At 39.4% G+C, this 72,089-nt stretch overlaps 1 long non-coding RNA gene across 1 annotated transcript; it reads left to right on the top strand.

The window, feature by feature from the left end:
* Window positions 1-27,278: 27,278 nt before the first annotated feature.
* Window positions 27,279-52,112, top strand: LOC140710181 (uncharacterized). Its single transcript, XR_012091124.1, has 3 exons — window positions 27,279-27,342; window positions 50,095-50,252; window positions 51,909-52,112. It is a non-coding gene; the product is annotated as an uncharacterized lncRNA (long non-coding RNA).
* Window positions 52,113-72,089: the final 19,977 nt, after the last annotated feature.

Here is a 72,089-nt window from a genome sequence, read left to right as displayed (position 1 = left end):
AGAGGGATAACAGCAGACAGGAGTGGGTTTATGAGTTCACAGAGCTGGGCAGTAATGAGACAGGGTGGTAGCTGGACAATGTGCAGTCCATAGTGAGTGATGGCAATGGAGAATATTCAAGGGAGGAAGGTAGGAAGAACCAGCAGAGACAGAAACTAAAGACCAAAGGAAGAAGATGCAAAGTGACAGAACACACTGATAAACAACGCATGGGTAAATGCAGTAAGTCCTCAACTAATGTCATAGATAGACTCTTGGAAACTGCTACTTTAAGCAGAACAATGTAAAATAAAGCTAATTTTACCATACAAGAATTAATATAAACAAGAGTTCAGTCCTGAAGGCATATTTCTGGTGACAAAAACATCACCAAACTTCTAAATAAAGACCAAAACACTTCTAATACTAAACATTGAAATAAATGTGAGCTATACATACGTTAAAGAGAGGTTAATGAAAACAAGATAATTATTTACCCACTTATTTCAGCTCAGGATTGCAGGCGGTTGGAGCCTATCCCAGCACTTGAGATGCAAGGCAAAAACCCACCCTGGCCAGGCCACCATTCCATCACAGAACACAGGCACACACACAGCCACGCTCACTCACACTGGGATCATTGAGACATCCCAAGGAATTTAGCAGGCACGGCGCTGAAATGTGGGAGGAAATCGGAGTACCTGAAGAAACTCACAAAGCCACAGGAAGATGTGCAAACTCTACACAAACAGTGGCCCTGGCTGGGATCCAATTTTGTTTTCTCACCAACCGAATTGGCATTGGTGAGACGCAGGAGAATACTCCTTGATCATAAGGATCTCTCAGGCTAGCACAACAACTGAATGAGTGATTCAAATGCTGATCATCATGTATGGAACAAAACATGGTTCTAAGCACACACAGGGAATATCCCATTTAATCTTCCCAGCACACCATGCAGGAAGGACAATTATTGTCCCCCTTTGACAGGTGAAGCCACTGAGGGATAGAAAGGTAAAGCACCTGGCCCAGGAGGCAAGCTGGTAAATGACAGAGCCAGAAATCACAAGACAGGCCACAAGTCCAGAGCCTGAGCTCTTATACACAGAGCTTAACCTCATTTGCTTTTGTTTATCCCCATGCCATATTTTCACTGAAATGTCTCTTTTCTGGTGAGGTGTCAACATCATATATGTCCCCCAGAGTCAAGCCTTTGGTACATCTGAAAAGTGAGTTCATTTTCTTTCTTCTTTCTTTCTTTCTTTTTTTTTCTTTTTTTTTTTTTTCTGAGACAGAGTCTTGCTTTATAGCCCAGGCTAGAGTGCAGTGGCACGATCTCAGCTCACTGCAGCCTCCATCTCCCACGTTCAAGAGAGTCTCCTGCCTCAGCCTCCTGAGTAGCTTAGATTATAGGTGCACACCACCATGCCCAGCTAATTTTTATTTTTTATTTTTGTATTTTTAGTAGAGAAGTGTTGGCCAGGCTGGTCTTGAACTCCTCACCTCAAGTGATCCACCTGCCTCTGCCTCGCAAAGTGTTAGGATTACAGGCATGAGTCACCACACCCTGGCCTGAAAGGTGAGTTCAAAATGAATGTTTTTCTTATGTTAGCAAACTCAAGAATGACAAAGAATTCACCTGCTTCAAGAAAATTAAGATAAGCCTGTAATCCCAATGCTTTGGGAGACCAAGGTGGATCACTTGATGCCAGGAGTTTAAGATCAGCCTGGGCAACATAGCAAGACCCTGTCTCTACAAAAAACATTTAAAAATTAAAAAAAAAAAAAAGAGAGAAGATGATAAACATTTGACCTTCTGTGGATTATTGTTGACCTGAGGGCTGGGTCATGGCAAGCTCATCTTTGCTTTCCACAACCTTGACAATCATGGAAGACTCTTGTAATTTTTTTCAAACAGGAAGACTCTCAGCACCTTCAGAACATTATCTGTGACTCTCACTTCACCTGACTCCAAAAGAAAATGGGTAGGTTAGAAAGAGACACACTTTAAAGCAAACCATGGAAAACATATGGAACTAGGACAGAGTGGAAAATTTTAAAGGTGTTTTATTCTCCAGAGGTCATCAAGTATAAGAAGAAAATAAAAATAAAGTAATGAGCACACAAAAGATTTGAAAAAAATTAAAAAGCATGCCAAATTCTTAGATGAGCAAGTCTAAAATATATATATATATATATATATATATATATATATATATATAAAATACCTTCCATTAAGGCAATCCTGATAAATCTCAATAACACTTTGTTTAAAATTGAAAAAATAATTCTAAAGTTAATCTCAGGAAAAATAAATAAAAAGACAACAATGGTGGAGATTAGAAGAAGAGACACTTATTCTATCACGTAAGAAACTGGGCTATAATGAAGCTACAATAATTGAAATCTGGTTCTGGGGAAAAACAAGACTGGAAGATTCATGGGACAGACATAGATAGAAGAATTTAGTATATGGTTAAGTTGTGATTTCGAATCAGTAGGAAAATGCTAAATTATACAAAAAATCATGTTGGGTCAACCGGCTAGTAGTTCGAATAAAATGTAATTTAGATTCTTAACCATGTATCTTATTCTAAAATAAATTCAGATGGATTCAATATTTAAATATAAATCAAGCACATGAAAACACTAGAAGAAAATTTAAGTGGATATTTTTATAATTCTGAAATGGAAACGTTTTCTAATCATGCCACCAAAGCAAGAAACCATGAAGGATAAATTTGAATACATAAGAATTCAAAACGTTTATGTGGCAAACTCACTATAACCCAAATTAAAAGATAAATAAATTAATAAAACATATAACGTGGCCTCTTTGACAGAGTGCTGAGAAAAATGAGATGTCCATGCATCTGAGGAATAAAGTGTGGTTTCAATAATTCATGCAGGAAACATTTATTGAGCTGCTCTGGGTCAGGAGCTCTTCTAGGTGGCAAGGATACAGCTAAGCAGGGAGATGAGGTCCCTGATGTCACTGAGCTTAAAAACTGTTTTTCATGTCATGGAGGAGTACTATGATGAAAATAAAGAGATTGTTAGGGGCTGGTGAGGAGCTGGAGGCTAAAGAAGTTCGTTTTGAAGAGGCGATTGTTAACCTAAGGCCAGAAGGATAAGAAAGAGCAGCCTGGTAGAGATCTGGGGTGAGTGCTTTCCAAGTGGGGGAAATAGCCAGTGTAAGGCCATGAGGTAGGAAGAACCTGGCCTGTCTGAGAGATGAGAAAAAGCCAGGCAGCCAGAGAATGCAAGGCAGAAGGGAGTGTCATACAGGAAGAGACAGAGGAATTGGTGCAGGCTGTGGATCACGCATGCCTTCATAAGCCAGCGTTACCTTTTACTCTGAATGTGAGAGTAGCCACTGTACCCTTTAAGCAGGTGACTGGCTTCTGGCTCCCTGAAGGAAGAAGCTGCTGCTTCTACTTGCTTAGCAATTTCCAACCTTAGCCTACCTTAGCCATTTGCACATGGTGAGGCTCTAGGCATGTACCCCTCAAATCTAAATCACAGCACAAAGTAAATCCATTCAAAACCTCAGAATGGAAATGCAAGCATTCAGAGGTATTAATGTTGTATATAAAGAATCTCAGGGCTTGTCTACCAAATCCAATGTACATTCACCATTCTCAGTCCAGTTAGCTCTTTGCTACTACTTCTTTTTTATTCATGTTTTTGCCAGCCTAGCCAAGTTGAAGGTCAATTTTACTTATGATTTGTTTTAATTTTAGCATCTGAGCCATTTTTGAATGTTTCATGTTTTATAAGCAGATATATAGGCTTTCTTTTTAAAAAAAACATGAAAATTAACCAGAAGCTGAGATTGATTTCCAGGATTCACAAAGAAAATCATGTGCTTTTTGGAAGGGACTTACATGTGAATAGAGAAGGGGCTGATATGAGTGGAGATGACCATACGTGTTTGTGTGTGCACACATGGGTATGGCGGGGGTGGGCAGAGAACCACAACACATACCGTGGGCAACAGACACCTACATGTGGCCCAAACCAAACACATTTCCCCACAACTTCTCTGTGACTTCATTCTTTCCTCTCCCGTTCAAAAAAGCAGTTACGTGAATTAAGGGAAATTTAAAAGGGCAGTTAGGTATGTTGAAAATGCAACAGAAGAAATTAAACCCACTCTACCATTTGTAAAACACCTAATCATATATCTCATGATAGAATCCAGTTCAAAATTCAAAAGGCACAGGAAATTATTATTCTCAGCAGGCACAGGCTCAAAGAACAGGAAAACCTAAAATATACTGTATGATGATAAAACAAAAAAACTACTGTGAACTATAAGGTAGTTAATAGAAACAACATAATCTGTAAGTCAAAGAATAATAATAATCTTGATCTCTTATTTTCCTCTCAAAGACCTAATTCAACAAATAAATCACTCAATGAATAGAGTTGGGGCGAATAGATCTGCCCCACTCAAGAGTGCTTGTTATTGGCTAGGCAAGCAACTCATTCCTGTAATCCCAGCATTTTGAGAGGCTGAGGCAGAAGGATTGCTTGAGTTCAGGAGTCCAAGACCAACCTAAGCAACATAGTGAGACATCATCTCTACAAAAAGTTTAAAAAATTGTCCAGGCATGGTGGCACATGTCTGTAGTCTAGCTACTCAGGAGGCTGAGGTAGGAGAATTCCTTGAGCCCAGAAGTTGGAGGTAATTGTGAGCTCTGATTGCGACACTGTATTCCATCCTGGGTGACAGGATGTCGTCCTGTCTCAAAAAAAAAAAAAAAAAAAGAGTGCTTGTGGCTACTATTTCAAATCTCATTGTCCTTTAGCACTGAGAGTTGATGGTTAGGTAAGCTGGTATAAGATCCAGTCCCATCACCCGAAGGAGAACAGAGCACGTCTCTTCCTGTTTCCAGAGCCCAGGAAGGAAGCTTTGTCAACACAGTGTGGACCTTGAGCAGCTCCCCATCCTTCAGAGCCCAGGCCATTTGTTTTGCTTAAAACATAAAAAAAGAAAAGAAAAAAAAATGCCATTTAACCCAATCATGTTTTTATTTTTTATGAGATGATGATATCATGACAAAGCTATTTTATAGCTTCTTTGTTAAAGAAGTTTGGAATATATAAAGAAAACAGAGTTTTAGAAAAAATAACAATGACCGTATTTTAGCTTTAATTTCTTCATTTTTGTTGCATGAAACAATGGTTCTTGAGCCTATTTTTTTAATATTATATATAAAACTGTTTCAAAGGAGCCCTCTCTTTTCCACTGTACTCCATTCATTCAGCCAATATTTACTGAGTATTCACTGCGTATCAGCTAAACTTGGCCCAGTCAATGGTACAGAGTTCTTGTTTCCTTGGGGCGCATCAGCAGTTAGACAAATAAGTACAACAGCATGCATTATTACTGCCAAGATGAATGCGCTCCATGATACAGGCAGGGTACAGATACACATTAGTAAATCCTACCCTCACTCTCATGGGATCTTTATCTCTCTTTTCTTCTCAAAGTACAACGGGAAATGAATTTGCAGTTAAACTTGACTACCGGGATTATATCTCTGCTCATTCCAGTAAAGTGAGTTAAAATGCAGGAATGGTGCTAATGACTAGAATGAAGAAAGGACTCCAAACCCATGGGGGCTGAAACATAATCGAATGCATTTATAAGAATCAAAGTAAAATCATTTAATCTATTAAAAAACCCATCATGCCTGAAGCAAGTAAGTAGAAGGGGAGGGAGCAGAGGCTTTGTTACGAGGCATGAATCTTTAACTAAATCCACAAACACATACACACACAGGACATAGACACACACACCCAATCATACACATGGTCACATCACACACACTCGCATACCAATTCATATAAACACACCAACACACACAGCTTCACACACTCCCTACCTGAGAAAAGAAATATTGCAGACATCTAAATGTGGGGAGAGTTTCAGTGCTGGAACTGCAAATCCTGAAAGCCTTTTTCTTTCTACTGCAAATCTTCTCAACCATCCTAAAGATTCATGGAATCAAAAATGGAAAAGATCCCCAAGGCAGCCTGCAGCAGTGGGCGGGTAGGCAGCACGTTTGCATTCACTTGCTCCAGGATGATCACTTTCTTTGCCTGCACAACTAAACCTTGTTCTGACACAGATATTAATGTCATCTTTGATTTCTATAACACATGTCTTTGGAAAAATCAGGGATTTCACACTGGTTGTTTTTTGAATACAATACAGCATTATTGTTTGACTTTTGTAGGTACAGATGCTATGACAGTGAACACTAAAATGGTCCCCCACATGCCACATGCAGATGATAGAGAAGAGCAGTGGCCTCTGGTCTCCCGGGTGCTGGGGCTCTTTTTGCCAAATGGTACTGTGAATATAGCCAAGGGCCACTCAATAAAAAAAAGAAAATGCGATAGAGGAGGTAGAGCAAGATGGGCAAATAGAACTGTCCAGTCATCATCCCCCACTGCAGGAACACCAAATTGAACAACTATCCACACAAGGAAGCACCTTCATAAGAACCAAAAATCAAAGGAATGATCACAGTACACGGTTTTAACTTTATATACCTGAAAGAGGCACTGAAGGATATAGGAAAGAAAGTCTTGAATTGCTGACAGCCCTCCTGTCTCATCCCCCAGCAGCCGCTGCACAGTACAGGGAGAGAATCTGCGCACTTAGGGGAGAGAGAATGCAGTGATTATGGAATTTTGCTTTGGAACTTCATGCTTCCCTGTAACAGCAGAAAGCAACACAGCAAAATTTAGCCAGTGCTCAGAGACAGAGCATTTAGACCAGCCCTACCCAGAGAGGAATCATCCATCCCAGGGATAAGAACCTGAGTTCTGGCTAGCCCCACCTCTATGTGTTAAAGCACTCTGGGGTCCTAAATAAACTTAAAAAGCAGTCTAGGCCACAAGAACTGCAATTTCTGGGCAAGTCCTGCTGCTGTGTTGGACTGGAAGCAGTGGACTTGGGGTGCACATGACCTAGTGAAACACAAGATGGAGTGGCCAAGCGAGTGATTTGTCATCCCTTCCCCAACCCCAGGCAGCAGAGCTTGCTGCCCCAGAGAGACTCCTTCCTTCTGCTGAGGAGAGAAGAGAGTAAAGAAGACTTTGTCTATGAACTTGAATGTCAGCTTAGCCACAGCAGAATAGGGTATCACGCAGAGTCCTGAGGTTCCTATTCCAGGCCCTAGACAACACCTGTAGACACACCCTGCACCAGAAAGGAACCCGCTGCATTGAAGGGAAGAACCCAGTTTGGCAGGATTTCTCACCTGCTAACTGAAGTGGGTACCTTGAATAAGTGGTACCCAGGCAATACTTGCGTCGGGCCTTGGGTGAGACCCAGGGCCATGCTGGCTTCAGGTGTGAACCAGTGCATTTTAAGCTGTGGTGGCCATAGGGAGAGACTCCTTCTGCTTGAGAAAAGGAGAGGGAAGAGTAAAGGGGACTTTGTCTTGCAGCTTGGGCACCAGTGCAGCCACAGTGGGGTAGTGCACCAAGCAGGCTCCTGTAGTCCATGATTCCAGGCCTTGCATTTTGGATAGCATTTATGGGCTTTCTCTGGGACAGAAGGGAGGCCATTGCCCTGAAAGAAAAGACCCAAGACTGAAAGCATTCACCACAAGCTGACTGAAGAGCCTACAGGTGTTGAGTGAATATTGGCAGTAGCCAAACAGTACTTGCCATGGGCCTGAGGTGGTGGTGGCCTGGGGGAAAGACTCCTTCTGCATGAGGAAAAGTGAGGAAAGAGCGGAAACAACTTTGTTTTGTGTGTTGGGTGCCAGCTAAGTCACAGTAAAATAGAACACCAGATAGACTCCCAAGTTTCCTGACTCCAGGCCCAGGCTCCTGGACAGCATTTCTGGACCTGCTCTGGGCCACAGGGGAGCACACTGCCCTGAAGGGAAGGACACGACATTGGATGGATTTGCCACCTGCTGACTGAAGAGCACTTGGACCTTGCATGAACATTGGCAATAGCCAGGCAGTGGTTGCCACAGGCCTTGGGTGAGACTCAGTGCTGTGCTGACTTCAGGTTTGACACAGCACAATCCCAGTGGTGGTGGCCACACAAGTGCTTTGTTATCCTCCCTGCCAGCTCCAGGCAGCTCAGTATGGAGACAGAGACTCTGTTGATTTGGGGGAAAGTAAAAGAGGAGAACGAGAGTCTTTGCCTAGTAATCCAGAGAATTATCCCAGATCTTACTCAAGATCACCAAGGTGGTACCTCTACAAGTGTGCAAGAGTCACAGCATTGCCAGGTTTGGGGTGCCTCATAATGCAGATAGGGCAACAATGACCAAAGATTTAGATCACAATACTCAATTCCCTTTGAATACCGAGGAAGCTTTACCAAAAACGACAGGTACAAACAAGTCTGGAGTGTAAAGACTACAATAAATACCCAGCTCTTCAATGCCTAGACATGGACAAACAACCACAAATATCAAGACCATCCAGGAAAACGTGACCTCACAAAATGTACTAAATAAGCCACCAGCAACCAATCCCAGAATGACAGAAATATGTGACCTTTCAGACAGGAAATTCAAAATAGCTGTTTTGAAGAAGCTCAAAGAAATTCAAGATACCACAGAGAAGGAATTCAGAATCCTATGAGATAAATTTAACAGAGATTGAAATGATTTTTAAAAATTAATCAGAAATTGTGGAGCTGAAAAATTCTATCGACATGCTGAAGAATGCATAAGAGTCTCTCAACAGCAGAATTAATGAAGGAAAAGAAATAGCGAGCACGAAGACACACATTAAAAAATACAGTCAGAGAAGACAAAAGCAAAACAAATAAAACGAACGAAGCATGCTTACGTGATCTAGAAAATAGTCTCAGAAAGGCAAATCTAAGAGTTATTGGCAATAAACAGGAAGTAAAGAGAGAAGTAAGTGTAGAAACTTTATTTGAAGGGATAGTAACAGATAACTTCCCAAACCTAGAGAAAGATATCAATATCCAGCTACAAGAAGGCTATAGAAAACCAAGCAGACTTAATCCAAATAGGACTATATAAGACATCGAATAATCAAACTCTTAAAGGTCAAGAATAAAGAAAAGATCCTAAAAAGCAGCAAGAGACAAAAAGCAACACAAAATGGAGCTCCAATACATCTCACAGCAGACTTATCAGTGGAAACCTTACAGGCCAGAAGACAGTGGCATGACACATTTAAAGTGGTGAAAGAATAAAACTTTTATCCTAGAATAGTATATCCAGCAAAAATATTCTTCAAACATGAAGAAGAAATACTTTCCCAGACAAACAAAAACTGAGGAATTTCATTAATACCAGACCTGTCCTACAGGAAATGCTAAAGGGAGTCCTTCAATCTGAAAGGAAAGGACATTAATGATCAATAAGAAATTATCTGAAGGTACAGAACTCATTGGTAATAGTAAGTACAGAGACAAATACAGACTATTATAACACTGGAATTGTGGCATATAAACTACTTATATCTTGAGTAGAAAAACTAAAAGATGAATCTATTGAAAATAATAACTACAACAAATTTTCAAGTCATAGATAGTATAGCAAGATATAAATGGAAACAACAAAAAGTTAAAAAGCAGAGAGAAAAAATTAAAGTGTAAAGTTTGTATTCATTTTCTCTTTGCTTGTTTATTAATTCATTTTTGCAATCAGTGTTAAGTTGTCATCAATTTGAAATCATGTTATTTGCAAGATAAGATGTTATTTGCCATCCTCATGGAAAACTCAAATTAAAAAAACCTGTTACAAATATATAAAAAATAAAAAGCAAAAAAATAAAACCTAGCACTAGATGAAATTACCTTAACTAAAAAAAGACAAGAAGAAAGAAAAGAAGGAAGAGAACGACAATGAAAAAACAAATAACAAAGGGCAGGAGTAAATCCCTACTTATCAATAATAATATTGAATGTAAAGGGACTAAGCTCTCCAATAAAAAGACAGAATGTATTGATGATCTGATGAGATGAGAAACACATCTCAACTATAAAGGCATATATAGAGTGAAAATAAAAAGATAGAAAAAGGTATTCCATGGAAAACTAAAAAAGAGCAAGACTAGCTCTACTTATGTCAGACAAAATAGATTTCAAGACAAAAACCATAAAAAGAGACAAAGGTCATTTTATAATGGTAAATGGGTCAATTCAGCAATAGGATATAATAACTGTAAATATATATGCACTCAACACTGGAGCACTCAGATATGTAAAACAAATATCATTAGAGCTAAAGAGAGAGATAGACCCCAATACAATAATAGCTGGAGACTTCAACACTCTGCTTTCACTATTGGACAGATCATTCTGACAGAAGATCAACAAAGAAACAGCAGACTTAATCTGCACTATAGACCAAATGGACCTATCGGATATTTACAGAACATTTCATCCAAGAGCGGCAGAATACACATTCTTCTCCTCAGCACATGAATCATTGCCAAGAATAAACCATATATTAAGCCACAAAACTAGCCTTAAAAAATAAATAAATAAATAAATTATATTAAATACCTTCTGTGACCACAATGAAGTAAAACTAGAAATCAATGACAAGAGAAACTGTGGAAACTATAGTAACACATGGAAATTACACAATATTTCCCTGAATGACCAGTGGATCAAGAAATAATTAAGAAAGAAAGTATAAATTTTATTGAAACAATGCCCATCAATGATAGACTGGATAAAGAAAATGTGGTACATATATACCATGGAATACTATGCAGACATAAAAAAGAATGAGGTCATGTCCTTTGCAGGGACATGCATGAAGCTGGAAGTCATCATCCTCAGCAAAGTAACTCAGGAACATAAAACCAAACACTGCATGTTCTGATCCATAAGTGGGAACAGTGAGAACACATAGACACAGGTAGGGGAACAACACACACCAGGGCCTGTTGTGGGGTGGGGTCGAGGGGAGGGAATTTAGAGGACAGGTCAATAGGTGCAGCAAACCACCATGGTGCACGTATACCTATGTAACAAACCTGCACATGTATCCTGGAACTTAAAGTAAAATATATATTTTTTAAATCCCCAACTGTACCTTACCTTCTAGTCACAATCTTCAAAAATAGATTTTCATAATAAAAAAGAAAATTTTATTGAATCAAATGTAAATCGAAACACAATATATAATACCAAAATCTAAAGGATACAGGAAAAGCAGTACTAAGAGGAAAGTTTATAACAAAAAATGCCTACAATAAAAAAGTAAAAACTGTCACAGAAACAACCTAATGATGCATCTTAAAAAACTGGAAAAGCAACAACAAGCCAAATCCAAAATTAATAGAAGAAAGGAAATAATAAAAATCAGAGCAGAAATGAGACTGAAACAAAAAGAAATACAAAAGATCCACAAAATGAAAAGTTGTTTTTTGAGAAGATAAGCAAAATTGATAAATCTTTAGCAAGACTAAGGAAAAAAGAGATAAGACCCAAATAAATCACAGGTGAAAAAGAAGACATGACAACTGATACTGCAGAAATTCAAAGGCTTATTAGAGGCTACTCTGAACAACTATATGCCATGATGCTGGAAAACCTATAGAAAGCCGCTCTTGGATGAAATGTTCTGTAAATATCTGATAGGTCCATTTGGTCTATAGTGCAGATTAAGTCTGCTGTTTCTTTGTTGATCTTCTGTCAGAATGATCTGTCCAATACTGAAAGTAGAGTGTTGAAGTCTCCAGCTATTATAAAAGAAATGTATACATTCCTAAACACATAAAACTACCAAGATTGAACCATGAAGAAATCCAAAACTTAAATAGGCCAATTATAAGTAAAACAAAAGCCTGGGAACTGATGAATTTTACCAAGTATTTAACAAAAACTAATACCAATCCTACTTGAACTATTCTGAAAATTAGAGAGGGAGGGAATAATTCCAAACTCTCATTCTACGAGTTCAGTATTGCCCTGATACCAAACCAGATAAAGACATAAAAAATAAAAAAAGAAAACTACAGGTCAATATCTCTGGTGAATATTGATGCAAAAATTCTCAACAAAATACTATTGAACTGAACACAGCAACACATTAAAATGATCATTCCATCATGACCAAGTGAGATTTATCCTAGGGATGCAAGGATTATTCAGTATATGCAAGTGAATCAAAATGAGGCATTATATCAACAGAATGAAAGACAAAATTCATATTATCATTTCAATTGATGCTGAAAAAGTATTTGATAAAATTCCACATCCCTTCATGATAAAAACCCTAAAACAAAAACTGAGTATAGAAGAACATGCCTTAACAAAATAAAAGTCATATACTACAGTTCCACAGCTAGTAGCATACTGAATAGGTAAAACTAAAATCCTTTCTTCTAAGATCTGGAACACAACAAGGATGCCCACATTCACACTGTTATTCATCATAGTACTGAAAGTCCTAGCTGGAGCAATCAGACTAGAGAAAGAAATAGAGGGCATCCAAATTTAAGAGGAAGAAGTAATCAGACTAGACAAAGAAATAGAGGGCATCCAAATTTAAGAGGAATAAGTCAAATTATCTTTGTTTGCAGATGATATGCTCATTTATTTGGACTCCACCCAAAAACTATCAGAACTGATAAAGAAATTTAGTAGTATTGCAGCATACAAAATCAACATACAAATATCAGGTGTATTTCTATGTGCTAACAGCAAGCAATCTGAAAAAGAATTCAATAAAGTAATCCCATTTATAATAGCTACAAATAAAATAAAATGAAATACCTAGAAATAAACTTAACCAAAAAGGTGAAAGATCTCTACATAAAAACTATGAAACACTGAGGTAAGAATTGAAGAGGACAAAAAAAAAAAAGGAAAAGTATTCCATGCTTATGGATGGAAAGAATCAATATTGTTAAAATATCTATACCACCCAAAGCAACCTACAGAATCAATGCAATTCCTATCAAAATACCAATGACATTCTCCACAGAAACAGAGAAAATAATCCTAAAATGTATATAAAACCATAACAGACCCAAAATAGCCAAAGCCATTCTGAGCATAAATAAATAAATACTGGAGAAATCACATTACTTGGCTTCAAATTATACTACAGAGCTATAGTAACCAAAACAGCATGGCACTGGCATAAAAACAGATACATAGAACACTGGAACAGAATAGAGAACTCAGAAACAAATCCAGATACCCACAGTGAACTCATTTTTGACAAAGGTGTCAAGAACATACACTGGGGAAAAGACAGCCTCTTTAATAAATGGTGTTGAGAAAACCAGACATCCATATGCAGAAAAATGAAACTAGATTCCTTTCTCTTGTCATATACAAAAATCAAATCAAAATTAATTAAATACTTAGATCTAAGATCTAGAACTATTAAACTACTAAAAGAAAACTTAGGGAAACTCTCCGGGACATTAGTCTGGGCAAAGATTTCTTGAGTAATACCCCACAAGCACAGGCAGACAAAACAAAAATGGACAACTGGATTTACCACAAGTTAAAAAGCTTCTGCACAGCAAAGGAAAACAATTAATAAAGTGAAGAGATAACCCACAAAATAGGAGAAAATATTTGCAAGATATCCATCTGACAAGAGACTAATAACCAGTGTATATGAGGAGCTTAAACAACTCAATAGGAAAACATTTTTTTAAATGGGCAAAATATCTGAATGGATATCTCCCAAAAGAAGATGTAAATCGCAAACAGGTATATAAAGGTGTGCTCAACATTATTAACCATTGGAAAAATGCAAAGCAGAACTACAGTAAGATATCACCTCACCCCAGTTAAAATGGCTTTTAACCAAAAGATAGGCAATAAAGAATGCTGGTGAGGATGTGTAGAAAATAGACTCTTGTACACTGCTGGTGGGAATGTAAATTAGTGCAGCCACTATGGAGAACAGTATGGAGGTTCTCCAGAAAACTAAAACTAAAACTACCATACAATCCACTGCTAGGTATATACCCAAAAGAAAGGAAATCAGTATTCCAAAGAGATATCTGCAGTCCCATGTTTACTGCAGCACTATTCACAATAGCCAAGATTTGTAAGCAACCTAAGTATCCATCAACTGATGAATGGATTAAAAATTGTGGTATACATACAGAACAGAGTACTTACTATTCAGCCATGAAAAACAATGAGATCCTGTCACTTGCAATAACATGGATGGAATTGGAGGTCATTATGTTAAGTGAAATAAGCCAGGCACAGAAAGACAAACTTCACAAGTTCTCACTCATTTCTAGGAGTTAAAAATTAAAACAGTTGAACTCATGGAGCTAGAGAGTGGAATGATGGCTACCAGAGGCTGGGAAGGGTGAATGGGTGGGAAAGTGGGGATGGTTAATGGGTACAAAAATATAGTTTGGTAGTACAAATATAATATAGTATATAGTTAGATAGTATAAATAGTATAGTATAAATAAATAGTATAGTATCTAGTTAGATAGGATAAATATTATCTATATTGTGATAGCACAACAGGGTGACTATACCTAGCAATAATTTGTTGTACATTTTAAACTAACTAAAAAAGTATAATTGGTATGTTTGTAACCCAAGGAAAGATAAATGCTTAAGGTGATGGATATCCCATCTTCCCTGATGTAATTCTTATGTATTGTATGCCTGTATCAAAATATTTCATGTACCCCATATATGCACCTACCAAAAAAGTAAAAAGCAAAACAGGTGAACAATGATCTAAACAAGAGTACCAACCATGATCAGACAATGCCGAATTTTTTCCTGTAAAAAAAAAGTGGTGGAATATCTGTCACCCCAATGACATATTTCTGGCTGTCACCAGTTCTCCAAGTATGAAAATCTTTATGGTGCCAAACCTAAGTGTCATTCGCCCTAAATATTTAAGAGCAACAACTGGGGCACAGTGAGAGATGATCATACCATAGCACTCCGACCTAGTTTAGAGAGCAAGACCTCACCTCTAAAGAGAGAGAGACAGAGAGAGAGAGACTGTAGCAACTGGACACACACCTCAGTTACAGGAGAGCTGAGGATGGAGACTCTGTTAGGCTAGGAAAAAGCCCAATTGATGGTATCTTGGAAGACCTATAGTAAAGTGGAACTCAGCAGTAGGCACTAACATGTCCACAAATATTACTGTTCTTCCTAACCACATTACACTTCCCTTTTCCAATCCCATTAGCCTACTTTACGTGTCCTCCATGGCTAAATGTTGAGAAGACTCCCCGCTGTATGCTTATATATCAATTAATTCGCAAGCATTTAGTGAGCGCCTACTATGTATTTGTCACTATTCCAGGCATCAAAGGAGGATATCAGAGAAAAATGAGACAGTCCCCTATCCCAAGGAAGTCCTAAGCTTGCAGTAAAGACAACATCACGTAATTACCCAATATTATAAAACATATGAATCAGACCTAATTTGTAGATTCAAGATGAGAAAGGAGAAACCTAGTTTCAGAGCAGTAATGGTACACTTCATGGAGGAATGGGACTAAGCTGATCCTAATACCCCATTTCTATTCCTGAAACTGTGAAGTGAAGCCTGGGTCCCTGACCTGGAGGGGTAGCACACCATGACACAGTGGGTGATTATGGTCATGCCCTTCTATTCCTGACAGACCTGGTTCCAATCCCAATTCTTTCTGTTTGTAGATTCAGAAAAGTCATTTAATCTCCCTGAGTCCCAGTTAACTCATCTATGAAATGGTATTAAGGGCCTAATGTGTTCAAAGTCTTACATTAAAGCCTGGCATATAACAGGTGCTCAATCCATGGTAATTATCATTATTTAAAGTCACTTCAATATATGGAAGGATGAAGCTTTTCCGTGATATTTTAGTCACAGTTCAATTATATATCTGAAATCATTAAAAGTTGCCTCAGACTTTCAAATTTTATTTCAAGGCAGTGGTGCCCAAGCTTTGCTGAACATTTGAATCACATGGAAATCTTTAAACTATACTGATGCCTGGGCCCCACCCCAGACATTCTGACTGCTTTGGTCTGGGGTGTAATCTTGGCACTGAGATTTTTTAAACTCCCCAGGTGATGTTTATGTGCAACAAAGTTTAGGAACCACTGTTTATGGCAAAATTCCATCTCCTGTTCCACGGAAGGTTCTGAGAGCAGCAGACCAAGAAGCAAGTAGGGGACACACTTCTTGACATGTTGTCTTATTTATTGTATTAAACTCTGGTCTCCAGAGGAACAGAACCAGTAAAATACACACGTGCACACACAGACACATACACACATATATACATGTGTGTATCTATATACACATAGAAAGAGAGAGATTTACTATAAGGAATTGGCTCACATGATTTTGGAGGCTGAAAAGTCCCCAAATCTGCAGTTGGCAAGCTGGAGAAAAGCCAATGGTATAGTTTCAGTCTGAGTTTGAAGGTCTGAGAATTAGAATGTTCAATGGTGCCGTGCCAGTTTGAAGGCTGAAAAAAAAATAATGTCCCAGCCAGAAGGTAGTCAAGTAGGAGTTCTGTTTTACTCAAAAAGAGGTCAAGTTTTATGTTCTCATCAGGCCTTTAAGTGATTAGATGTAGCCTACCCGCACAGACAGCCCATCTACTTCACTCAATCTACTGATTCCAGTACTAATCTCATCCAGAAACACCCTCACAGACACACTTAGAATAATGTTTGACCAAATATCTGCGCACTTGTCACCCAATCAAATTGGCACATAACATTAACTATCACGTGCATATTGTATCCCAGACATCCAGCACATTCCTAGGCACAAAATTGTGCAAGGGACATTCTATGAGCCAAGGAGGGACAGACAGTCATTGGTTCTTAGTTTTGATCCCTCAAAGGGAACATACATGCAAACACACCCATACACACACTCCAAAAGTATGCATCTACCAAAACAAGCCATAGAAAGAACACTTTTAGCTTATTCCTTTCATTTTAAAGGCAAGGAAACAGGCCCAGAGAGGTAAAGTGACTTTCTCGAAGTTACACATCAAATTAATGACTTCTCCAGAACTAACACTCAGGACTCTAGAATTTAAATTCAATGCCAGTGCGATGTTGTTTGTCATTTGTATGACCCTGCTTGTGATCCCGCAGGCCTCAGACATTCTAAAACCCCTTCTTGCTTTTGCCAAACCCTGTATGATGAGGAGCTAACGGCCATGTGGCATGACTCTTCATGTCCTTCCAAATAGCAGAACCAGCCTTCCAGGGGGCAGTGGTTCATTGTGGACCTAAAAGTACATATTTTGAGAAGGAAGGCAAAGTAGTTGGGAGGCAAATTCATGAGCTAATTGCTTTGGGATAATTACAATCAATATCAGTTGCCCCAGGACAAGACTGCCTTTGCCTTGTCAGGCTGCTGACATTTTGTGCTTGGTCATCCAGCTCCTTGCTCCAAAGTGATACATTATTGATTTTCATCCTGTCCCATTAAGGCCACCCTTCCATCTCCCCAGGGATAGATGATGCTTTTGCACACAGCTTGCATGTGCCCAGACTCCTTAGTGGGAAAGGCTATAGGATGAGAAGGTTACCTTTGCAATTTCATACCCTCAGATTCTGTCTGCAGCCAAAGAAAATCACACAAATCATACTGCCTGAATTTCCCAAATGCCCTTTTTCATCTTCCCCCACATGTCAACATTTTTTAAACTCAGATAAAACATGTCTGCCTCCTCCCTGGGTTCCAATCGATGCTGTCCTTCAAACATATAAGGTGAGTTTTTTATCCAGCTCTCTCTCTCCTGAACACTGGGGATGTTGCGAAATTCATGGGATTTGAGGGATGACATACCTGGGCTCAAGACATGGCTTCCCCATTTAGCAAAACAATGACCTTGGACAGCCTATCTTACCCTTCTTTAAGCCTTCATCACTTCATCCTTGAGAGAGGAAATAATAATACCTACCCAGTCCCTTTCATAAAATGTTTAAATGAGATCACGTGTGTGAAGCACCGAGTCTGGAGCACAGTACATGTCAATGCCTCATCCGTTTCTATTTCTCCTGCTCTCTCCTGGGAGACTGGGAGACTGTGGCCTCCCCAGGGTAGGGGCCACTCATTCCTCATCTTTGTCTGTCCCTAGCATCACATTTGGCACAGATTAACGTTTGGGGAATTGAGGACAACAAGGCAGATACACTTTTATAGATAATGACACTGCCTCTTAGAGAGATTCAGTGCCTTGTCCATGCCGAGGTCACTGAAAGAAATGAGTCTGTTAAGTTCCAGCATTTTGACTCTTTGTCTTGCCTTTCATTCACTAAATCTTGGTGCCTTATGTTCACTCCAAAACAATCTGAACACAGCAACTATGCAGACTAAGTGTGGTGGTCACTTCCTGACTTTTCATCAGAGTTAACTAGTTCCAGCCTCTGTTTAATGGTAAACATAGATTTCCACCACAATCTGTACTGGCCCCACCTCTTGTCACCTGCAGCTGTCCTCTTCAATTTTCCTATAGCACAGCCTTCCTAGTTACCAGCAAATGGGACTTTGAAGCGGAAGGTGTTGAAACCATCTCAGCCCACCTCCAAGTTACACAGATGAGACCCAGGGCCTTTGGGCTTCCATGCCAAGTTTCCAGCTGCAGTTTAGCCTCTTTGCAAACAGCACTTCTTTCGCCAAATCCTTCCACATGCTTCAGTTTTAGGTGTTAATTCTGCCTTCTAAATTCTTGTTCTGAATATCAGCCCAGTGGCCAGGCTTCACTACCCAAGAGCTGCCAGCCTGTGGTCTGAATTTGCAAGTGTCTCCTGCATGCTTTCTCATTATTGGCTTCACCCACCTGCTGGGGTCCCTGGTATTGCACCAGCTGGCAGCCCTGCTGGTGGTGACTGTTGTCATAAACCACTATGAGAGCTAGTTGCTTTCCCCGAGACTCTTCTCTGTTGTCAACTAGGATTGCCACTTAGCCTCAGCCCAGTTCCCAGCCCCCTCCCCATCTGTGCAGTCTGCCTCCCAGCACACTGCTATGACTTTCTTTTCATAAAATACTGCTTTTATTTATGAGTAGATCTCCTTTACCACATCGCCATCGATAAAATACACATTTGCCCCTTCCTCTCAACAATGACATTTCTTCATAGTCTCTTCCTACAGTTTTTAATAAATAAGGACTGCATAATACAAGGGAAAATACAGGATTAAAGAGAATAACAAGAAAAAGTTCTCCTTCAATCCTCCCAAAATCCCACATGCCTTATTACAGATAACTGATATCAATAATGCATGTTAATGTAATGGTCGAACAATATTTTTTTTTCTCCAGGCTTCTGGAGTTGATCCCCATTGGCCATTGATAGATGAGGTGTATAAACACTTATTTAATTGCTTAATAAGGGCAAAACCAAGGAAAGAGTGAAGTATATCAAGCTTTCTACTTGTGGTTTATTTGGTTTGCTCCTCACAAGTCCTCAGTATCATGATATTTAGCCAGAAATCAAAATATGTTCTCAGTATTTCTGAAGTTGGCATTCCTACAGTTAGAAGCATGGTGCTGGAAGATGTGGGTTTCTCCAGAGTAGGACTCACCCTAAATTAAATCATACTCTTGAGCACAGGCCCTAAGCCCAGTCCAAAATGAGTTTCTGCACGTGGTTCAATTCTGAGCAACATTCCCTGTGAAATTGCTCTCCCTCTTTATTAAATCAGAATGGTAGCTAGGTGCAGTGACTCCTACTCATAGTCTCAATGCTTTGGGAGATCGAGGCAGAATTGCTTGAGCCCAGGAGTTCGAGACTAGTCTGGTCAACATGGCAATACCCCATCTCTGTGAAAAATGCAAAAATTAGCCAGGCATGGTAGTGTACACCTGTGGCCCCAGCTACTCAGGAGGCTGAGGTAAGAGGTCAGGAGGTCAAGGCTGCAGTGAACTGTGATTCTACCACTGCACTCCTAGGTTACAGAGCAAGACCGTGTCTCAAAATTAATTAATTAAATTTAATTTAATATGAATGGCTTGATTAGAGAGGGAGTGGAACCCTCAGTCTTGTCAACCATGAGAGAAAACACCACCCAAGAGCAAATCAGGACCTCAAGAGAAGAGCATGGGCAAACTTACCCCTTGAGCTCTTAGTCATCTGCCTGGAGCCAAGGCACCACACACTACCAGGCAAGTTCGTGTGAGAACCCACAACCTCCATCCCTGTTTTACCTGCAACACTAGCCTCAGGAGGCAATTCACTGCCTGTTTTACCTACAACACTAGCCTCAGGAAGCAAATCACTCCTGAGGCAAGCCGCTCCTGTTTGATATGTCCCAAACATCCCTATCTGCCACGTTTTCTTGAAACCCAGAGACTGTTCCAGTGGCTGGAGGCAGACAGCTAGTCTACAGCTACGGAGTGTCAAACAATTTTCCCTTTCTGGTCAATCTTTCACCTGCGTGAGAGTGTGAACAAAACTAAAGGCATTAGCGCTACTCTCAGTTACCATCATTCCAGGTTTCTGGTCTCAACACATCATTCATAGGTTATGATGTACTCATGATCACATATTTCCCAGAGTTTTTGTCATTCCAACAGAAGAGAGGCCATTTGATGTTTGACTGATGGCTGTGCAAACATTTAAAAAATTTTTAGAGGACACAATGCACCAGGGAGACTAGTATTATGACTATCTGGAGAATACTACCAAGATTTTGAAATATACTCCTTAGCTAGGGTACCAGTAAATCAAACCAACTAAAATTGAATAGATCAAAGAATGCGCCAGATGAGGGGTGGACCCATTTTAACCAAATAACCAGTTTGTTAATTTTTGTAATTGGATCTCTAAATTGCCCCACATATTTTTTCCTGAACAAGAAATGTTAGCAGCTGCACAGATTTCTCCCTATATAGCCAGAGGCATCAATTCTTTTATCTAGCATTACATGACTTGGTTAAAGTAGGGAGAGGTAATGTGCAGGTTACCTGTAGAAGCTAATGATTGTCAAAGTTTAGCTACAGCATTATCCTGCCAACTGAAAGAGAAAGGCATAAACAAGGGAAATTAAGAGGGTTAAAAGTCTCATATCATGGAGTCTTGTTCTGACAGTCTTGGGAAAAACTGCATGAAGTCAGCAACTTCTTGTTCTGGTTTGCAGTTTGTATGTTTCTGATTATGGCATCAGGCATTTTGGTGAATTCTCTGTGTGGCCCATACATCAGGCATGAGCTTTGCCTCTTGAAATTTATTAAGTTGGCCTTATGGGTTTTATAAGCAGAGTAGTTTTTGTTCTTAGTTGGAGTATCATAGCCAGATATTAGAAGAAACTGGAAGAATTCAGAATCAAGCTCAGTCTACAGGTAGAAAATAAAAACTTGAAAGCAATGAACTGGGCTACAATTGAATAACAGATGTAATATAGTTTTCTTCTAAAATGTAATTTTTCTCTCTATAGTCACTACCACTTCTATAAAAGATAATCAGAGTAAGACTAATTTGTTTGCAAATTAAGTTTACTTCCATTAAACTTGGCCTATTTATTCACCTAAGTGCAGCATGCATAATCACATAGTTTCCTTTTAAATTTTATTTGCTGGAAATTTTGACAAGGAATCTCAAATTAAACTTTTAAAAATCTCTTGACACTAGGAAGCCAGACCAAAGCAGATCAGACCTTGCCTGAAGTATCTAATATCTTGAGGTTCCTGGGCCAGAAAGTGACAACTTTTTGTTCACTCACTGTAATGGTGGGAACACTTGAAGCTAGGCATTTTATGTACATTTTCAAATATGACATTCCAGTCAAAACCTTGATGATATAACCAATGTTTCCAATTGCATCCTCTTATAAGGAGAGGAAATTTTTGTGAACTTATATATATAGCCATATTGCCATAATAGTAAGAATAATAACAAATAATTTAAAAATTTTGGAGGGGGCCGGGCATAGTGGCTCATGCCTGTAATCCCAGCACTTTGGGAGGCTGAGGTGGGCAGATCACAAGGTCAGAAGTTTGAGACCAGCCTGGCCAACATGGTGAAACCCCGTCTCTACCAAAGGTACAAAAAATTAGGTGGGTGTGGTGGTGCACGCCTGTAAACCCAGCTACTTGGGAGGCTGAGTCAGGAGAATCACTTTAACCCAGGAGGCAGAGGTTGCAGTGAGCCAAGATCATGCCATTGCACATTGGAGGGATTGGGTAAGAAAGAAAAGTAAATGTCTCATTTTTATTTGAAAAAATATTATTTACCACACTGCTGTAAGCCATTGGTAGTTTAAAAGAAAAAAACAATAGTTTCCTGAAGCCTGGAAAACAAAACATTAAGAGAACTAGCAATGTTTTAAATTAAAAAGTTGTAAAAATCCATAATTCTTCCTCATCAGTTCATTCCATCTCATGTAATTAATTCTTGCTGTGTTTGATCTCAGTTAACAGTTTCACAAATTCATTGGTTTTTTTATTAAAGTTCTCAAAATTGTTACTCAGTCCAGTGGTATCTCAAAGCAATCAGACACCTGCACTTGTTAGTGTTCTTTCCATTCTTTCTATAAACCTCCTAAAGACACACATCTGAGGATTAGAATTACTTGCAAAAAGCTTTCAGAAAGCCACTGGAATAAAGCAATAAATTATGGGCAACATAACTTCAACTGGCCATGGTTAACAACCTGATGAGAGTTTATTATAATAATGATGCAATTGACAAAGAAATTTGTTTAGTTATGAGGCATACAACATGTTAACATAATAACTAAACAAGATTGATAACACAATTGATCTATAGAAATATCATACAAATTAGGAAAACATATTAATAGCCATACAAATATAACTCAAATAAGCATAAATGTTATTTCTTCTTTGATAATGTTTTCTATATAATTTAACATAATTGAAGGAGCCTAATTGGTTTAATATCTCTCTTTTGGACATTTAGGAATTTTTCTAGAATGTCTAAAAATTAATTTGAGGTCAAAAATACTTAATTTTAGAATTTGATTTTGGGAAGTTTGTTAAAAATATCAAAGACTAAAAACATTTGATTAAAATAGAATCACTAGTCATTTTGCATCAGTGTATTTTGTCAAGACATAACCAGTACAACAAGATCTAAATAGAAACAATAAAAAGTTAAAAAGCAGGAGGACAAAAGTAAGGTATAGAGTTTTTATTCATTTTCTTTTTGGTTGTTTGCTTGTTTATTTATGCAAATAGTGTAAAGTTGTTATCATATTAAAATAATGGGTTATAAGAGTATTTGTAAGCCTCATGGCAATCTCAAACCAAAAATCATACAATGGACACACACACAAAAATAAAAAGCAAGAAGTTAAATCATATCACCAGAGAAAATCACCTTCTCTAGAGGAAGACAGGAAGAAAAGAAAGAAGGAAGAGAAGACCGCAAAATAACCAGAAAACAAATAACAAAGTCACAAGAGTAAGTTCCTACTTATTGATAATAGCATTGAATGTAAATGAACTAAACTGTCTAATCAAAAGACGCAGACAGGCTGAATGGGTGAAAAAACAAGATCCATCGATTTGTTGCCAACAAGAAACATACTTCACCTGTAAAGACACACATAGACTGAAGCTAAAGAGATGGAAAATGGTATTTTGTGCCAATGGAAACCAAAAAAGAGCAGAAATCACTATACTTATATCAGAGAAAAATAGAACAGGTCTGGTGTTGATGAAATCCTTCAGCTTTTGTTTGTCTGGGAAAATATTTATCCTTCATGTTTGATGGGCATTTTCACTGGATATACTATTATTCTAGGGTAAAAGTTTTTTTCTTTAGCACTTTAAATATGTCCGGCTACTCTCTCCTGGCCTGTATGGTTTCCATTGAGAAATCTGCTGTCAGACTTTTGGCAGTCAGACTGTTGGAGCTCCATTTTACATTATTTGTTATCTTTTTCTCTTGCTGCTTTTAGGATCCTTTTCTTCTCCTTGATCAATTCTCCTACAAAAGGACTCTGATGTATTCTTCGGTATGGCAATTGCATTTTTCAGCTCCAGAATTTTGGCCTGATTCTAATTATTTCATCTTTTTGTTAAATGTATCAGATAGAATTCTGAATTCCTTCCTTGTGTGATCTTGATTTTCTTTGCATTGCCTCGACACAGCTACTTTGAAATCTCTACCTGAAAGGTCACATATCTGTTTCTCCAGGATTGGTCCCTGGTACCTTATTTAGTTCATTTGGTGAGGTCATGTTTTCCTGGATGATGTTGATGCTAACAGATGTTCTTTAGTGACTGAGCATTCAGGAGTTAGGTATTTATTGTAGTCTTACTATCTAGGCTTGTTTGTAGTCATCCTTCTTACAAAGGTTTTCCAGATATTTGAAAGGACTTGGGTGTTGTGATCTCAGCTGTGTCTGCTTTATGGGGCACCCCAAGCCCAGTATTACTGTGGTTCTTCCAGGCTTGTAGAGGTACCATCTTGGTTTTAGACCAGATCTGGAAGAATTCTCTGGATTCCCAGATAGACTCTTGTTCTCTTCTCCTACTTTCTCCCAAACAAATAGAGTCTTCTCTCCATTCTGAGTCACATAAAGCTGTGTGTGAAATGTCACAAGCACCCCTGTGGCCACCGCCACTGTGACTGCAATGGGTCAGACCTGAAACCCAAGGCCTGCTAAAACAATTCCCTGGCTACTGTCTATGTTTGCTCAAAGCCCTGAGGCCCTGTAATCAGCAGGTGACAATGTCAGTCATGCCTGTATCCTCCCCTTCAGGGTAGCAAGTTTCCCTTGGCCCAAGGTGGTTTCAGAGGTGCTATCTGAGAGTCGGAGACAAGAGTCAAATACCTTAGAAATCTACCTTGTGCTCTGTTTTATTATGGCTGAGCTAGCACTCAAACCAAAAGGTGCAGTCCTTCCCACTCTTCCCACTTCTTTCTGAAGGCAGAGGAGCCTCACCCTGTAACCAGTGCCACCCAGGCCACAAGGAGTACTACCAGACTACTAGCCAATGTTCCTGTAAGGCCCAAGGGCTCTTCAGCCAGCTTGTAGTGAATACTGCCTGGCCTGGGACTCATTCTTCAGGGCTGTTGTCTCCTTTCTATCACAGGGCAAGTCCAGAAATGCCATCCAAGAGTCAAGTTCTGAAATCAGGGACCCTAAGAGCTTGCTTGGTTTTCTGCCCCCATGGCCATGATGGTACCGAAGGTGCAAGACAAAGTCCCCTTTATATTTTCCTTTGCTTTTCTCAAGTTTTTCCCTGTAGCCACCAAAGCTGGGAATGTGCTGAGTCTCACCTGAAGCCAGCAAGTCTCAGAGGCTCACTCAAGGCATTTGATGTAGTACCTGGGTATTGCTGCTTGTTATACAGGGCCCAAGGGCTCTTCAGTTAGCAAGTGATGAATGCTGCCAGGACTAGATACTGTCCTTAAAGGCAGCAGGTTCCCTTCTGGCCAAGTTGTGTCTAGAAATGTCACCTGGGAACAAGGCCCTAAAACAGGGGCCTCACAACTTTGTCTGGTGCCCTACCCTGCCGTGGTTGAACTGGTATCCAAGATGTAAGGCAAAGTCCTTCCTCTCTCTTGCCTTTTCTCTCCTCAAGTGAAAGGAAGGGGTCTCTTTTGAAGCCTTGAGCTGTGCAGCCTGGGGGAGGGGAGGGAAAAAGCCAGCAGCCCCTAGATTGCCACAACTGATATCTCAGTATATCTTGTGCACCCCCTGTCCATTGTCTCTGGGCCTACCTTAGCACTAGGGCTTGCCTAAGAGTTACATTCCTTATGGCCTAGAGTGCCTTTCAAATTTACTTGGAGACACAGTGCTGTAGCCCTCTGTGGTGAGGTTTTCAGGCACTCAAGTTCTCACCGCTGGGATCCATGATACCACTTTGGCTAGAGCTGGCTTAAATGTTCCCTCCATAGGGAGGTGTCAGCTAGGTTTGACCCAGTTTTACTTTCTGCTATAACAAGACAGAAACTGAGTTCAATGCCTCACAATTGTTGTATCCTACCTCCCCCAGGACCCTGAGAGGCTCTCCACACCACGCTGCTGCTGCAGGTGGAGCGAAGTGATGTCAGCAATTACCGACTGTTTTTTCTATCTCTTCATTGCCTCTTTCAGTGATACTGCTCACCCAACTTTTGGTTTTAATGAAGGTATTTTTTCTGTGTGTCCTTGTGGAGGGACCATCAGTGGAGCCTTCTACTTTGCCATCTTGTCCTGCTTTGGAAATCTCTCTTAATTTTAGTCAACTTAATCACACAAGATTTTTTTTTATACGATTCATTCTTCACAAACCTTCTACAATTTGCTTAGACCTTCAGTTTTGTTCTGTATTTCCTTTTATTATCCTATTGGAACAACAAATCATTCTACATTAGGACAAAAACTTACTTCTCTTTTTCCCTTACTATTTTGACCACAAAAACTTATTTCATACACAAAACATGCCCTTTTTCACTTTCCATTTTTTTCCTAAAATACACCCTCATACATAACTTTTTACATCTCTTTCTTCTACTTACTGTTTTCTTTGTGCCTTTCTATTTCCTTCTTATATTTATATTTTGAAATAACTTTTAAATAACCTCAAAATTAAGCAAAATTACTTTTTCCAACAAAACTATGTCTTTAAGGTTTTTAAATTTTTTATCACCAAAGCATGTCTCACTTTTCTGTGCACGTTGCATGCAGAATTACATATATTAATTAAAATATGTAACTCTTAGTAGCCTTTTTAGTGAAAATCTAAAAAGATTTTGAACTGTCATCTACAACATTTTACAAAATACATTTCATAGGTTTTGGTAATATATGCTTCTTCATAGAACAATTAATTAATATAAAAGAGCAATATTTACTGTCAGGCCTCTGAGCCAGAGCTAAACCATTGTAACCCCTGTGACCTGCGCGTATACATCCAGATGGCCTGCAGGAGCCAAGAAGTCCGGGGCAGCCAAGAAACCACAAAATAAGTGAAACAGCCAGTTTCTGCCTTTACTGATTAACCAACCTTATGACATTCCACCATTATGATTTGTTCCTGCCCTACCCTAACTGATCAATCGACCTTATGACATTCTTCTCCTGGACAATGGGTCTCATGATCTCCCCAACATGCACCTTGTGACCCCCTCCCCTGCTGACAACAGATAACCACCTTCAACAGTAACTTTCCACTGTCTATCCAAATCCTATAAAGCTGTCCCTCTCCTATCTCCCTTTGCTGACTCTCTGTTCAGACTCAGCCCATTCACACCCAAGTGAATGAACAGTCTTGTTGCTCACACAAAGCCTATTTAGGTGGTCTTCTATATGGACAGGCATGACACTTGGTGCCGAAACCCAGGACAGGGGGACTCCATCAGGAGACCAATCCCCTGTCCTTGCCCTCTCTCCATGAGGAGATCCACCTATGGCCTCGGGTCCTCAGACCAACCCAAGGAACATCTCACCAATTTCAAATCAGGTAACTGGTCTTTTTCACTCTCTTCTCCAGGCTCTCTTGCTATCCTCCAATCTCTCTCTCCTTTCAATTTCAGCTCCTTTCCCTCTCTAGTAAAGACAAGGGAGACACATTTTTGTCTGTGGATTCAAAAACTCCAACATTGGCCATGGACCCAGGAAGGCAGTCTTCCCTTGGTGTCTGGTCATTGCAGGGACACCTGCTTTGATCATTCACCCACATTCCATTGGTGTCTGATCACTGTGGGGATGTCTGCCTTGATCATTCACCTGTACTCCCCTGGTGGCGAGTTGATTGTGGGGACACCTGCTTTGGTTGCTCACCCACATTGCAGCCCAGGACTCAGTCAGGGATGCCTACTGAAAGCCTGATAGCTGACCACCTCCCTTTCTCTGTGTCTTTACCTTTCTCTTCAAATTTACCTCCTTCACTATGGGCAACCTTCTGCCCACCATTCCTCCCTCTTCCCCATTAGCCTGTGTTCTTAAAAACTTAAAACCTCCTCAACTAACACCTGACCTAAAACCCAAACACCTTTTTGTCTTCTGCAATACCACTTGGCCCCAATACAAACTCAAAAATAGTTTCAAATGGCCAGAAAACGTCACTTTCGATTTCTCCATCCTACGAGACCTAGATAATTTTTATTGAAAAATGGGCAAATGGTCTGAAGTGCCTTAAGTCCAAGCATTTTTTACACTTCGTTCCCTCCCTAGCCTCTGCTCCCAATGCGACTCATCCCAAATCTTTCTTCTTTCTCTCCTGTCTGTTTCTTCAGTCTCTACCCCAACCTCAGAGTCCTCTGAATCCTCCTTTTCTTCAAACCCCTCTGACCTTTCTCCCCCTCCCCAAGCCACTCCTTGGCATGCTGAATCAAGTCCCAATTCTTCCTCAGCCTCTGCTCCCTGACCTTATAATTCTTCTATCACCTCCCCTCCTCACACTTGGTCCAGCTTACAGTTTCATTCCATGACTAACTTTCCCCTACCTGCCCAACAATTTTTTCTTAGAGTGGTGGCTAGAATAAGGGTTCATGTACCTTTTTCTCTATCAGACCTTTCCCAAATCAGTCAGCATTTGGGCTCTTTCTCATCAGACCCCACTAAATATATACAGGAATTCCAATATTTAACTCAGTACTACAATTTAATCTGGAGTGACTTAAACATCAATCTGACCTCTACCCTCTCCCCATTTGAGTGAGAAAGAGTTTATAACCTAGCCCAATCTCACACTGATAACTGCTGGAGTCATGAGCTGGGTCTCCAAGATGGCACCAGGGCAGTTCCCTGAGACGATCCCCAATGGGAATACCAAACAGGCTCCCAAGGTATAGCTAGGTGAGATTACATGGTCTCTTGCCTAGTTGAAGGGCTAAAAAAGGCAGCATACAAAGCTGTTAATTATGACAAGCTTAAAGAAACCACCCAAGGTAAGGATAAAAACCCAGCCCAGTTCATGACCCACTTGGCAGCTACCTTTAGACGTTTTACAGCCCTGGACACAGAAGGGCCAGAAGGCCGTCTCATTCTCGATATGCACTTTATTACCCAGTCTACTCCCGACATTAGGAAAAAACTGCAGAAACTAGATTCCAGCCCTCAAACCCCATAAGACTTAGTTAACCTCGCCTTCAAGGTGTTCAACAACAGAGAAGAGGCAGCCAAGTGGCAATGTGTTTCAAAGCTGCAACTGCTTGCCTCCGCTGTAAGACAAACCCCAGCCACGCCTTTGGCACACAAAAACTTCAAAACAACAGACCCACAGCCTCCAGGGTCTCCTTTAAAATTTCCTCATGGACCTTGCTTCAAATGCCAAAAACTCAGCCACTGGGCCTCAGAATGCCACAGCCCAGGATTTCTCCTAAGACTTGTCCTGTCTGTGCAGGACTCCACTGGAAGTCAGACGGTCCAACTAGGATTACAGCCACTCCTAGACCTGCTGGAAAAAACCTCAGGTTCTCTGACTGACTCCTTCCCAGATCTACTCAACTTAGCGGCTGAAGACTGATACCACCCGATCACCTCAGAAGACCCCTGGACCATCACGGATGCTGAACTTCAGGTAGCTCTTACAGTGGAGGGTAACCCTTTTTTTTTTTTTTTTTTTTTTTTTGAGACAGAGTCTCACTCTGTCACCCAGGCTGGAGTGCAATGGCGCGATCTCCTCTCACTGCAAGCTCCACCTCCTGGGTTTACACCATTCTCCTGCCTCAACCTCCCGAGTAGCTGGACCTACAGGCGCCCACCACCTCGCCCGGCTAGTTTTTTGTATTTTTTAGTAGAGACGGGGTTTCACCATGTTAGCCAGGATGGTCTTGATCTCCTGACCTCGTGATCCGCCCATCTTGGCCTCCCAAAGTGCTGGGATTACATGCTTGAGCCACTGCACCTGGCCAAGGTAACCCTTTTTAATCAATATGGGAGCTACACATTTCACATTATCTTCTTTTCAAGGGCCTGTTTCCCTTGCCCGCATAACTGTTGTGGGTATTGATGGCCAGGCTTCTAAACCTCTTAAAGCTCCCCGACTCTGGTGTCAACTTGGACAACATTCTTTTTTACACTCTTTTTTAATTGTCCCCACCTGCCTACTTCCCTTATTAGGCTGAGACATTTTAACCAAATTATCTGCTTCCCTGACTATTCCTGGGCTACAACCACACCTCATTGCTGGACTTTTGCCCAATTCAAGGCCTCTTTCGCATCCTCCCCTTGTGTCTCCTCACCTTAATCTACAAGTATGGGATACCTATACTCCTTCTTTGGCAACCGACTATGCACCCTTTACCATTCCATTAAAACCCAATCACCTTTACCCCACTTAATGCCAGTATCCCATCCCACAGCAGGCTCTAAGAAGACTGAAGCCTATTATCACTCACCTGTTACAACACGGCCTTTTAAAGCCTACAAATTCTCCTTACAACTCCTCTATCCTACCTGTCCAAAAACCAGACAAGTCTTACAGGTTGGTTCAGTATCTTTGCCTTGTTAATCAAATTGTCATTCCCATCCATCCTATATGCCAAACTCTTACACTCTCCTGTCTTCAATACCCCCTTCCACAACTCATTACTCAGTTATTGACCTCTAAGACACCTTTTTTACTATCCCTTTACATCCCTCCTCCCAACTTTTTTTCATCTTTACTTGGGCTGACCCTGACACCCACCAGTCCCAGCAACTCACCTGGACTGTCCTACCCTGAGATTTTAGGGGCAGCCCACACTACTTTGGTCAGGCTGTCCTCATGACTTACTTTCTTTTCCCCCATCTGCCTCCTACCTTATTTAATATGTTGATGACCTTCTTCTTTGCAGCCCCTCTTACCAATATTCCCAGCAGGACACTATCCTACTTCTTCAGCATCTCTACTTGAAGGGGTACCGAGTGTTCCCCTCTAAGGCCCCTATTTCTTCCCCTAGTGTTACATATCTTGGCATAGTCCTCCATCAACACACACTTGCTCTTCCTGCAGACTGCATTCAGTTAATCTCCCAGACCCCAATCCCTACCACCAAGCAACAACTCCTTTCCTTCTTAGGCATTGTTGGATACTTCCAACTCTGGATACCAGTCTTTGCCATCCTAACCAAACCACTTTGCAAGCTCACTAAAAGCAATTTAGCTGATCCCAAAGACCCTAAGTCCTTTCCTTATTCTTTCATTCATTCTTTCAAAAGGACCCTAGAAACAGCTCCCATACTAGCACTCCCTGACTCGTCCCAACCTTTTTCCTTACATGCAGCTTAAATACAAGGCTGTGCTGCTGAAGTTCTCACACAGGAGCCAGGCCCAAAACCTATAGCCTTTCTATCCAAACAACTTGACCTCACAGTTCTAGGCTGGCCCTCGTGTCTGCAAGCAGTGGCAGCTGCCACTTTAATGCTTCTAGAGGCCCTCAAAATCACAAACTATGCTCAATTTACCCTCTAGAGTTCTCACAACCTTCAAGTGTTAATATCCTCCTCACACCTTTCACACTTATTGTCTGCCCATCAACTCCTCCAGCTCCATTCACTCTTTATTGAAACCCCACAGTAACTATTGCCCATGGTGTGCTCAAGCTTACTCTTAAAGGAATAGACAAGAGTATGCATATACGGGGCCAGTTCCACATATTCAGCAACCAGACCGGCATCCAGGACAACATGGAGTATACCATTGGTTGTTAGAAGGCTTGGGACATTTCTGTCTTTGCAAGCCGCAGCTTAAACCAGGAGACAAAGATTATTTTACTTATTTTCTCTCCTGCATAGGATCTGCAATCAGAGCTATTGATCTTCTCCATTCAGACCGCCACTCACACCTGTGGGAAAGGGTGATATAATAGATCATTGGCTTGACAACAAGAAATCCTATTCATATGATGGGAAATGGGGACAAAAAGCTTGGTATGTAAAACATTATTCCTAAGATGGCTGAATAGGAAAAGCTCCAGTCTGCAGCTCCCAGCATAATCAATGCAGAAGACGGTGATTTCTGCATTTCCAACTGAGCCTTCACGGGTGATACCCAGCAAACAGGGTCTAAAGTGGCCCTCCAGCAAACTCCAACAGACTGCAGCTGAGGGACCTGACTCTTAGAAGGAAAACTAACAAACAGAAAGGAATAACAACAAAATCAACAAAAAGGACATCCACACCAAAACCCCTTCTGTAGGTCACCAGCATCAAAGACCAAAAGTAGATAAAACCACAAAGATGGGGAGAAACCAGAGCAGAAAAGCTGAAAATTCTAAAAATCAGAGCACCTCTTCTCTTCCAAAGGATGGCAACTCCTCACCAGCAATGGAACAAAGCTGGATGGAGAATGACTTTGATGAGCTGACAGAAGTAGGCTTCAGAAGGTTGGTAATAACAAACTTCCCCAGGCTAAAGGAGGATGTTCAAACCCATTGCAAGGAAGCTAAAAACCTTGAAAAAAGATGAGATGAATAGCTAACTAGAATAAACAGTGTAGAGAAGACCTTGAATGACCTGATGGAGCTGAAAACCATGGCACGAGAACTATGTGATGCATGCACAAGCTTCAATAGCTGATTCTATCAAGTGGAAGAAAGGGTATCAGTGATTGAAGATCACATTAATGAAGTAATGCCAGAGGAGAAGTTTAAAGAAAAAAGAGTAAAAAGAAATGAACAAAGCCTTCAAGAAATATGGGACTATGTGAAAAGACCAAATCTACATTTGATTAGTGCATCTGAAAGTGATCAGGAGAAGGGAACCAAGTTGGAAAACACTCTTCAGGATACTATCCAGAAGAATTTCCCCAACTTAGAAAGGCAGGCCAACATTCAAATTCAGGAAATACAGAGAACATCACAAAGATACACCTTGAGAAGAGCTACCCCAAGACACATAATTGTCAGATTCACAAAGGTTGAAATAAAGGAAAAAGTGTTAAGGACAGCCAGAGAGAAAGGTCGGGATACCCACAAAGGGAAGCCCATCAGACTAACAGCGGATCTCTTGGCAGAAACTCTACAAGCCAGAAGAGAGTGGGGGCCAATATTAAACATTCTTAAAGAAAAGAATTTTCAACCCAGAATTTCATATCCAGCCAAACTAAGTTTCATAAGTGAAGGAGAAATAAAATCCTTTACAGACAAGCAAATGCTGAAAGATTTTGTTATCACCAGGCCTGCCTTACAAGAGCTCCTAAAGGAAGCACTAAACATGGAAAGGAACCACCAGTACCAGCCACTACAAAAACATGCCAAATTGTAAAAACCATCGATGCTAGGAAGAAACTGCATTCACTAACGGTCAAAACAACCAGCTAGCATCATAATGACAGGATCAAATTCACACATAATAATATTAACCTTAAATGTAAATGGGCTAAATGCCCCAATTAAAAGACACAAACTGGCAACTTGGATAAAGAGTCAAGACCCATCAGTGTGCTGTATTCAGGAGACCCATCTCACATGCAAAGACACACATAGGCTCAAAATAAAGGGGGGAGGAAGATCTACCAAGCACATGGAAAGCATAAAAAAGTAGGAGTTGCAATCCTAGTCTCTGATAAAACAGACTTTAAACCAACAAAGATCAAAAGAGACAAAGAAGGCCATTACATAATGGTAAAAGGATCAATTCAACAAGAAGAGCTAACGATCCTAAATATATATACATCCAATACAGGAGCACCCAGATTCATAAGGCAAGTTCTCAAAGACCCACAGAGACTTAGACACCCACATAAAAATAATGGCAGACTTTAACACCCCACTGTCAATATTAGACAGATCAACAAGACAGAAGGTTAACAAGGATATCCAGAACTTGAAATCAGCTCTGCACCAAGTGAACCTAATGGACATCTACAGAACTCTCCACACCAAATCAACAGAATATATATTCCTCTCAGCAACACATTGCACTTATTCCAAAATCGACCACACAGTTGGAAGTAAAGCACTCCTCAGCAAATGTAAAAGAACAGAAATCACAACAAACTGTCTCTCAGACCGCAATGTAATCAAATTAGAACTCAGGACTAAGAAACTCACTCAAAACTGCACAACTACATGGAAACTGAACAACCTGCTCCTGAATGACTACTGGGTAAATAATGAAACAAAGGCAGAAATAAATAAGTTATTTGAAACCAATGAGAACAAAGACACAATGTACCAGAATCTGTGGGACACATTTAAAGCAGTGTGTAGAGGGAAATTTATAGCACTAAATGCCCACAAAAGAAATCAGGAAAGATCTAAACTCAACACCCTAAAATCACAATTAAAAGAACTAGAGAAGCAAGAGCAAACACACTCAAAAACTAGCAGAAGGCAAGAAATAACTAAGATCAGAGCAGAACTGAAGGAGATAGAAACACAAAAAACCCTTCAAAAAGTCAATGAATCCAGGAGCTGATTTTTTTAAAAAAAGATCAACAAAATTGATAGACCACTAGCCAGACTAATAAAAAAAGAAAAGAGAGAAGAATCAAATAGATGCAATAAAAAATGATAAGGGGATATCACCACAAATCCCACAGAAATACAAACTACCATCAGAGAACACTTTAAACACCTCTATGCAAATAAACCAGAAAATCTAGAAGAAATTGATAAATTCCTGGACACATACAACCTCCCAATACTAAACAAGGAAAAAGTTGAATATCTGAATAGACCAACCAAACATTCTGAAATTGAGGCAATCATTAATAGCCTACCAACCAATAAAAAGTCCAGGACCAGATGGATTCACAGCCAAATTCTACCAGAGGTTAAAAAAAAAAAAGGAGCTGGTACCATTCCTTCTGAAATGATTCCAATCAATAGAAAAGGAGGGAATCCTCCCTAACTCATTTTATGAGGCCAGCATCATCCTGATACCAAAGCCTGACAGAGATACAACAAAAAAAGAGAATTTTAGACCAATATCCCTGATGAACATCGATGCAAAAATCCTCAATAATATACTGGCAAATCAAATCCAGCAGCACATCAAAAAGCTTATCTCCCACAATCAAGTCAGCTTCATCCCTGGGATGCAAGGCTGGTTCAACATATGCAAATCAACAAACCTAATCCATCACATAAAGAGAACTAATGACAAAAAACACTTGATCATCTCAATAGATGCAGAAAAGGCCTTCAACAAAATTCAACAGCCCTTCATGCTAAAAACTCTCAATAAACTAGGTATTGATGGAACGTATCTCAAAATAATAAGAGCTATTTATGACAGACCCACAGCCAATATCATACTGAATGGGCAAAAACTGGAAGCATTCCCTTTGAAAACTGGCACAAGACAGGGATGCCCTCTCTCACCACTTCTATAGTGTTGGAAGTTCTGGCCAGGGCAACCAGGCAAGAGAAAGAAATAAAAGGTATTCAGTTTGGAAAAGAGGAAGTCAAATTGTCCCTGCTTGCAGATGACATGATTGTATATTTAGAAAACTCCACTGTTTCAGCCCGAAATCTCCTTAGGCTGATAAGCAACTTCAGCAAAGTCTAGAGGATACAAAATCAATGTGCAAAAATTACAAGCATTCCTATACATCAATAACAGACAAACAGACAGCCAAATCATGAGTGAACTCCCATTCACAGTTGCTACAAAGAGAATAAAATACCTAGGAATTCAACTTAAAAGGGATGTGAAGGACCTCTTCAAGGAGAACTACAAACCACTGCTCAATGAAATAAAAGAGAACACAAACAAATGGAAAAACGTTCCATGCTCATGGATAGGAAGAATCAATATCATGAAAATGGTGATACTGCCCCAGGTAATTTATAGATTCAATGCCAGCCCTATCAAACTATCAATGACTTTCTTCACAGATTTGGAAAAAACTACTTTAAAGTTCATATGGAACCAAAAAAGAGCCCACATTGCCAAGACAATCCTAAGCAAAAAGAATAAAGCTGGAGGCATCACCCTACCTGACTTCAAACTATACTACAAGGCTACAATAATCAAAACAGCAAGGTACTGGTACCAAAACAGAGATAGACCAATGGAACAGAAGAGAGGTCTCAGAAATAACACCATACATCTACAACCATCTGATCTTTGACAAACCTGACAAAAACAAGAAATGGGGAAAGGATTCCCTATTTAATAAATGGTGCTGGGAAAACTGGCTAGCCATATGTAGAAAGCTGAAACTGGATCCCTTCCTTACACCTTGTACAAAAATTAATTCAAGATGGATTAAATACTTAAACATTAGACCTAAAACCATAAAAACCCTAAAAGAAAACCTAGGCAGTACCATTCAGGACATTTGCATAGGCAAGGACTTCATGACTAAAACACCAAAAGCAATGGCAGCAAAAGCCAAAATAGACAAATGGGGTCTAATTAAACTAAAGAACTTCTGCATAGCAAAAGAAACTACCATCAGAGTGAACAGGCAACCTAAAGAATGCGAGAAAAATTTTGTAATCTACCCATCTGACAAAGGGCTAATATCGAGAATCTACAAATAACTTAAACCAATTTACCGGAAAAAAAAAAACAAACAACCCCATCAAAAAGTGGGCAAAGGATATGAGCAGACACTTCTCAAAAGAAGACATTTATGCAGCCAACAGACACATGAAAAAATGCTCATCATCACTGGTCATCAAAGAAATACAAATCCAAACCACAATGAGATACCATCCCACACCAGTTAGAATGGTGATCATTAAAAAATCAGGAAACAACAGATGCTGGAGAGGACGTGGAGAAATAGGAATGCTTTTACACTGTTGGTGGGAGTGTAAAGTACTTCAACCATTGTGGAAGACAATGTAGTGATTCCTCAAGGATCTAGAATTAGAAATACCATTTGACCCAGCCATCCCATTACTGGGTATATACCCAAAGTATTATAAATCATGCTACTGTAAAGACACATACACATGTATGTTTATTGGGGAACTATTCACAATAGCAAAAACTTGGACCAATCCAAATGTCCCTCAATGATAGACTAGATTAAGAAAATGTGGCACCATGGAATACTATGCAGCCATAGAAAGGGATAAGTTCATGTCCTTTGCAGTGACATGGATGAAGCTGGAAACCATCATTCTCAGCAAACGATCACAAGGACAGAAAACCAAACACTGCATGTTCTCACTCATAGGTGGGAATTGAACTATGAGAACTCTTGGACACAGGGTGCAACAAACCAACATGGCACATGTATACCTACGTAACAAACCTGCACATATGCACATAGTGCACATGTACCCTAGAACTTAAAGTATAATTAAAAAAAAAAAATTATTCCTTCCCTGGCCTAAAAACTCATCCCCACCTACATTAAAGCCAATATGCCTGATTACTATTTTTAGTGAACTTATTTTATTAGGGCAGTTCCAAGCTCAAAAATATGTAACTGGTACCTTGGTAGCCACATAAAAATGTGCCTTAGACCCAGAACTTACTGAACTAACTCATTATAAAATTGAATTTTCTTTAAGGTGTCCACAAGCAGTCCCTGGTCATGCTTGAAGCAGCCTTGAGAAACATCACCCCCACCCCCTCCAAAAAAACCCAGAAGGAACTTATACTATTTATCTTGCCTTATGACTTTATATTTTATAAATACAAGACAAGAATGTCAACCCTTTGAGCTGGAGCTAAGCCACTGTAACCCCTGTGACCTGCACGTATACATCCAGATGGCCTGCAGGAGCCAAGAAGTCTGGAGCAGCCAAAAAACCACAAAATAAGTGAAACAGCCAGTTTCTGCCTTTACTGATTAACCAACCTTACGACATTCCACCATTATGATTTGTTCCTGCCCTACCCTAACTGATCAATCGACCTTATGACATTCTTCTCCTGGACAATGGGTCTCATGATCTCCCCAACATGCACCTTGTGACCCCCTCCCCTGCTGACAACAGATAACCACCTTCAACTGTAACTTTCCACTGCCTATCCAAATCCTATAAAGCTGTCCCTCTCCTATCTCCCTTTGCTGACTCTCTGTTCAGACTCAGCCCATTTGCACCCAAGGGGATAAACAGCATTGTTGCTTACACAAAGCCTGTTTAGGTCATCTTCTATATGGACATCCATGACATTTACTATCAGGCTCAAATATATTTTGTCATTTTATAAATTTAAGAAACCAAAAATAAACTTATGTTAACAATTAACATTTCAGTATTTAACCTTATTTTGGAAATGATTCAGACATTTAATGAATATTTACTACTTAATTCAATATAACATACACTTACGATTCCATTTATCCAAAAAAGGGATTCTTAAGACTATTTTTAAAGAGAGATGTTTTATAAAACATAATCTCTTTTTATTTGAGATGGGGTCTTGCTATGTCACCTAGGCTGGAGTTCAGTGGTGTAATCACAGCTCACTGTAGCCTCAAACTCCTGGGCCTAAGTGATCCTCCCATCTCAGCCTCTCAAGTAACTAGGACCAGAGATGTTTACCACCACGCCCAAATAATTTTTAATTTTTTTGTAGAGAAGGGGTCTCACTATGTTGCCCAAGCTGGTCTCAAACTCCTGGGCTCAAGCAATCTTCCTGCCTTGGCCTCCCAAAGTGCAACCACACCCAGTCCATAATCATTGAAAAAGCTTACATATAAACTTTTGCCACATTCACATTCATCTAATTTACTTGTTTTTATAATTTATGTTTGAACTGTTTATAAAAATTTTAGGAGACACTGAAGAAAACTAGCCATCATCTCAAGTTATTTCTCTGTTAACTATTTTTACAGTGTTCAAATGTTAGGCAGTAGCCACCTAAGCAAGAACTCTAAAGTTAAATACATGGCTATTTTGTTGATCAGAAGACACAGCTGTTTCTGTTAAACCAAAATATTAATCTAGTCGTGTTTACCAAAGATTTACCCAGGTCACATGCACTAAAAGTCGTCTGAGTTAATTTCTACTTTTCTGATAAAATATTTTAAAGTGCTTACTTTTTTCTTTAGGTTAATTAATTACAACCCATTGATATATTTTCGGAGAGAAATACCACATACACATAACACATATGAACATATAGACACACAGACAGAAGCAGGTCTTATAGCTTTTATAAGATTATTTATTTGTCAATGTTAAAATAGTTTCTCTCTCCATTTTATACTATAAATCTCCCAATCATCTGTTTCACTGTCTTAAATAATAGCTAGGCAACCCTAATTTGCACTTTCAAAGACATGACTCTTAGGTAAAACAAAGTAGAAAATTTACATCTCAAAGGCACAGAACTTAGATGTCAACATCATTATTTGCCCAAAGAACAGCATAGATACAGGTCCAGTTGAGACAAAATGGCCAGGAAAAGCACCTTAAAGGTAAGGTTTATTATGTAAACTTTATACCCATGTCTTCACCATTGTATAGTTTCTAGGGGTTTAGGTGAATAGAGGGAGAGGCCCTTACAAATGGAGGTTTTCATTGTAGATATAAATCTCTTTTATAAAAAGTTTCAAAATAGCCAGCCAAATATCAAAAGTTGAATTTTTTGGACCATATAGTTGATAGGTAGTCTTTTCAATTTATCTTACTTGTTAGTTAGATTACTGACTTAATGATGAAGCCCTTTAACTAACATGGCAAAAAGGTACTTTCTATGCCTGGATTCAAGGATAGAACTTGATTTCATATTCCCCACAACAGAAATTTTCTTCTTTATCCAAAAGAGTGATTGTCCTGTAATAGTGGGATTGAAAATGGAAATAGTGGCTCTGGTGTCTACCTAGATTGGATAACAACTGGTAGAAGGTTAGAGGAGCTCCCTCTAAGGCCCATCAATCCTGATAGTTAACATGGAAATTATCAGGGAGTGAAAAGCCTATTTTTAGGGGCTTTTCCTGAAATCTCTGGGAGTAGCCTCTTTTCCAGTGTCCTGGCTGTTTGCACCAATAGCAACTGCTGTTTTAGGGGTTGCTCATTAAAGAAGTGCTCTGGGGTAGGCCCAAAGGCCATTCTAGGTTGTTGGTTGGCATGGAGCTGAAACACATTGGAAACAGCTTTCAAATGGTCAATTGCGATTTTTCAGGCTTTGCTAGGCCTATACATGGACCAGGTGGGAGCTTGTCCGGTAATACCATTCTGCCTCTTTTATCCATTTCTGGGCTTCCCCGGTTTTCACCAGTGTGTGAATTAGTTGGTAAAGATCGAATATCTTGAGGTCATAAATTTCAATTAAGACCCTGAATTCTGCAGAAACCTTTTGAAGTCTTCCCTAGATTTAACAAAATTTTTAACTATGGCTCTGAGTTCCATTATCACCTAGGGAGTGTAAGTCACTCTGGGATTATTTCCTGACTTTTTGAGTGCTTGTAAGCAAACTGTTTAACTGTGGTATTTTGTTTTGTTTTGTTTTCAGAGAAGAAAAGCAAGTCAGACTGAAAGTTAATAGACTGCACACTCAGGCAAATCGGGATAGAGGGGAGCCATAGGAATCGTATCAGTTTTACTGTCCTTGATGTGGACGGTATTTTGCATTTTTAGATTTTTGTGTGTGTGTCATGGAGTCTCGCTCTGTCGCCCAGGCCAGAGTGAAGTGGTGCGATCTCGGCTCACTGCAACCTCTGCCTCCCGGGTTCAAGCAATTCTCCTGCTTCAGCCTCCTGAGTAGTTGGGACTGCAAGTGCATGCCACCATGCCCAGCTGATTTTTGTATTTTTGGTAGAGACAGGGTTTCACCATATTGGCCAGGCTTGTCTCAAACTCCTGACCTCGTGATCCACCCTCCTCTGCCTCCCAAAGTGCTGGGATTACAGGCATGAGCCACCGCGCCCAGTCTTTTTAGCTTTTTATTAGCTCTTCACAATTAATTTTTTTAAAAAAGTTAGATTCCTGTCTCTTTGAGGCTTCTGAATGCTATTAATATTTAGAATGACATTCTCTCTGCTAAATTTGAGAGACTTGGGATTCAAGTATACTTGTTGAATGAACAGCATTATTCATCTGGAATGTTCTGTATAATGGCCCTGTAATTCTGAATTATCTTTAGTAAGATTTTGCCACTTTTGTAAATATTTGCAGCTTCCAAGGTCATAGTTCTTAGACATGAAAAAGGCAAGAACACCAGAAGTCGAAGTACTCAGCTAGTTATAAATTAAGGATCCCATTTTTATGTATGATCTTGGGTCTCTTAGAGTTGAGATGGCTTAGGTTATAAGACCTCAGCATATAAGAAGAGAAAAAAATAAAGAGCCCCCCTTCAGTAATAACTACTTATTGTAACTGCCGTCAGTTACCTTAAAAACTGCAGCTTTTTTGTCAGTGACTCATCAGTCACCACAAACTGAAAGGTCATGTGCCCTGCCACAGCACAAAGTAACACTTGGTAACACACAGTCAAGTGCTCTTTCACTATATAAACTAACCCTTTGTACCCCAAAGGCCAAAGATATCAGGGAGCTCAAATGCAAAGGACAACAGAGCTCCAACCTGAGAGGAACTTACTTATGACTCTTGGAGCTCCACGAGAAAGACGGAGGAACCCCTTTACCCCCACCCCACCAAAAGGGATTACATCATTTTTCCTGTTTCTCAGAAGGTCTCAGGGTTTTCAGCAGTCCTTCAGTTCCCTTTGTGGTCACCAGATTTGACAAAGGACAAAATTACACATTTAGTTTGAAGATCTTGACTGGCTTTATTGCAATTCTAGGATTGGGCAATGTCTCATTCCATAAAATAGAATAAGCATCCCAAAGAGTTTAGCAGAGGGGATTCGTTTTATAGACAGAGGGGATTGAAGAAACCAGAAACAAAGAACAAAATGTGGACTGGTCATTTGAAAGTTACTTCCCTTATAAGGTGAGAACAAGGAAACAGAACAATAGAGAAATAACAGATTTGTTAGCATCAGGTTACGTCGGGTTAACTTTTGTTGTAAGGATTAAAACAGAAGGAGCTTCGTTATCCTGCTCATTAAAGTCTGAAACTGGTCTGCTTGGAACATTGACTGTTATTGCTCTGTCCTGATTTTGGGGAAGATGAAATAACAACTTAGTTTCGGTTTGGTGATATGGAACTTTGGCATGGGTGATTCCATTTTGATTTTTAGTCTGGTCTGTTGGGGGCCTAATACAAAATAATAGCCTTTCATAATTTGTACTTAACATTAGGAAATAAGACACCATTACAAAGCTCAAATCTTTATCAAATCGAAGGGTCTTTGGTCCATTGACCGTTCATGGGCACTCCTTTTGACATTTTTCCCAGGCTGACTGTGAATTTAGCATTGTTCTGATTCTTTACTTGCAATAACAATAGTTACTCTGTGACAGGCACTGTTCTCGGCACTTTTCATCCAGTAACTCACTTAATCCTGTAATAAAGGGACTATGGTCTACCTCTTCAACGGGCTGTACCTGTGCGAGGTTGGTGAGATCATTCTCCCAACCTTGCACAGCAAGAAGGGTCAGGATTTGAACTCAGACAAGCTGAAGCCAGCACCCAGATGCTCGACCAATTAAGCCAGAGCAGCCGTCAGAGCCCAAGCTCCAGAAAGTGTAGGGGAGAAAACAATAAATTTTCTTTCACCTTGCATGAGTTTTTGCTGAGCTTCTCTGTGAAAAAGACAAATTAACAAGAGAAAAACAAACAGAAGTCTGATAAAATGTGTACCTATGGGAGACAACGCGGAGAAACGAGTAAATCTCTGTAGCAGATCTCAAAGAATTATCCTAGACCTCACCCTTAACTACTATCCTTCTCTGAAATAAGGAGAGAAGGCTGAGGGGAATGATGCAATTAAGAAAAGTTGGCCATGGCCAGGCGCAGTAGCTCACACCTGTAATCCCGGCACTTTGAGAGGCCGAGGCAGGCAGATCACAAGGTCAGGAGTTCGAGACCAGTCTGGCCAAAGTGGTGAAACCCCATCTCTACCAAAAATACAAAAATTAGCCAGGTGTGGTGGTGGGCACCTGTAATCCCAGCTACTCGGGAGGCTGAGGCAGGAGAATCACTTGAACCCAGGAGGCAGAGGTTGCAGTGGGCCGAGATCATGTCACTACACTCTGGCCTGGGCGGCAGAGTGAGACTCTGTCTCAAAAAAAAAAAAAAAATAGAAAAAGAAAAAGAAAAGTTGGCCAGGAAAAGCACCGTAAAAGAAGCATAATATTTGATAACTAGATTTAAGTTGATGCCTTCTCTGGGGAATTAGTTATTTTCTTTCTGATGCAGAAAAGGACACACCCTTACAATGGAGGTTTTCTTTAAAGATGTAAATTTGTCTTATGAAATGGTAACTCTGCTTTCAAAGCTAATTTGCTTCCAAAGCTTCTCTGTGTTTGCTATTTCCCAAAATAACTCAAAATAATCCTTAGGTTAAAAGGCGTATTTTGGGGTAGTATGTCCTGAGCCCCATCATTAGTCATCTTTATTCCCCTGGCCAAAGGTCTCCTTGCTCGTGACAGTCAAGTACTAAAGGACAGAGGGAACGTTTTAATGAGAGTTTGCTGACATGCAAACACGTGTCATCCACTTTCTGATTAAAAAAAAAAAAAACAAAGAAAACATTCCTGTGGCTCAAACCTGACATTTTAAGCCATTTGAGATACCCAGCAGTCTAGGAAGAATGCACCTGAGAACTAAAATGAAAGAAATGTCTCCAACCAAATCAGAGACTACTAAATGAGTCTTATTAAGAAGCCAAGTGGAAACTCCATCTCAGAGAACAAATTAGGCCATAGAAATCAAATTGCCATCATTAAACCAAAATAAAATTCTAAGTCCCTCGAGCAAGTGAATGGCCCCCTCCTCTCAGCCAAGGGCCTTCTAAAGTAAACTTGAAACACTAGTTCAGGCCATGATGGGAATAGGTGGTCAGACATGTCTCATTACACTCTCCTCCTTATGGAATTCAGGCACATCTGACCAGCATTTACATTCAAACAGCAACCTTAAGACTGACAAAACAGACTATTTGTAGCAGTAAGATATCAACATGACAGATAGCAGGCCTGAAATAAATAGAAGTATTTTACCTCAAAATATATTTCTTTGACATATTTTGAAATGGCCCTGCAAAGTTGTCTCTTGTGGGAAAAATCTACATTCTATAGAGAATCCCCTTCCCTTTCCAGGTCTTTTTCCTGATTCAGGAGAGAATTAAGAGTCTGGCACCTTTTTAAGGCTTATAAGAAACATTTACTATTATCTCTGAAGCCTGCTACTTAGAGGTTTCATCTGCATAATAAAAACCTTGGTCTCCTCAACCCCTTATCTTAACTCAGTCACTTCCTTCTATTGATTCCAGGTCTTTAGATAAACTCAACCAATCTCCAATCAGAAAATCTTTGACTCCACCTAAGGAATCAAAATCTTTGACTTCACCAGTAGGAATATTGAGAAATAGGCAATATTCCTATTGGGGCACAGAAAACAAAACCTAACAGTCCAGGAACGCAAAGGAAACATCTTCATCTTTTACACAGTCAAGGAGATATCACAAGCATGAATGCCCTACAAATGTTTCCCCAGTTTTCTGTTTGGTTCTGTTAGTTTCAGAGTAACAATATTATTAATCATATCTACCACTAATTGAGTGTTAGCCACATGCACCTGGCACTAGGCTGCGTGCTTTACATGCACCATTTCATTGAAGGCTTGTAATTACAATGTGAATTATTATTATTATTTATTATTAACCTTATTTTACAATGAGACAACTTACAAAGGAGGAAATTTATAAATAAAAACTTGTAATTCATAAATGAAACTTGTAAATGAGGTAATGCATAAATGAGAAGAAGCTTTATAATGGGAGTATCAGGGCTCTGTGCTTCCATTAAACATCTGAATCTAAAGTAAAATTTACCTTCTTAAGTGAAAAATAAATTAACAACACAAATTAATATGGATGAGGGGGTCAGAAATGTTTATGGTCAGGCAAGAAAAGAGCTAAAATGTTCAGGGTGCTGCAGAAGAATTAAGTAAACGTTGCTGGAAATCCATGTGAGTAGTTGGAAATCACTGATCTAAACCAGGATTGTGAGACTAAGGTAAGCGGTCTCTAGCCCTTGAGGACTAAACTCTGATTTTTTTTTTTTTATCTTGCCCAAATTCCTATCTAAGGGGTCTAGGGAGTCATGCCCTACAAATCATAAATTCTCATCAGATGAGTTTTATTTAACCACATATATATATATATATAATGATTATATATATTTATAATGATTATATATATAATGATATATATAATGTATATATATATCATTATATATTTTATATATATAATGATTATATATATAATGATTTACTTTCCAACCTGACTCTGGCATAACATTAGGAGACAAAGATAAAATCAAAATATTTTACCCCAAAACATGTTTCTTTGCCATATTTTGAAATGGCCCTGCAAAGCTTTTCTTTGTAGGGAAAAATTTGCATCTATACAAAATCTCTATTAACATAACTAGATCTTTTTCTTGCAGACTCTCCCAATCCTAAAGAGATTAACTAGGATCTGAAACAGAAACATCTGTAACCTGTTGTCTCTAAGGACAGCCACTATCAGACTGCAAAAGGATTTTGGTCTCCACAGTCTTTATCTTAACCTGAACATTCCCTTTCTATCTATCCCAGGTCTTCAGACAAACTCCATCAATTGTCAACCAGAAAATATTTAAATTCATCTATAGCCTGGAGGCCCCCCCACCTTTGAGTTGTTCCACCTTTATGGACCAAACCAATGCGTTTCTTAAATGCATTTGATTAATGTCTCATGCCTCTCTAAAATGTCTAAAACCAAGCTGCACCCAGATCACCTTGGACACATGTTCTCAGGACCTCCTGAGAGCTGTGTCACCATCCATGGTCACTCATATTTGGCTCAGAATAAACCTCTTCAAATATTTTAAAGAGTTCTACTCTTTTGGTCAACACCCCGTAGATCCTCTTCCACCTAGAGTTGGCCTCTCCCAGTCTTTGTGGAGGACCAGGAAGCACTGGTTGGAGAGGAGAGGAGAGGAGAGCAGAGCAGGGATGGTTTGTGGCATAGAGCAAAACTGAAGCTCCTCTCTTTGAATGCAAAATACAACGTTGGATCCTTTAGTCCATCTGTGAATCTATATTAAGCACTTGGTGAATGCATTTTAATATATTTTTTATTATAGTAAAGTTTCATACAAGCATATTTAACTGACTTTACAAAGTTCTTACATTTTAACATCTCTTGATGATGTCATAATTATAATTGGAAGCACTTTGTTCATTTTTACTAGTACCTACGATGATGATGGCATCTTATTCAATATCTACTATGTAACAATTGAAATCTCTAAATGAAAGCCAAGGGTTTGGAAGAATTTATGTCCTTTAGTACTAAGTAATAGACATAGAGACATCTGATACATCATGGTGTGGGTGTGTGTGTGTGCTGCGGGGTGTGGGTGGTTGAGAATATGCGCACACACTTAGTGGGTAATGGAAGGGGCAGGCCATGGGACAGAGAGGTGCAGAATCCAACTTGGGTAAATTTGTTTTTTTCTAGGGTAGTCCAGCAGATAATTCAGTGAGAACATATATTGAGTGACACCTACAGTGAATATTTGCAGTGGGATCAAACAGTTAAATAAAGAATTAAATAGAAAGCTGCACAGAGTGATTTTTTAAAACATGACTTCAAAACAGTCAACAACATAGTACAAGCAGAATTAAAGCAAATGAGGCTCATCTAGCTTGCTTTTCTCAACAAAATTGGAGTAATTAAGTACAAAGGTAGTATGATAAGAAATTACACAAAAATAGGCAGATACAGACCAAAATTGCTTCCCCAGAATTCTTTCTCAGACTCCCACTACCTTGCGCTTTTCTGCTTCCCAGCCTCTCTCTCTCCCTAACCACTTTTCTGCTAAATATTTTCTGACTTTTGTCTCCCTTCTGTGCCTATACATTTTTGTAGCTTTCCTGAGCTCAGGCTTCAGCCCTTTTTTCCCTTCAGTAGAAACAACATGGTACTCTGAGACACCATATCCTATAGAGCCCAAAGGTTGGTATTATCGTTGGCCAGCTATGGGGCCTAGTCAAGTTATTTAGTCTCTCTGAGTGTCACTTGTCCCATCTTTTAAAATGAGTAAAGTAATACCTACCTTAACAAGTTTTAATGAAGTTTAGAGATATTCCTTCTAAAATTCCTGCCGCCATGTGGCTGCTTCATAAAGTAGAGCCCTAGGCATCAATGACCCTTCAATCTCTTCATCTAAAACCCTTTGCTAACATTAAGTATCATTTTTCCTTCCTTTCACAATACTACAGTATCGTATTTTTACTTTTTTAACTGTGGTAAAATACACATAACATAAAATTTACCATCTTAACCTTTTTTTTTTTTTTTTTTTTTTTTTTTTTTTTTTTTTTTTTTTTTGAGACAGAGTCTCACTCTGTCACCAGGCTGGAGTGCAGTGGTGCGATCTCGACTCACTGCAACCTCTGCTTCCTGGGTTCAAGCGATTCTCCTGCCTCAGCCTCCCGAGTAGCTGGGACTCTAGGCATGCGCCATCAAGCCCAGCTAATTTTTGTATTTTTTAGTAGAGATGGGGTTTCACCGTGTTGGCCAGGATGGTCTCTATCTCTTGACCTTGCAATCCTCCTGCCTCGGCATCCCAAAGTGCTGGGATTACAGGCATAAGCCACCATGCCTGGCCCATCTTAACCATTTTTAAGTGTACAGTTCAGTAGTGTCAAGTATATTTACATTGTTGAGCAGCCAAGCTCCAGAACCTTTTCATGTTGCATATCTAAAACTCCATATCAAGAAAATAACAATTTCCCATTCTCCCCTCCCCACTCTGAGCCTTTGGCAACCACCGTTCTACTTTCTGTTTCTATGAATTTGACTGCTGTAGACACCTCATGTAAGCCAATTTACATAATTTTTGTCTTTTTGTACCTGGCATATTTCACACAGCACAATGTCCTCAAGGTTCATCCATGATGTAGCATGTGTCAGAATTTCCTTCCTTTTTAAGACTGAATAATATTCTATCTGTATGTACAGACCACATTTTGTTTATCCATTCATCCTCATTGGATATTTGGGTTGCTTCCATCTTTTGACTGTTGTGAATAATGCTGCTATGAACATGGGTGTACAAACCTCTTTGAGCCAGGTGTAGTGGCTCACACCTGTAATTCTAGCAATTTGGGAGGCTCAGGTAGAAGGATTCCTTGAGCACAGGAGTTTGAGACCAGTCTGGGCAACAAAGTGAGACCCTATCTCTACAATAATAATAATAATAATAGATAGCTTGTCATGTTGGCATATCGCAATTGCTAGGAAGGCTGAGGTGGGAAGATAGTTTGACCGCAAGAGGTCACATCACTACACTCCAGCCTGGGTGACACAGTGAGACCCTATCTCAAAAAAAAAAAAAGTAGACCTAATCTCTTTGAGATCCTACTTTCAATTATTTTGGGTATATATCCAGAAGTGGGATTGCTGAATTATATAGTAATTCAACATTTAATGTTTTGGGGAATGGTCATACTCTTTTCTGTAGAAGCTGTGCCATTTTGCACTTCCACCAATGGTGCGCAAGGGTTCCAACTTTTCCTCACCCCTGCTGGCACTTGTTATTTTCTTTTTCTTTTCTTTTCTTTTCTTTCTTTTTTTTTTTTTTTTTATAGTAGCAATCCTAATGAGTATGAAGCAGTGTCTCACTGTGGTTTTGATTTGCATTTCCCTAATGCTTAGTGATGTTGAGCATCTTTTTATGTGGTTGTTAAACATTACTATATTTTTATAGTTTTATATTTAGTTTTAACACCATCACTTCAAATAAAAAGTAGTTTTGAATGCATTCACTTTAATTCCTCAGATTTCCTCTCCCAAATTACTTATTTTTAGTTCATATCTTGCTTACTCAGACTAGAAACTTGACCATCATTTTCATCATCTTTTATACTGAATGACTCTTCAAGTCCTCACATTTCTGTTTTTGTGATGATTCTTACACACATTTTCCTCCACTTAGGCCGTCACCTACCTCATCCAGAATCTATTTCCTCACACTTAGACACTGCAATGGCTTCCTGTGCACCATGACTTATTTTTCTCCACCAAATCCTATTCATCTTGAACACTGCTGCCAAATTAATCTGTCTTTAACATACCACATTTGTTCTGAAATTTGTGTAATCAAGAAATTGTGATAACTATTGCATACTCCAGAGGTTCTTAGATTTGTCTCTCATGGAATGTTTGTCTTCCCCAAAGCAGAAGTATTCTGTTGATAAAATTAAGTAATGGTAGCCTTTTTCTAAATCATAGAAAAATTACATTGATGGCTAATTTCTTTTCAATTTTAGGCTTTTCTCCTACTTTTATTTATTTAGCCTTCTACACTTGTGATTGTCTGATTGGTGGCAGGTCCTGGCAGATAACATTATAAGAAAAAAGTATATATATATATATGTATATTTGAAATTAATTGAAAAGCTCAAGTCATTAATCATACCTAGCTGGGCAGCTTGGGATTTTTGTCACTGTCATCATAGCTATTTATTTTGTTAATAAACATATGTGTATAGTTTCCTACTAGATAAATATATGAATACTATAGTCATATTTTTAGCTGAGAAAATTGTTATGCTTCATAAGGAACTAAAAGTATCTACATTAGTAATCCCTAATACTAACATGACTCTCAGGTTCTCTGCCATCTGACAAATTTGAAAACAAGTGATCCAATAATTGATTCTGGACTCCTCAACTTCTAAGGACAGTCTCCCTAAAGGGATATCCTAAAGATGTTTGTGATTTTCACATTTTGAGAGGGTGAAAAAGGGGAGAAGCAGGTATTGCCTATGTTGGAAGATGATTTTCCACAGAAGTTTCTTATGAGACTCTCCCCTTGGAAAATAAAAGGAAGTCATAGGCATTATGTTCAGGGTTAGATATTGAATATAATTTTACAAACAATGTACGAACAATTAGAGAAGGGTCTGCTATGGCCTGTAAGATCCTAGGAGGTATCTGTTTCAATTTGTGTGTATCTCACATAAGATACAGCAAATGAGACAATGTCATTACCTCCCATCCCCTATCCATCTGCTGATACTAGGGAATGAGTCAACTGATGACCCCACCGTCCTGATGTCACAGCACAGGACAAGGTGGGTCAGTCTTGAGCCAGTTTTCTATGGGTGCATGGAAAATGGTGACCCTGGTTACTGGTTTGGATGACTTTACAGTTATATTTTTCTCATGTAATAAGCAAAAAATATTAAAAATTTTGTTTGAAGACCTCAACCAATATTCTTCTTCAATTCTTTCCCTGAATAAAGACCTTTGCAAGAGGGCCCAGGACTTTTTCATCATTGTTCAGCGAGATCTATAAACACAGAGCTATAAACACAGCATCTGCCTTTGACCACTTCCATCTGGAAGAACCTGAGAGATAATTCATTTTATGAAATTTTCCCTACCCTGAAATGGGAGAATGGTAGGTAAAGTAGTGGCAACCCCTTCTCCCTTTTCCTTCCATGTGTGTGTGTGGGGCGGGGGGGGGGGGGGGGTGGTGGTGATGTAAAGAATGCACACTTCAGGTAAAATACGTGAGCAGCTAGGGAAGATTGGGATTATTTAGCTCATAAAACATTCCTCATCATCCTCCAAGGTGTACACTTGCCCCATATCTAAACTTTTACTTTCCCCAACAAAGATCGTTCACTCCAGCTAAGCCAGTCTCCTTCTTGTCCCTGCAACACATGACAGCTCTCTACCATACCACCTCCATGCCTTTGCTCATGCTGTGTCTACACCAGGGATCATATCCCAGGCCTCCCTCCCCTCTGCCTCTCCAAATCCCATATATCCTTTCCCCAGAAAAACTTCTTGTATTGTTCCAGTCCTCATATACCTTACTATTTCAAAAAGTCCTTCTGTATTCAGAGCTACTCCTTTATTGCGCTAACACAGCATGATTCCAGATTAACTGATTCATTCATTAACCAATATTTGGTGGGTGCCAGCCATTTCCAAATAATTCTGCTAAATTCTCAGTTTTTACTGTGATCAATCAGATAACTACACAAATAAGTATGACACAGAATAGAAAGTGAACATACATGAAAAAGCCAAAGATAGAGTGCTGTGGCCATTCAGAAAAGAAGGCAATGCACTCTAACTAGAAGGATCAGGAAAGACTTTGGGAAGGTGATTTTGTGGTGGGAATTAAAGGATAGGAATGTTTGGAGGCAAAGAGTAGGGAATTCCAAACTCAGGAAACTTTGCAGGATGCATCTTGCTGGCGATACTTTGCTACAAAGCTGTCTGAAGAGGTGCCAGGGAAAGCTGCTGGCTGCTAGGTGCTGCTGGCTGCTAGGTGCTGCTGGCTGTCATTTGCAGTGAAATCTGTATACTAGAAAAGTTACCTGTATTGTAGAAACCAAGTTCTGGAGAAGTTCCTGGGCTGCTAGAACTGGATGCTGGAGAAACCAGGTGTGCTGAAGGAGGCTGATGAAACAAATGCACTGGAATCAGAAAGAGAGTCCCCTTCCTCCTGCAGTATTCCACCAATGCCTTCTACTGACAAAGCTTAACATTATGTCAGCTGACTTAGAAGAAGTATTTGCAGGGTCCAGCTGCATTACCCACAGAATAGGGAATGAAGGATGGATTTGGAGCTGAAAGAAAATAAGCTGACAACTGGCACAGTGAAGAATTTGGCTCTACAGTCTCTACATACACCCTTCTATACATATTTACACTTCTGTGCAGCAATGAAACAACTCTATATTTCACCTAAAAAGATACAACTGTCTTAAAATATAAAGAAGTCCTCAGCTTTGCTTTACAATGAGGAGATGCACAGTCAGTCTCAGTTGTCATTATTTCCATCATTGGCTATATATTAAATATTTCTAAAATCCTGTCACAGTCTCTGTTACCTAAAAATAAATATGTAAAATTAACCTCCAAGAACTTATATGCAAAATAAAAATGAGAAGAAGAAAATGGTTAGCTTATATGAGGGGTCTTCAAAAAGTTCACAGAAAATGTGTATTTTTTATATATATGTATATAAAGATGTGTGGATTTCAAACATTTTTGGCACAAAAGTAAACTCGTACTAACTTGTTATAACATGCCTGAACAGAATCTAATTTGAGGCACTAAGAAGGATAAGACATTCATTTGAAAAGGACTCCTATATTGCAACATGAATTCTGCTAAAATTGAAGCAAGAACAAACATCAAATTTATGATGAAGTTTGGGTAGAAGAACGATGAAATTATTGACTCTTTATAAAAAGTTTATTGGGACAATACCCTAAATAAATCAGCAGTTTAAAAATGGATAACTTATTTTAAGAAGAAACAAGATGATGTTGAAGGTGAAGCCTGCAACGGCAGACCATCTACATCAGTTTGGGAGGGAAAAATTCATCTTGTTCGTGCCCTGAGGAAGACTGACAATTAACAGCACTAACAGTAGCCAACACCATAGACATCTCAGCTGGTTCACCTTACACAATTCTGTGTGAAAAATTAAAATTGAGCAAACTTTCCACTCAATGGGTGTCAAAACTATTGCACCCAAGTTAGCTGCAAATAAGAGCAGAACTTTCAATTGAAATTTTAAACAAGTGGGATCAAGATCCTGTAGCATTTCCTTGAAGAATTGTAACAGGAGATGAAACATGACTTTACAGTATGATCCTGAAGACAAAGCATAATCAAAGCAATGGCTACCAAGAGGTGGAAATGGTCAAGTCACAGCAAAAGCAGATGAGCAATGAGCAAAGGTCATGGCAAAGTTCTCTGGAGATGTTCAGGGTGTTTTGCTTATTGACTTTCTGGAGGGCCAAAAAACAATAACATCTACTAATTATGAGAGTATTTAGAGAAAGTCGGTCAAAGCTTTAGCAGAAAAACACCCAGGAAAGTTTCACCAGAGAGTCCTTCTTCACCATGACAATATTCCTACTCATTTTTCTCACCAAACAAGGGCAATCCTGTGAGATTTTCCACGGGAAATCATTAGGCACCCACCTTATAGTCCTGGTTTGGTTCCTTCTAACTTCTTTTTGTTTCCTAATCTTAAAAACTTTTTACCTTAAGTTAAATTACATAACTGTTTAAGATTTCCTAATCTTAAAAAAATTTTTCTTGACAGTTGATAATATGAAAAATATTGCATTGACATAGTTCAATTCCCAGGACTCTCAGTTCTTTATGAATGAACCAAATGGCTGGTGTTATTGTTTATAAAAGTAACCTGAAATTAATGGAGCTCATATTGAAAAATAAAGTTCATATTTTATATTTTTTAATTTTATTTTTCCACAAATTTGGAAGTTCCTTGTATATACAAGATAAATATGCAAAGTGACCACCGTCTTCATTTCTATAATTGGTTAAACTGCTATTCATAATTGCTATCTATGGTTAAAACGCTATTCATAATTGATGTCTATGATTTTCTTTTTCTATAATCCATTTTATATTTTCACCTTTCTCAGTCAGCTCAGTCAGAACTTCAGCTGTTTGGGGTTTCTTTACCTGATAGAGTGATACAAACCTTCATTCTTTAAGGGCTCACTTGTTCTGCTTTTTCTGCCTTTTTTTTTTTTTTTTTTTTTTTTTTTTGCTATAGCTTTTCATTAACCTTTACTACTGGGCATAATGGTACTAAAAGGTATCCAGAAGAATTCTCCTTGCCTCTGCTGTGAGCAGTGGCCTATTTCCCTTGGTAAATTGGGACCAGTTCTTTCAGCCAGTAGGATGACCTCTTTTTCTGCCTGTTGGTTCAGTAGCATAAGGATCCTAAAGTCGCCAGGTGACAACTTCATCTTCCAATTTATTGCAATTATTGTTGTATCCCCTGGTGGAAATGTTTTCTCTCTAGGTACTAAAACTTCCAAACAAACAGAGCTCACAGATAGCAGAACAAGAAGCAAAGGTTCTGCAAGTGGGTTCTTTTTTTTTTTTTTTTTTTTTTTTTTTTTTTTTTTTTTGAGACGGAGTCTTGCTCTGTCGCCCGCGCTGGAGTGCAGTGGCCGCATCTCAGCTCACTGCAAGCTCCGCCTCCCGGGTTTACGCCATTCTCCTGCCTCAGCCTCCCGAGTAGCTGGGACTACAGGCGCCCGCCACCTCGCCCGGCTAGTTTTTTGTATTTTTTTAGTAGAGACGGGGTTTCACCGTGTTAGCCAGGATGGTCTCGATCTCCTGACCTTGTGATCCGCCCGTCTCGGCCTCCCAAAGTGCTAGGATTACAGGCTTGAGCCACCGCGCCCGGCCTGCAAGTGGGTTCTTAAGTGTAATGGTGAATACAAAAAGTACTAACCAAATAGTTAAAACATTAAAAGAGATAAACTGGAGTTTACCAAAATTTAAAACTTGCTCTGTGTGAGACACCTATTTAAAAAATGAAGAGACAAGACACCAGCTGTGGGAAAATATTTGCATTTCCTGGATTATTAATGATGTCAAACACTTTTCATTACTTATTGGCCATGTTTTCTTCTTTTGTGAATGCCTGTTATTTTAATTGGGTTTTAATCATTTTGTTACTGAGTTATGAGTGATTTATATATTCTAAATGCACATCCTTTGTCAGATATATGTGTTACCAATATATTTCTCAATCTGTGGCTTGTGATTGTGCCCTATTTATTTTTTAAAGTCTGTTTTGACTAGCAAAAGTCTTGAATTAGAGTCTGGACTTACTAAGTTGAAGATGTTGATTAGACATCCAGTTGGAGATGTGGGCTAAGCAGTTGAATGTTAGAGTCTGGAGTTCAGGGTTGAGATCCAGGATATAGCTGCACTTGAGGGGTTCTCAGAATATAGGTGGATTTTAAAGCCACCAGATTGGATGCTGTCATCTAGGGAATGGGTACAGATAATGAAGAGAAGAAGGACTAGCTCTGTGTTCTAGGACACTCCAACATTAAGAGGTTGAGAGAAGAAGAAAATCCAGCAAAGGGGACTAGAGATGTTGACAAGTAAATAGGAAAATCAAGAAGGTGTGGTGTCTTAGAAGTGAAACCAAGAAAATATTTGCAAGAGGAGAGAGAGATCAGTAGTGACAAATGCTAGTAAAAGGTCAAGTATGGTCGCAACTAAAAACCAACCATTGGTTTGGTTACATGGAGGTCATAGATGGTCTTGACAAGAGCAGTTTTGGTTACTAATGGGGCATAGATAGTATCTAACATGGAGGAAGAAACCAGAAAAGGGCTGGGTGATTTTGAGTGAGAAAATGGAGGTCTCGATTCAATCAAAGAATAATTTTAGGGAATAAGGGAATGTGACAGCTGTATGAACAGAAAATTGGTAAAGACTTTAAGCTTTCAGAAGTTAAGTCATTCTGGTTCATGACAGCTTTTAGGGTGTAGCTATGGGTTTGCTTATCTGGCACAAATGGAGCTGAAGAACTTCAGAGTTGAGGAGTTTAAATACCTGTGAAACCCAGTCTTAGATGGGTTATGCACACAGACATTGATGTTGCCCAGGGGAAAGGCAGGAGGATGACAAACAAGCCCTGAACCCGGAAAAGCAAGATATGTTCTAAGAGTGGATGGAGGACTAAAGGACTACGATGCACTATTGAACCACCAGCCAAAATACACACTAGTCCCTTTTTTTTTCCTTCCTATTATCATGATTGAACATGTCAGGAATAAAGCAGCTGTTTAGAATTTTAGGGATTTACCAAAAAGAACAAATGGTCCCTATCGTGTGGGCTGTGTCATGCCATTCCTCGATGAGTTGAGATAAGTGATTCATGGGTATGAGTCACCCATGACATCTGTCACACTGGATCTCTAAAGACAGTATGGATTTGCATTGAGATGACCTTGCTTTTTAGGGCCCTGGGTGTAGGGTGTGTGTGTGTGTGTGTGTGTGTGTGTGTGTGACCATAAAACTAAAAAAATTGAAACTTTCTGATTTAAAATATTAAGAGAAGAAGAAAACATTCCAGATGACACTGAATGCTCAGATCTGACTTTCATTTTTGTCTTGATAAAAAAGAGATATTAATAAAGCCTCATTCCTGAGCCATCCTCTGAACTCTTACTGTGGCCCACAGTGGTGTTTTAAATGGATACATGGTGATATCTTCACAGTTTAAACCAAAAATACAATAACCTTTGTTTACTTTGCCTTGGCATACATTTTGGTTCCCTAGGTCCAGGAATTTACATCCTATAGAATCCCAAAGAAGTGTCTGGGACCACAGGAAATGTCACATCAAAGAGATAAATGATCAATGTCAGGTGCTTACATAAAAATCTTTATCACATGAAAGTGAAACATGGGCTGCTGGGCTTTGGATGAGGTAGATCAGGGTTTGAGGATCAACTCCGCCACAGATCTGCCTTGAAAACTTAAGCTAAGACTTTACCTACCCTGAAATTCTATATCATCTTTTGTAAAAATAGAAATAATATTACTCAATTTAAACGACTGCCATGATAATTAAATGAACAGACTTAAATGAAATCCTCTGACCCAGGCTCAGCAAATATTGATTTCTCTCCCTTCCTCTTGTCTTCCCTTCATCAGTAGGAGAGAAGCCTATTTGAGTGTCAAAAACTGCCTCAAACCCAAAAAGACAATTCATTAGAAAATGCCCTGGAAATTATAAACTATATCATTGTGTCATGCTAATTAAAAAGTGCCTAAGCTGCCAGTAGGCCCAGGTTGGGTTCAAGTCTACACTTCACAATTTATTGGATGTGTGACTGTTGGTAATTAATGCACTTAGCCTCAGTTTTCTCTTCTGTACAATGGGATAACAGCCACTATCTCAGATGGTGGTCAATGAAAAGTTTCAATGAAAGAATGTGTATAATGTGCTCAACAAGGTTTTAATCATGTAGTAGCATGTACTCAAAAGCCATTAGCTAGAAGATCCACCTTTTAACAGTCTTGGTTATGATCTAATTCTACTCTTTCTCTCAGAAGTAATAGGGAAAGTTAAAGGGAAGGTGGAGGAACAAAACAGTTTTAGAAGCCTTGCTCTTGTCTTGGTAACACAGAAGCCCATTTTAAGCAACTACCACCTTCCCTCCACTTCATCCGGCAATACCACCCTTGGAGAGCACAGATTCCACCATCACCGTGACAATGAACAGGTGGGTGTGGGGAGGCTTCTGAGAGATGTTCACACACACACACATGCACACACACCAGCTTGGAAACCCAGGACAAAACACCCTAAAGCCCCTCAAAAATGGAAAAAAAAAAAAAATTTAAGTTTAATCCAGCCAATTTTGGTGAAAAATTTCTGAGTTTCAGAACAATTGTAGAAAAAAGCCTGGGAAGCTACAAAGCACCAGGCAGCACCTCCACACTAAGCGGGTGGCCACGCCCTGGGTATGCTGTGGAGAATCGGGTCTGCAGGTACTCAGCACCAGGGTGCGTGGTGGTGCTTCTCTTCCCTCTCACCCCATAGCTCTGGGATTCGACAGAAGTATAAACTGAAGGGTGAGAGGTCTTCTTGGGTTTTTGGCAGGGAGCTTCCAGTTGTGGTTTGTTTAGTTTTTAAAGATAAAAATCGTAGTGATGTATGTGTATAGGGTGTGTATTTGTGTGTAGCGGTAGTAAAAGATGATGTTGAATCACTTGGAAAGCTTTGCTAAACTAAACATAGTTGACCTTTCCTCTATCCGTTCCTAAAACACAAAGGTTCTAATTCAGTAATTCTGTCAAGAGGTTTGGACGTAAGTCTTCGGAAAAAGAGTTCAATTCTTTGAGACTTCGATTCATGAGACTCCCCAGGCAGCAGAACCAGTAAAAGAATATCAGCAAAGTCATCTTTATCTACCCCCAGTTTGTTTAGAAGCAGAAAGTTAAAGTAATCCAGAACCCTTCCATGCAGGGCAGGAGTATTCAATCCACAAGAGGCTTGCATGTTACCCATTATGTTACTCATTAATATTTTCCTACTCTCAATACCCTCTTTTCTTTCTTCTTTCCCTGCTTTGCTTTAATCCTCCCTCTGTTTTTGATTCATTTTCTTTCCCCTTTCTCTGCTTCCTATTAGCCTCTATGATATTTGCAGGACTGGTCAGCATAATATTAAGGAAGTTGTTTCTGCCACTGCTCTATTTTAATGCCCTCCCACCAGGGCTCCCTCAGGGGCCCTCCACTGCACCTTCATTGTGATGCTCTTTAGTTGCTGGTGTTTCCCACAGTATAGCAGGGAAGGGGCTCTCTTTGCTGGTGACACACTATTCTGCCCAGGCTGTTCCCTGCCCCTCTTCCTGCCTCCCTCATCCATGCTCACCTCCATTCTGATGTTCCTGCCTCCCAAGACACCATGCTGGACAGCAGTGCTTCTCCAACTTAAGCATGCACCAGAATCCTTTGGAAGGTATGTTAAAACTGATCGCTGGACCCCAATCCTCAAAGTTCTATTTCTAAATCTTAGTTAGATCCCAAGAATTTGCTTTTCTAACAAATTCCCCGGTGATATAAAGGCTGCTGGTCCAGGGACCACACTTTGAGAACCACTGGTGGTGAGGAAAGAATGGACATCGGGGCCAACCTCTGCCAACCTTCATTTCTAGTTTAGCTGCTAACCAGCTGAGTGATCCAAACAATTTATTTGCCCCCCTGAGAGGCTTGATTTTCTCAGTTGTAAAAATATGTTAATAATAACCTTGCAGTACTGTTATTATATAGGACATTGTCTTTCTGACCTTCTCTGTGAGAATCAGAATTTATTCAATAGGATCAGAAATACTGAACTCACCTTATCAGCAATTACTAGTCATGCAGGCATTACTGGCCACTAATACCAATGTCATATGGCGACTGCAAATGTGTGGCCTTGGCTCATGTGGGAAACCACTTAAATATACAAACTCTGGATTCTCTCGCCTTCCCCTGACACTTAGGTTCCCTATAAATATATAGCTTAAGTAGACAAGGGAAAAAAGTCACTTTCATCTTCCTGGTTCTCATTCCCCTTCCTCCCTTATTTATGCCTTTCATTCTGGAATCCTGTAGCTAATTCTAAAGGACATATTTTGTCCTTAGAAGGTACATGCAGGGCTTGCATTCTTGTGCTCAAAAGAGAGTGTGGTCTAATGGGTAGGAAGTGGGTGTGGAAGGAATGGTGGGTTCTATTTAAAGCCTCCCTACTGACTCACGGAGGCATCTAGGGAAATGGCTTAACTTCTCGGGGACTTGGGTTTCCTCTTGTTAAAAGGAGGACAGATAACCCGTTCTTAGCAGGGTGCTTCTGATGACAGAGAAGTTAGTGTTTGAGAAGCACTTGGAGGTGGGGAGCTATCTGATCATATAAATATGGAATCTAGAGATGCACATTCTTTCTCCACCTTCTCACAAGCATTATACAATGATTCTGTCCAGCCAGTTAGGCAGGTCAAGATCCCATCCTGATCTATCTGGAGCTTGCAGATTGGAAACATTTGGGAAAATAAAAAAATTTTAAGCATTCCTGCCAGGCCTACATCTCATCTCCCCTGAGATGTAGGGTAAGGAGAAAGCAGGTGCAGGAGAGTCATGGCCCAGGAGACTGAATATAAGCAGTCTCGGCCTGGCTGTTACCATCTTGAGGTCTTGGGCCAGAGCCTGCCCCACTCTGAGTTTAAAGCTCTGATTATCTCTGACTCTGCTTGCAGCTCGTTAACACCCCAAGGTTCTATAGTCCTGAGTAGTGAAGTCTTTCGGAAGTAAATAGAAAATAGCTCACGGTTCCTACTAGGGGATCACAATTCCACCTGCACTGTCTTTTCCATCTTCCCATGGAGAGGCTCCCATGCATAAGCTATTTACTATTTCAGTTTTTTAATGGAGTTCTTACTTGCCTTGGGCTAGAGACTGAGCTAGAACTGGGAATACAAAAGATAAGACAAGGTCCTGGCCTATTAAAGCACTTACCATTTAGCAAGAGAGACAGCTCCTTGGAGAATGGCAGCACAGAGGAGAGTTAACCCTGACTGAGGGGTTGAAAAGGCCTTCAAAGAATAAAAAGGAAGAAAAAGGAAACTATGGCTTATTGGGAAAATAAATTAAATCACTTATTCACCTATTTTGCCAAGTACAAAGCCAGTTGCTTTACATACATAAATGTATTTATCCTACGAAAATGCTTAACTGGGAGGCCACTAGGCTACAGAAACTCCAGCACCCTGGGTCTCTTCCTAAGCAAACCAAATCCCAAACTAATGTAAGCAGTGAAACAAAGCTTAAGCTTAACCTATCAGAAACCACCAAGTAGCCTCTAACTAGGGACTTTACCAATCAGAAACCACCAACTAATCTCTAACTAGGGACTTTCCATTTTAACCAATCAAATGCCTCCTCTGTCTTTCTTTCACAAACGCCTTATAAAAGTATCCCCTTCGCCAGTTTTCCCAGCACCATTTATTAAATAGGGAATCCTTTCCCCATTTCTTGTTTCTCTCAGGTTTGTCAAAGATCAGATGGCTGTAGATGTGTGGTATTATTTCTGAGGACTCTGTTCTGTTCCATTGGTCTATATCTCTGTTTTGGTACCAGTACCATGCTGTTTTGGTTACTGTAGCCTTGTAGTATAGTTTGAAGTCAGGTAGCGTGATGCCTCCAGCTTTGTTCTTTTGACTTAGGATTGTCTTGGAGATGCGGGCTCTTTTTTGGTTCCATATGAACTTTAAAGCAGTTTTTTCCAATTCTGTGAAGAAGCTCATTGGTAGCTTGATGGGGATGGCATTGAATCTATAAATTACCTTGGGCAGTATGGCCATTTTCACGATATTGATTCTTCCTATCCATGAGCATGGTATGTTCTTCCATTTGTTTGTGTCCTCTTTGATTTCACTGAGCAGTGGTTTGTAGTTCTCCTTGAAGAGGTCCTTTACATCCCTTGTAAGTTGGATTCCTAGGTATTTTATTCTCTTTGAAGCAATTGTGAATGGAAGTTCATTCCTGATTTGGCTCTCTGTTTGACTGTCACTGGTGTATAAGAATGCTTGTGATTTTTGCACATTAATTTTGTATCCTGAGACTTTGCTGAAGTTGCTGATCACTGGCTAGCCATAAGTAGAAAGCTGAAACTGGATCCTTTCCTTACTCCTTATACGAAAATTAATTCAAGATGGATTAGAGACTTAAATGTTAGACCTAATACCATAAAAATCCTAGAGGAAAGCCTAGGTAGTACCATTCAGGACATAGGCATGGGCAAAGACTTCATGTCTAAAACACCAAAAGCAACGGCAACAAAAGCCAAAATTGACAAATGGGATCTCATTAAACTAAAGAGCTTCTGCACAGCAAAAGAAACTACCATCAGAGTGAGCAGGCAACCTACAGAATGGGAGAAAATTTTTGCAATCTACTCATCTGACAAAGGGCTAATATCCAGAACCTACAAAGAACTCAAACAAATTTACAAGAAAAAAACAAACAACCCCATCAAAAAGTGGGCAAAGGATATGAACAGACATTTCTCAAAAGAAGACATTCATACAGCCAACAGACACATGAAAAAATGCTCATCATCACTGGCCATCAGAGAAATGCAAATCAAAACCACAATGAGATACCATCTCACACCAGTTAGAATGGCGATCATTAAAAAGTCAGGAAACAACAGGTGCTGGAGAGGATGTGGAGAAATAGGAACACTTTTACACTGTTGGTGGGATTGTAAACTAGTTCAACCATTATGGAAAACAGTATGGCGATTCCTCAAGGATCTAGAACTAGATGTACCATATGACCCAGCCATCCCATTACTGGGTATATACCCAAAGGATTATAAATTATGCTGCTATAAGGACACATGCACACGTATGTTTATTGCAGCACTATTCACAATAGCAAAGACTTGGAATCAACCCAAATGTCCATCAGTGACAGATTGGATTAAGAAAATGTGGCACATATACACCATGGAATACTATGCAGCCATAAAAAAGGATGAGTTTGTGTCCTTTGTAGGGACATGGATGCAGCTGGAAACCATCATTCTTAGCAAACTATCACAGGAACAGAAAACCAAACACCGCACGTTCTCACTCGTAGGTGGGAACTGAACAATGAGATCACTTGGACTCGGGAAGGGGAACATCACACACCGGGGCCTATCATGGGGAGGGGGGAGGGGGGAGGGATTGCATTGGGAGTTATACCTGATGTAAATGACGAGTTGATGGGTGCAGCACACCAACATGGCACAAGTATACATATGTAGCAAACCTGCACGTTGTGCACATGTACCCTACAACTTGAAGTTTAATAATAATAAATAAATTAAAAAAAAAAAAAAAAAGTATCCCCTTCGCACCTCTTCAGTGGAGTGCCAAGCCACTTGTGGTCTAATGCTGCCCAAGTCATGAAATGCTGAATGCTCAAACTCAGTAAAATATTAATGTGCCTAAGTTCATTTTTTAACAATCCTTACATTAATCTTAAGAGGTAGATATTATTTTCCACAATAGAAAGCTAAGAAAAGTTGGGCATGAAGAGAGTAATACATTCCCTTGTGTCCGCAGAGTTAGCACATGATGGGGCAGTGATCAGGCTGAGGTATACTGGATTCTACAGCATTTTCTCCTCAAGATGTGAAACTTTACCTGGACCCTAAACGATCACGAAGACGTCTCCCATCAGAGAATGGGAAGTTTCTCCAGGTAGAGGGAGCTAAAAGAACAAAATCAGAGTCTGGATTACACTAGTGGTCACAGTGTAAAGGCAGACACAGGTAGTCTCGGAAGATAAGGTGGGAAGACAGGTAACTCCAAATGTTCTAGATGCCAGGCTGCTGTGCTCTAGGGACTGAGGAGCTATGGAAATGGGAACAACTTGACTTGATTTTTGCCCTTTAAAGCTGCTTCTTTAACAACGTTGTAAAGCAGTGGTGCCCAACATTTTTGGCACCAGGGACAGGTTTGTGGAAGACAATTTTTCCACAGACCAGGTTAGGGGGATGAATGAAGTGCATTACATTTATTGTGCATTTTATTTCTATTATTATTACATTGTAATATATAATGAAATAATTTTACAACTCACCATAATGTATAATCAGTGGGAGCCCTGAGCTTGTTTTTCTGCATTAGATGGTCAGATCTGGGGGTGATGGGAGACAGTGACAGATCTTCAGTCATTAGATTCTCATAAGGAGCACACAAACCAGATCCCTTCCATGCACAGTTCACAGTAGGGTCCACGCTTCTATTAGAATCTAATGCCAACACTGATCTGACAGGAGGTGGAGCTCAGTTGGTAATGCCAGCAATGAGGAGCAGCTGCACATACAGATGAAACTTTGCTTGACTGCCTACCTCTCACCTCCTACTGTGAAGCCTGGTTCCTAACAGGCCATCGACTGACACTGGTCCATGGTCCCAGGATTGGAGACCCCTAGTGTAAAGGATGAATTAGAAAAGAGTTTGACTGTGTTCATTCATTTACTCATTTGCAGGCACTGATGAAATGATACTGGGGAAAGGAGACCAGTGAAAAGATGACAGCAGTAGCCCAGAAGAGAGATGACGAGGACATGAGCCAAGCTCTTGCTTCCCTATCTTTGACATTTCATTACATGGAGAAGACTTAGGAAAGCCCAGAGGGCATGTGCTTGGAATTCTAAGAGCTATCAGGAAGCCTAAAGTGACCCTCGAGCCAAGATCCTTGGGGCTACATAATAGATGTGAATTTAAACTAGACCAAGCCCTGAAGGTTTGTACCTTTTTATGAGAATGCTTCAGAAACAGACCTGGTCCTCAAAGCTTCAAGGCCCAGTGGGGCTTCTAATCTCCTTTGGGAAGGAACTCGGGAAGCTTGATTCAAATGTCTCTGGACCCTCCTGAATATATATCCTCTTAACGGAAGAAAGAGTTGTTTTTGCCTAAGCAGGCCTCTAATGCTAGTTAGAAAAAGAGCACGGTTCTAAGACTTCAACTGCTTGCCTGAAAGGGGAAGAGAATCAGCTGACTCATATACTGGTCCTTTTAGACTGCATGGTTTGAATGATGATGCTCAGGAGAGTTTCCAGCACAACAGACCTCAGGGAAGGCAGGGCTTGAATTCAGGTAGCCCACTGTGGAGTCAGGAAAGCTGTAGGGACAAACTGGAAGTTGGTGACAAAGAGGTGTTTTCACTGGGTTGTAGATCAACACAGGGCCATCCTACAGCCCCAAGGAGTCCAAATGGAGGCCAAGAGGATGTGGAAAGAGTGAGATGGTACACCCGCTTGCTAGAGCTGCACTGACTTTTAGAGTTGCACTGAATCTAAAAGTGATCAGAAAATGGACATGATGGTGTTTCCTGTTCATTTTGAGACCCAAGTAACTGACCTCATCTTCACCTCTATCAAAGAACTCACTTCTCAACTTGACTCTCACCCAGTACCTATTCTTCCTCCCATTACTTAGATGGGCAACAGGGTTAATGCACAGCTCACTAAGAGTTAGATAACCTAGAAGAGTCAGAAGAGTTCTGGTTCCTTCTCTGCCACTTACTAGATCTCTGGCTTAGCCTCATTTGCTTTGTCTTTTTATTACAAAAACAAAGAAACCATAAAATGATGGGTTTAGAAGAACAGACTTCCCTTTAAGGTCTCTTCCAGTTATAACAATCTCTTATTTGTTTCATTCTCCAAGCCTCCCACTCCTTACTGCACTTATTTTAATCTTTTTTTTCCTCCTTTCTCTGTGTTTTCTTGCTTATGAAATGAGTGTGTGTGAGTAATGTTCATATGCTGATGAACACAGTTGGGTCTTTGTCGTCTGTGATAATGAGAAATGGATCATGTGGATAACTCCAAACTGAAAACACTGTTCAAGTATGTGACTGAGGAACATTCCAGTCTGACTAACAGTCTAATGTTTAGTTAGGGCTGCACTCACTGAGTATCCATTATCTAGTTAGCAGGATGGACAGAGAGAAGTTAACTGGGTTAACTGGACTAACTTGTGAAGAATAGGGACTGAGGCTGGGATGTGCACATTGGCCGAGTCTCCTCCACTAAGCAATGGCTTGTTTGTAAATTAGACTATGCTTGGTTTGTGGGATTCATACTACAATGGCCAGTGTTTAGGACATGCCCAAGGACGGGGTGGAGGCTGCAGTAAGAAAAGATAATTGCTAGAGATTTTAGGAGACTGAGGGTCTCAGAACCAAGAAGGGTCACAGTACCTTGGGTCAAGAGTGGCTCAGCCAGCAGTGACGAGGGCAAGGCCCCTCTTCTGGACTCTGCTGTCACCTTGATTCACCCTACAGGTGGCTCTGCACTAAGGAAACCCCCTTGGACATTTACCACATGGAATTAGGGGAGCCACTGTGTGCCCATATGCATCTCTGATTCTGCAGCCTGGCCAGGTCAGCTCTTCTGCAATGAAAATGGGGAAGAGGATGTTTCAGGGCTGTTTGTGACGATTGTCCTAGGACTCATGTCCTGCTATGCCCCCTGGTCACTCCACTAGTGACCTGGTCTCTAACAAGCCCCTCATCCTCAATTACCCCTTATCAGTTGGTGGAGACATGTGGCATGGGTGTCTCAGGTGAGTTTAAATGTCAATTTGAGCTGAGTCAAGATATGATACAAAGCTTGTGGGAGGCCAAGGTGGGCTGATCACTTGAGATCAGGAGAGTTCGAGACCAGCCTGGCCAACATGGTAAAACCCCATCTCTACTAAAAATGCAAAAATTACCCAGGCATGGTGGGGGACACCTGTATTCCAGCTACTCAAGAGGCTGAAGCCAGAGAATCACTTGAACCTGGGAGGCGAAGGTTGCAGTGAGCCTAGATTGTGCCATTGCACTCCAGCCTGGGCGACAGAGAGAGACTTCATCTCAGAAATATATATATACACATATATACAAAATACAAAGCTTATTCTGTTCAAAACTGGTTGAACATTATAAGACTACAGGTCACGCAATTCTGCATGTTTTATTTTATGATAATATTTTATTTTTATTTTTGGTAGTGGAGGGATCTCACTATTTTGCCCAGGCTGGTCTTGAACTCCTGGCCTCAAGCAATCCTCCCACATTAGCTTCCCAAAATGCTGAGATTATAGGCATGAGCCACCACTCCTGGCCTATACAAACTTTGATTTCTCTTTTATTGTAAAGATAACATGATCACCATGTATTTGGAAAACATAGTAGAAGTATACAAAAGAAATGTAGACTTGCTATACTGTAACACCCGGAGATAAGCACTATTAATGCTTTGGCTTATTATTTTTATTGTCTTTCTAATAAACAGATAAATAGATGGTAGGTAGATAGATAGATAGATAGATAGAGATAAGATAGATGTCATTGTATATAGTTTCATATTTTACATTTTCTAACAATTTTGTAAGCATGTTCTTGTCATTTGGTTTTTTTAACATTATATGTTAATGTCTCCATTATAATTTAATTATATCTATCTACAATAATTTATTAAACACTTCTTTATTATTGAGAGAGTGTTTCTAACTCTTCGCTTATCTTATATAATGTAGCAATGAAAACCCTCTTGCATGAATAGTTCTTTGAACTGCTGAGTTTTCCCTCAGGAAGGATCAGGATAAAGGTGTACAAAGATTTTTAGGGCTCTTAAATAAATTGTCAAATAGTTTTCTAGATAAGTGGCAACAATTTATACTTCTACTGGCTGTCACAACAGTAAGAACTGTCATGTATTGTTTTATTTTACTTACTTATTTAGTTTCGAGACAGTCGCACTGTGTCACTCAGGCTGGAGTACAGTGGAGCAATCATGGCTCACTGCAGCCTCTACCCCTTGGGCTCAAGCCATACTCCCACCTCTGCCTCCCAAGTAGCTGGGACTACAGGTGCTTGCCAACATGCCCAGCTAATTTTTGTATTTTTCATAGAGAGAGGGTTTCGCCATGTTGCCCCAGCTGGCCTCCAACTCCTGAGTTCAAGTGATCCACCCACCTCGGCCTCCCAAAGTGCTGGCATTGCAGGAGTGAGCCACTGCACCTGTCTAAAACCTGTCATGTTTTATAATGTTTGGGACTTTATATATGCAAAAAAAAAAAAGTGATAACAAAATGTTATTGAAATTTTCTTCAGTTTATTTTGTGTGATTGAAAATGTTGTATATGTTTATAGAATGCTCTATTTATAATCTTTGTCCATTTTTCTTTCCTAGTGAAATATTCTTATTTATTTATATGAGCTATTCATATGAGAGAGATATATATATACATGCATATGTATATAAATCCTTTGCTATCTATGCTGCAAATTTTTTTCTACACGTTTTCTGTCTTTTAATTTTGCTGATGATTTGCTGATGATTTCAATATTAAAAAGTTTTAGGCTGGGCACAATGGCTCACGCCTGTAATCCCAGCACTTTGGGAAGCCAAGGCAGGCACATAACCTGAGGTCAGCCTGGCCGACATAGCAAAACCTCATCTCTACTAGAAGTACAAAAAAATTAACCGGGCACACTGTGTGTGCCTCTAATACCAGATACTCAGGAGTCTGAGGCAGGAGAATTGCTTGAACCTGGGAAGCGGAGGTTGCAGTGAGCCGAGATCTCACCACTGTACTCCAGCCTGGGCAACAGAGTGGGACTCCGTCTGATAAAACAGAAACAAAAACAAAAAGCAAAAAAGAACTCCTTAAATTTACTTGTATTCAAATCTTTGCTTTTACTTTGTAATTTCTTCCATGCTTTTTTGTTTATAATTCCTTCTCCACTTTGAAGACAGGAGAATATTTATTCATATTTTGAGATGTTTTATTTTTTGTAATTAACTTTATAATTCATCTTGTGTTTATTTTACATGTAGTATGAGGTTAAGATTTAACTGGAGATCATCCCCAAACTGTTTGCTGACTAATCCATTTGTGTGTGGTTTTCCTTATCATGTATTAGATCCCCATACACACCATGGGTGCCTTGGTCAATACCCCAGACTCCCTTTCAGGAATGAAGGACTTGTTTCTCCAGCAGCTAGAAGATAGCTCTCAGCTGCCAGCTCTTTGGGGATTGACTCCACAGGAAAAAAAAACAACAAAAAAAAAATCTGCCTGAAAAAAAATCTAAGTGACCTTCTCAGTCCCACAGCTCCCTATGTGGTGTGTGGCTGCAGCCTTTCTTGGGACTGAATCACAGCTCAGCTTCTCCCTGTGCTCAGTTTCACTTCTGTCCTCTCCTTCCATGCTCACCCCAAGCACACTCCCTAATGAATGTCTGATATGGTCTGGCTGTGTGCCCCAACTCAAATCTCATCTTGAATTGTAATCCAAATTGTAATCCCTATATGTTGAGGGAGGGACCTCAAGGGAAGTGATTAGATCATGGGGGCAGTTCCCCCATGCTGTTCTCATGATAGTGAGTAAGTTCTCATGATATCCGATAGTTTTATAAAGGACTTTTCCCCACTTCACTCTTCACTCATTCTCTCTCCTGCCACCCTGTGAAGAGGTGCCTTCTGCCATGATTGTAAGTTTCCTGAGGCCTCCCCAGCCAGGCAGAACTGTGAGTCAATTAAACCTCTTCTCTTTATAAATTACCCAGTCTCGGATAGTTCTTCATAGCCGCGTGAGAACTGACTAATACAACGTCCTACAACCTAATCTCCATATCAGAGTCAGCTTCCAGGGAGTACAGCCTATGACATACATAAAGGCCCATGATCTGCAATCCAAAATTTCAAAATTAGTAAAGTTCTGAAAAGCAAATTTTGTTTTCATGAGTTTTGTGCCAACATTCACTTGGGAACAAAATATGACGTGAATCAGTTGGAGATTATTTGTAGTTTTGATGCATCCTACTGAGTTTCATTACAGAAATATCAGTATGTTAGCTTATGTAGTACTGGTCCTAACCCCACTGGGTTCTGAGGTCTATGAAGTATTCAGTAATATTTAGGATATGACCAGATTACCTTTCTGAAATTCAAATTTTAAATTTGCAAACATATATAACCCCAAGAATTTAAGACAAAAGACAGTGGGCCTATATGGGATGTATTTTGAAATTTACCTTGATTTATATGCTGTTTTGCTGGCAAAATCATTAAGCATTTAAAAATCTTGTAAGTTAAGGCTTCTCCCCTAGCATTGCTATTCTTTTGCAAAATACTTTTTGTTATTCCTACTTGTTTACTCTTTGAGATGAACTTCAGAATCATTTTACCAAATTATCTCCCCAATTGAGATTTCCCTTGAAATACTACTATGCCTAAAAGCTAATCCAGGGAACATTAATATCTTCAAAGTATTTATCTCATCTAAGAATATGGTCAGTCTATCTCTTTGTTGATGTTGACTTTGACAGCTCTAGGTGAGTTTTAAAACTTCTTCACAAAAGCTCCGCATGTATTTCATTAGAGTTATTGCAATGACCTAGATTTTTGTTGTTATTCTGAAAGAAACTATGAATGCTTTTTACCTACTAATTATCCTCATTGATTATTATTTGCTTATAGAAAAAATAATCCTTTCATAATTTTACTTTTTATTGCCTCGCTTCTGAAATTACATTAATTCTAAGAGCCTTTCAGTTGAATTATCTTGAATTTTCTTTGTATTTCATTATGTCATCTGCAAATAATGATATTTTGTCCTCTTTTAAAATATTCATGCATCCTCTTTCCATTTTACACCACATTGTGCTGGACAGTATGTTCGTTGGTAAGAATGTGAAATAATGATGGCAGTGGCAGAAATTCTGGTCAACTTCCCAGTTTTAATTGGGATTGTCCCTAGTGCTCCACTATTAAGCATTGTGCTGGCTGGTGTTTTATGATGCTTATTTTTAATCATCTATAGAAATATTCTGTTCTTAGTTTTCTAGGGGTTTCTTTTTCATCTGTAAGAAATATGTTGCATCGTATCCTATATTTTTTGACATTTGTTGAAATTACCATATGTTTGTCTCCTTTGAAATATTGCTATGATGCAATTTATTAATACATTCCCTAATATTAAAAACATTCTTAAACTTTACGATATCCTTTATTTCATTGTAGTGGGTAAGTTTCACTTATTCTTTATAGAAATATGGATTTTTACATACATATTTATAATTGAGACCAGTCTATAGTGATTAACTGCTCTCAAATGTGAGAGCAGATGTTATCATCTGGGGAACAATTTTAAAATGAAGATTACATAATCCAGTAGCCACAACAGAAGAGAAAGATGAATTTGATTCTCAAACAGTTTTAATTTGATAATAGAAAATAATGCTCTATAGTTAAAAGAAAAATAGTCATGTGTTAACAAATTGACAGGAGATCAATTTCATATTCTACAAAGTGCTCAAGAAATCAATTATGAAAAGAGAAACAATCTAATAGTAAAGTGAACAGTGGTTATGAACAGGCATTTTACAGAAACAAAATTATAAATGAGCAATAGAATTTGGAACAATGCCCAACCTTTTTGATAATTAAAGACCTACAATTCAAAACTCTAATAGGTATTGTTTTATGCCTATCAAAAATAGCAAAGTTCCCAAAATTTGACGATGATACCCAGTCCTGGCAAGAGTATGGGGAAATGGGAATTCCTATTCCTTGTTTCCAGAGAAGGGTTTGGCAATAGTCATCAAAGTAAAATCTATGTCCATTAGGTCCAGCAATTCTGCAGCTAATAATTTACAGTATGGATTTATTCACCAAATATACATAGAAAGTACAAAACTAAGTCAAAACAACTGTTATATCCACTAATAGAAAACTGATTGAATAAACTAAGACATACTTATTTGATGGATAGTATGTTGCTGTGAAAAAGAATAGATAGACCTATGTGTACTGATATGAAAAATTTCAAATATAAATTGTTAAGTCAAGGAAAGCAAATTGCAGAAGAGTAAGCATATTCTGACCCTTTTTGTAGACATGTTGAATGTTCAACAAATATAGATGCTGGTAATGTGCATCTTTTTTATTCTTCATCCTACACTGTTAGCTAGGAAATAAGTATAAGAATAAGACATTAAGGCCGGGCACAGTGGCTCACGCCACCATGTAATCCCAGCACTTTGGGAGGCCAAGGCGGGCGGATCACCTAGGGTCAGGAGTTTGAGGCCAGCCTGGCCAATACAGTGACACCCCACCTCTACTAAAAGTACAAAAACATTAGCTGGGCGTGGTGGTGGGTGCCTCTAATCCCAGCTACTCAGGAGGTCGAGGCAGAAGACAACTCCTTTAACTCAGGAGTTGGAGGTTGCAGTGAGCCAAGATACTGCCGTTGCACTCCATCCTGGGCAACAAGAGCGAGACTTTGTCTAAAAAAAAAAAAAAAAAAAAAAGATAATAATAAGATCGTGAGAAGGAAGGAGGTCAAGGACACTTTTTATTGTGTACTCTCTGCACTGTCTGAATCTTCTATATTACCTCCACTAAAATGTAATATCAGCAAAGGTTTTCTGACATTTTTAAAGTTTGTTTGCTTCTAAGTACTTTTTAATATTAAATTTATAATAAGAATTTAATATCATATTCCCAGGTTCCACCCTTAATGATTCAAAAGGTGAGATGTGGAACCCAGGAAACTGACATTTTTACAAATATTCCCAGAAAATTCAACGTAGGTGGTTGGGAAACACACTGAAAATCTCAGTTCTGTAGCTATGCTATTTTGCTTTATCTCATTCAAATATGAATACCAAGATGAAGCCAGCATAATACCTGTCCTTGATTTTCTATGATCTGGAAAAGTTACATAGCATATGAATTATCAATGTCTTGACAATATGGAAAAATTACCAATAAAATAAGAGGCTTTGTAGAAACAATGCATTGATACCTTACTTATTTTCTTCAAAAGCTAGTTTTATAGTCTTCTACCTATTTTTTTAATCACATTGAGTCAATTACGTTTTCATCCCAAAGTACCCAGATTTTCAAACAAATGTCATAGTTAAACAAATAAATCTCTAAATTTTCTTCTCTAACATATCTGTTATATAACCCCTTTCTGATTTCTCAGTTTTATTTATGAATACCCCTTTCATTTTTCCTTTATTATCTTCTATTTTGTAAGTGTTTCTAAAGAAGTTAGCCCTTTAACTTTTTAATTAGCACTAATTATTCTGTTCCTGTTGCCTATTTAATATCTGCTTTTATCTTTATTATTTCTTTCCATTTCTATTTTAATTAAATTATTTTTATTGTTTTTTGCAATTTAAAACAGTCATTTTCACCCTTTTCTACTTAATTCTAAAAGCATGTAAAGTACTAAATGTTACTGTAAGTATAATCCTAGCCACATATCATAATTTTCTAAGTAAGTCTCTTAATATGATTTCATGGTCTTTAGCAATAATTGTACTTTTCTTTTAGCATAGTGGTTAACACATTTTAAATAAATTGTCATGTAAC

Source organism: Chlorocebus sabaeus, chromosome 25, assembly GCF_047675955.1.
Source record: "Chlorocebus sabaeus isolate Y175 chromosome 25, mChlSab1.0.hap1, whole genome shotgun sequence".
NCBI classification, from domain to species: domain Eukaryota; kingdom Metazoa; phylum Chordata; class Mammalia; order Primates; family Cercopithecidae; genus Chlorocebus; species Chlorocebus sabaeus.
Note: the sequence above shows the minus strand (reverse complement) of the source record. Positions and strands in the feature narration are given on the sequence as shown.